Genomic DNA, 72,089 nt, shown 5'->3' on the forward strand with positions numbered 1-72,089 from the left:
TTTTTAACAATGATCAATCAGAAGGCAATTTAAATACAAATTCCATGCAGGAGATACAACGTTACCACAAATTATCATCACCATCATCATCTTCATCATCATCAACATCATCATCCCAAGTCCTTGGGAAAGACTCAATAGGTATCTGGCTGACTGTAACCAACCGTAACAAATGTTTCCTTCATTTTTCTGTCTCATTTCTGTTATTTTAAAGTCTTGTAAATTCATTTCACTTATGTATAAATGTGATTTTTTAAAAATTTCTAGTTACTAAAACAAATTTTATTCTAACTCTGATTATCTTGTTTACAATCATAAGGCATGTTTGCTTACAGAAGAGCTGCAACTGAAACCATACCCTAGAACTTTAAATTAATACAAGAAAACTGAAGCAATATGGATGCCATATTTATGCCTAAAAACACTTATCCAAACTGGGAAGATCAACATTTATTTTAATCTTCATTGAAATCATACAATTTATGATTTAAACTTCTCCAAATGAAAATGAATGGAAACTATTTTAAGAATGCTTCCTTTTCTTCTAAGGTTGTGATCATTGTGACCAAAAATGGATAACAACACATCTATATTTCTTCTCCTGGAATTATCAAACATTTGGGAATTTCAGATTATCTATGCTTCTGTATTTTTGTTTTTGTATTTAATTACACTAACTGGGAACTTCCTGATTATCTCTGCAATAATTTTTGATTCTCACCTTCACACACCAATGTACTTCTTCCTAATGAATTTAGCACTGCAGAACATTGGTTCAGTTTCAGTCATTATTCCCAAGTCCATTTTCAATTCATTTATGAACAGACGACAGATTTCTTATTCTGAATGTGTAACTCAAGTTCTTTTATTTTTATTCTTTGTAGACTCTGATATCTCTCTTCTTACTGTCATGGCATTTGATCGGTATGTTGCTATCTGCAATCCTTTACAATATGAAATGATAATGAGCAGGAAGGCCTGTACCCAAATGGTTGGCAGCGTGTGGATTGCCAGCCTGTTCAATGCTGTATTAAACACCACTGGGACTTTTCTTACTCCTTTCTGCTCTAATATTATCAATCAGTTTTATTGTGAAATCCCACATTTACTGAAGATTGCCTGTTCAGATTTATATATAACTGAAATTGGAGTTGTAGTATTTAGCATTACATTAGCATTTGGTTGTTTTGTCTTCATTGTTGTTACTTATGTGGAGATCTTCCTTGCTGTCCTGAGAATTCCTTCTGTTCAAGGAAGAAAAAAGGCTTTCTCCACTTGTCTGCCACACCTAATCGTCTTTTCCATTTTTTTGTTTACTGGTTGCTTTGCTTATCTGCGTCCTATATCAGAGAAACCATCACATCCTGATTTTGCCATTACAGTAATGTATTCCATTATCCCACCCATGATGAATCCATTAATCTATAGCTTGAGAAACAATGACATCAAGATTGCTCTGTCAAGAATTTTTGCTCTGGGGTCACTTATATAAATGGGAAATATTAGATGTGCACTTAGAATATAAATTGAAGGGTAAAATTAGATAAATGTCATCCCACAACTTCACATCTTATTATATTAAGTTGGAAAGTTATAATAATACAATTTGACAATAAAGCAAATTAAATATTACTTTTCCTATTTCAATAATTCTCCTCTCAATAATTCTCCTCCTCTCTTCTCCTACATATTACTTCAATATGTAAGAAGAATATTGTAAGAAAACAAATGTAGGAATATACTCTTTCTCCAATGTCACATAGTGCTTTCTTTTTTAAATATTTATTTCATTTATTTTGAAATTCATTTTTAATCTCAAAATATATGGGACAATCAAGGAGCACTGGTCAGCAATTCTTCAAACAATTGCATATTTTCCTAGGATCATGTAGCAGAACATAAAAGTATGAGAAACTTAGAAAAGACATAGCTGTTTTAATCTGTTCAAAACAAGTGCCTTATATATAATCAACTATGAAATGTCTTTAAATATTAGTAGCTCGGGTTGGTAGTTATATTGTTGATTTGAACTCTGAGCTTGGCGATTTGGTTGCAAACCAAACTCGGAGCTCAAACCAACAACATAATAATCAACTATGCTAGAAATCATATTTTCCCCTTCATTGCTAGGTATATATAATTTTAACAGCAATGCAAAATATATTCTATTGAGTGCTTAGTCACAAGACAGAAATAATATTTCTTTGAACAAGTAAAGAAAGTATCCACTCTGGAGGCAGAGGAGGGACAGGAACAGGACATTTCTTTAGGCAATTTCTCCTTTGCCTGATTCTTTCCCACCATCAACATGATTGGATTCCTTTTGATATGTTCAAAACAAATAGCTTAGTCTCTTGCAATCCTCTCTAATCTCTCCATTCCATGAGTGGGGCAGGGAAGAGAAGGGTCAGGCAATGGGGAGATTGCCTTCAGGAATTGATTGCTTTTCTAGAACCACCCATCTCAGACTTGTGATTTGGGACCCTTGTCACAAGATGGATGGTCACCTCATCTCCTGGTGCTTAAATCCACAGAAAACTGCTATTTCTCTTTATGAGGAGCAGCCATCTGGAGCATGTGCAGGCATCTCAATCTCTCTTTTTACCCAAACAAGTACTGAAGAACTGGTCTACTCTCTGGTTCTTCAGTTTTTGTTGCATTTGTCAGTGCCATTTTCATGGAGGTATCTTTTGTTCACCATACCTGCCCAGAAGTTAAAAAGTTTTGGTCTTAAGTTGATTATTTCATATTAAAGACTCCAATGTATTGTTTTCTCTCCCTCTCCCTATTTCTCCTGCTTTACAATATTTGTAGATATATAGGCCCCCTTTGAAGCTAGACAATAGGTGATCATGTTTTCCATGCTGTAGAAATGTATTGTACATATGGGAATCATTCTTGTTTAAATTTGGTTAAACTTATGTGTGTATATATATATATATATATATATTTTCCAGAAAGCCCAGAAGCTTGTGAATGAGATTTCACAGAACCAGGGCTGCAGAACAACTTAGAACAACTTAGTTTACGTAGGTAAAACCTGGCTAGAAAGAATATGCTTGCTATTGTAAGGATATATCTTATTAAAATATTATATTTCTTGATGCATTTTTCCAAAATTTTACTTAGTGAGAAAAGTTGTGATTTCATTTCAAATTTAGTTTCTAAGATTTCTGTAATATATTCTAGATTTCTTTTCAATACTTTTGAGGGCCTTTTTTCACAGATCCAACACATCTGATAGAATGTTGTTTCTGTTTTCTGGCATATCTAACATTTACTACCATATAATTTTTCTCTCTTAAATATTATTGATAAAGTTGTATATCATCTGTAGAACATTTATATCAATTTTCTTTTAGGTTACATGTATACATTGTAGAGATTTAATCCATAGTTCTTTCCAATTTTGTGTGTCATCTGTTTCTTTAAAATGTTGCTTCCATTGTGTGAACATTTTTGTTTTCTTCTGTTCCTTATTATATCTAATTAAAAGTTTATATGTGTGTCCTAAGAGGTGGTGATGGTTTTGTATGAATACTCAAAAAACTTTGTTTTTTTGCCTTTTAATATCCCCTTTCCTTCTTGAGATTTGACGTTATTCTTCCATCTATTTATTAATAAAGCAGCCATCTTTGACAAAGTAGTTTCCTTGCTGTATTTTAGCTTTTACAGAATTCAAATGAACTATGTCTGCATATGTAATTATATTGTTCTTGATATAATTATTTCTTACATGAAAAGTATATGAAGAAGAGGCTAGATATGATTTCTAGTTTTTCAAACTTTATATATATATATATATATATATATATATATATATATATATATATATATATATATATATATATATATAAACTGATTCCTGAGTAATGATTCATATATTGGACAACTGAAATCTCCAGAACATGACATTTTATGTATTTTTATTTTGTATTGTAACCCAGTCTTTCCTTTTATATGACTTTATCTTGTTTAAACAAAATGAGATAAAGACATATAAAAGGAAAGACTGGATTACAATTAAAAAGAACAAAAATTAAGAAAAGTACCAAACCTCTCCTTAAATCCAGTGAGTAAAAAGAATTATGGAATTGATCCAAAGGTGGGTTTCAACAGGTTCTGACCAGTTCTGGAGAACTGGTAGTGGAAATTTTTAGTAGTTCAGAGAACTGGTAGTATAAATTCTGACTGGCCCCAGAAGTCCCAGCTGATCAGGAGAAAATGGGGATTTTGCAGTATCCTTCCCCTGCCACGCCCACCAAGCCACACCCACCAAGCCATGCCCACCAAGCCATGCCACACCCACTAAGCCACACCCACAGAACCGGTAGTAAAAAGTTTTGAAACCCACCACTGAATTGATCTTAGACTTTTCATAGCAATATTTTTCACATTTTATAGTTATAAAACCTCAAGAAGAATGTTGACTTTGTTTCACATGGCACTGACTCTTCTGCTTCTCACGGGGAGCTGTGGGTACATATAGTTATTACTGAGTACAACTAAGAGAGGACCACTTTGGTGTAGAGGTTAAGACATCAGGCTAGAAATGGGGAGACCAGGAGTTTTAGTCCTGCCTTAGACACAAAGCCAATTGAGTGACCTTGAACCTGTCACTCTCTCAGCCTTAAAAAGTAGACAATAGCAAACTAGTTTCAAAAGGCTTGCCAAGAAACATGTAGCAACTTGTCCAAGCAGTCTCTGAAAATGTGACATTATTAAATGAAAGAGAGAAAAAGTAGCAGAAGCTGTTATTACCAAGTTAGATATTCACTCTATGTACCCTCTTCTGTCATTTTGTTGACTTTTTGTCTATGAGATTGCTAATTTCTGGATTTTCCTACTGTTCCCAGGACAAATGCACAAAACTTTGCCTTCAGGCCAGAACCTCACTTTCTAGTGAGGTTCAATTCAATTATTCAATCTCTTTTATTCATTAAACATGAAACTCAGTCAACTGAACATTTTAAAATCTTTATTATTATTATTATTATTATTATTATTATTATTATTATTATTTAATCTTTAGTGAAATTCACAGCCTTTGAGGCTGGTTAATAGCTCAGCAGTTCGAGTCCTAACCAAGGACCTAGGACAGTGATGGCTAACCTTTTTGCTGTCGCGTGCCAAAAGTGGGGATCATGCGAGGTGGTCGTGCATGCGTGTTACCATACCCATAATTCAATGCGCCCCACCCCCTGCACATGCACGCATGACCCTCCCTGAGCTACTCCCACTTTTGGCACATGATGGCACGGTGGGCCTGGTAGGTCCGTTTTCCGCCCTCCCCAGGCTCCAGAGGCTTTCTTAGAGCCTGGGGAGGGCAAAAACAGCCTTCCATCCCCCACCCGGGAGGCCCTCCAGAGGCCGGAAACAGCCCATTTCCCGACTTCAGGTGGGCCTGGAAGGGCCGAAAATTAACTGGAACTGAGTAGGGCAATGCTCGCATGCCCACAGATATGGCTCCGCATGCCACCTGTGGCACCCGTGCCATAGGTTCGCCATCACGGACCTAGGAATCATCATCATCATCATCATCATCATCATCATCATCATCATCATCATCTCTTGTATTCATTAAACATGAAACTCAGTCTACTGGACATTTAAAAATGTGTCACAAATATGAGTGACTGGTGCTAATGGTTGATACAGGTTGCTGTCAGTGTCCTAGGTATCAACCAAGTATCTTCTCAAATACATGATGTTCCAAGTAGTGAATTGCAGTTCCACTGGTGTTATTGCAGGAAGCTGCAATTTTTTGATGTGTTTTGTAAAATTCTTGAACATGGTACCAAGTGCCCCGATGACAATGGGTGTCACTGTTATATGTTTCATCCATAGCCATGTAGTTTCAATGGCCAGGTCGCAATATTTTGTGATTTTTTTCCAGCTCCTTTTCCTTGACTCTGGCATCTCCTGGTATAGCGATAGCAATAAACTGTACACTTCAGCCCTTGACAACCGTGATATGTGGCGTGTTGTGTTCCAAATGACAATCTGTCTGTATTCGAAAGTCCCAGATAGATCATCATTTGGAACACAACACTATAATAATAATTATTATTATATACTTTATTCATTAAACATGAAACTCATCAACTGAACATTCAAAAATGCATCAGAAATTATCATTATTACATCATTATCATTATTATCAATTATTGCATATTTTTCATTATCCAAGATATTTTATTGTCTATTGCTTCTTGTTACTAAGAAATAAGGGCTTTATCCTAAAATCTCTTGGACTGAGAAAATGGAAGATGATTCTCAGAATAATTCCTTGCACTTATAATTAATTACAGGATGCCAAGTAATTCTTCATTATGCTTTTTATATATTTTTCAAATATAATCACCATAAAATATTCTGGGCTAACTCTATATTAGGGAACTTACTATTACAAATATAAGGATAATTATTTAGACTCGTCTATAAAATATATATTCCCAGCTTGTCTAGTACAAAGTACAATGCAAAAAAGTTTTTTTTTTAAAAAAAAAAAACTTTGTACGCTAGCTGAAGTTCAATCTCTTAAATAAAGGTAAAGGTTCCCCTTGCACATATGTGCTAGTCATTCTTGATTCTAGGGGGCAGTGCTCATTTCCATTTCAAAGCCGAAGAGCCAGTGCTGTTTGAAGACATCTCCATGGTCATGTGGCCGGCATGACTAAATGCCAAAGGCACACAGAACGCTGTTAAATTCCCACCAAAGGTGGTCCCTATTTTTCTACTTGTGTTTTTTATGTGCTTTCAAACTGCTAGGTTCTGTACTGGGACAAGTAACAGGAGCATGATTCAAGTACAAAAGAGCAAAGTTTGTATTGTCACATCCTAATGCACACTTTTTTTTTTAATTTGCTCTCTCTAGTTCCCATTTTTTTGATGCCCATGACTATTTCTTTCAAAACCAACAAATGCAGATCAAACATCAAAAAAATCAGTGGATAATTCTATTGTAATGTACAACATTTAAAGATAGAGAATTTAATGGGTTTCTACTCTGAAATGAGAGTGTATCCTTTTTAAAAAATGTTAGTGGATAGAATTTGGAGACAGAAACCTTACAAAATGTATTACCTGTATCTTTAGAGTAACATACGGTACTTTCTCTTAAAATTGGAAAGCCTGATGAAAGCTGGGTAGAAAGACTTTCTCAGTTTTTCACTGCTAGTGCCTTTGCTTCAAATTACAATGATATTCTCAAGCAATCTTAACTATCATCCTCACTGCTACATTCTCTATAAATGATAGCTTTCAGATCAAAAACTTAATAATTTTTAAAACATTAAAATTTAAAAAATGTGAGGTTTATTAATTACAGTAACAAAGATCTGGCTATGTACTAATCCAATTTCTACTTTAATCTGGATGATATATTCAGAGAACAGTTTTTTCCTCTGAATAGTTTTGAGAGAGATTTTTTAATTGCCTTGTTTTTCATGCTGTAAATAATTGGATTCAGCAGAGGAGGAAGCATTGAATATATCATTGTAAAAATCAAGTCCAGATATGATGGCGTGTCAGAGGTTGGTCTCAAATAAGCGATACTTCCTGAAAATAAAAACATGGAAAATACAATGATGTGGGGAAGACAAGTTGAAAATGCTTTTTGCCTTCCTTGTATGGAAGGAATTTGAAGGAGTGCCATGAAGATATATATATAAGTCACAATAATGAAGCAGCAGCAACCTACCCCAATGGCAACACTTACAACTACAATTCCAATTTCAATTAAATATAAGTCAGAGCAGGCAAGTTTAAGTAACTGGGGGATCTCACAGAAGAATTGATTTACCACATTAGAGCAGAAAGGGGTCACAAAAGTCCCACTCGTATGTAAAATCCCATAAGCAAGACCAGCAAGCCATACCGTAGCAACCATTTGGGTACAAGCTTGCTTATTCATCACCATTTCATAGTGCAATGGATTACAGATGGCAATATACCGGTCATATGCCATGACTGTAAGAAGAAAAAAATCTGATGATATAAAAAAGAAAAACAAAAGAACCTGAGCAACACATCCAAAATAAGAAATGTCCCTGGTATTCAGGAGGGAATTGATCATGGATTTGGGAATAATCACTGAAATAGAGCACAAATCCTGTACAGCCAAGTTCATCAGGAAAAAATACAATGGTGTATGAAGATGATGATCAAATGCTACTGCAGAGATGATTAAAATGTTCCCTGTTACAATTGTTAAATATAATAACAGGAACACAGTGAAATGAAGAATCTGTAGTTCCCAGATCTCTGAGAATTCTAGAAGCAAAAATGTAGATACAGATGTGTTCTGAAACATTGTGCGCATAGCAATAGTTTCACAGTGCCTAGGGGAAAAACAGATTGAAAATGGCTTAAAATAACTTTTTATAGTATTATAATTAAAATGTGTTCATATGATCATCTGAGAGTCAATGGAGCGCCAGATTTTCCACTCATTGTTTAGCCTTTCTAGATGTAGTGGGAAGATCAGGTTTCAGAGAAGCAAACTTTCTCCCATTTCAATTTCTATGCTCACCTTCCCTTATTTATTTTATTTATAGTCATCATCTTCCAGATATTGAGGATTTATCCTATACTAAATATGGTAGAATGAATGTTTGAAGTAATATCTGACCAATAAAATTGTATATAAAAGACAATGATTCTAGACAGATACTTACTTTTAGAAGGTCAATGCCATTCATATAATGTTCTCTCTCATTATGACACAGTTTGGCCCTGAAATCAGCTTTTATCTGCTTTTATCTATAGGTAAAAATAGTTCTCTTCTCTATAGCATTTGGACAGAAATTCTTCCAGTTTGAGGAAAATAAGTGGTATATTGTTACATTTGAATTTTTTTTTTTAATTTGATTTATATGCCGTCCTTCTCCAGAGACTCAGGGTGGCTTACAATGCGTTAAGCAATAGCCTTCATACTTTTGTATATTTATACAAAGTCAGCTTATTGCCCCCACAAACTGGGTCCTCAATTTACCTATCTTAGAAAGGATGGAAGGCTGAGTCAACCTTGAGCCTGGTGAGATTTGAATTTACAGTAATTGCAGACAGCTGGTGTTAATCACAATGCTATTAGTCTGCATTTTTGCAAAGAGAATATTAATATTTTAAGCACTAAGGATAGGTTGGTATCATCATAACCATCATCATCAAATTATGATGATCAATACTAGATTATCATCAAGAACTAAAGTCCAACTTGTAATTATAATCAGCCAGTAACAGAGTATGGAGATGACCCTACTTCACTGTGGAGTTCAGTCAGTTTGGGCCTGTCATCATCCTCCCACAGGTTAGCCTGCTTTACTGAATTTTCAGTATAGAAAATGAAGTGAGAATGAAATAGAACCCCTCTTGGCTTCCTGACATTCCATGAAGAAAGAGATAATATCAAAGCAACCTAAAGAGGCAGCTAATTAAATGCAGGGAGGAAGAGATTTAGGAATAACTTACTGATTCTCTGCATGAATATTTTTCCAGCCCAGTTCAGTCCAGTCCAGTCACATAATGCACCTAAGATCTGATGAATTTATCTGTTTTGTCTGTTTTTTCATTGTTCGGAAATAAAAGTTTGTGATTTCTGAAGAAAGAGGCAGCCGAAATAAAATGATTATTATTTCTGTGCACATTTCTCATAATACATGTATATTATATACTTTGCATATATACATTTCTCAGGGAAAAGTAAGAAATATGAAAACAAAGGGTAATTTGTCACTTTGGTAAAGTGACAATTAGACCTGTTGTTATTTAAATTTTTCCACATCCTTAATATAATCTCTTTTATATTGTTATTGACCGTGAAGAATAGAAAGTTGAAAATCTCATGCTTATCCAAGATGATTAATTATTTGTAATATATTTTCACATTTAAATAGTGAGTTGAATTTCTCCAGGGCACAGAATTATTGTCATCGGGGGACTGTATTGTATTTAAGCATATCAGCTGCTCTTGAGGATTCTTATTTAAGAAATTTAAAGTACAAAAATTCTGAAATAATCAAGATAATAATTTATATGGAGGGCATATAAACATACGGGAAATAGCTCAATTTTTTACAAGAACTATTGGCAGAGTGGAAGAAGTAACATGAATTGTATCATGATATGTGTATATTTATGTGTATGTGTGTATATACATATACATATACATATACATATTCTTATTCTGTATCCTTTTAAATCATATGTATATATTTCCCATAATACACACACTTGCCACAAAACTTCTGTTAGAAAGTTCTAATAGTCTATGGATTTCCTTCTACGGTCATGCACTACGGATTCAGCGATGCAGTATATAGGAGAAAATTCCAAAGTGTTTCAAGTAAAATTCATCTATTTTTTTTGAATCTGTCATTTGGGATCCAAATTTAAGTATGTAGGTAGTGTATATTTCCAATGTCTACCATTAATTGACTTGGAAAATATGGAATCCTATGTAAATCTAGCTTGTGGTACAAGTTCTGATGGCTAATCCTGGAATAAAATAATTTATTTAGCTTTTTAAAATCCTGCCTTTATTATTCTTTTCATAAATAACTCAAGATAGTGAACCTAGCTAATATTCCTTTTACATCCTATTTTCCTCACAATAACAACCCTATGAGGTGAATTGGACTGAGAAAACCCAGCCCAAAGGCATCCAACTGGATTGATCTGTGATTGAGGAACTGATTATCTTTTTTTAGTTTGAATTTAAGGAGAATGGTCTTTACTGACTGCTTAAATTATCTCATCTTGATGAAATGAAATATACACTGGGATTCCTATGTGTTGATTTTCCTCTCCATTAAGATTGGCTTATTATCTGAAGGCAAGGTTAGGGATGATGACATCATATATGTATAGTAAAAGTTCTGCATCTGTCGAGGGTTATAATCAGAAAAAGTGTACAGATCTAATAGCTTGATGTGTTTTACCCTGTAAATCCATTTCAAATGTCTAGTGTATGCAGTAAGAAATGAAGCATGACTGACCACTTATCTCCTTTTGTGTGAGAAAGGAGAATTGTCACCTTTTTCTGGACTTTTATATAGTCCTTATTAGATATTAATTATATTTTAATTAATTAAATATATTAATTAATATTTTAATTAATTAAATATATTAATTAATATTTTAATTAATTAAATATATTAATTATATTTTAATTAATTAAATATATTAATTATATTTTAATTAATTAAATATAATTAGATTAGATGTTTGCTTTGAATTGGCAGGCAATTTTTGTCTTTTCAGGACGTAATAAACAAATATAATTAAATCTCTTCCTTTCTGATTTTAAGTCTCCACAAAGCTTTCATACCAAAATAATCATTAAAGAGACCATCTTTCATGATAGCAATAGCACTTAGACTTATATACTGCTTCACAGTGCTTTACAGCCCTCTCTAAGTGGTTTACAGAATCACCATATTGCCCCCAACAATCTGGGTCCTCATTTTACCCACCTCGGAAGGACGGAAGGCTGAGTCAACCTTGAGCCTGGTGAGATTTGAACTGCCAAAATTGAAGGCAGATGGCAGTCAGCAGAAATAGCCTGCAATACTCGTTCTAACCACTGCGCCATCATAGCTCTTATTTATGTTAAATGCCTGGAGGTATAGGAGGCTCTACTCAATCCTCTCTCAATTTATTTGTCTGAGATAAAATATATATCTCATATAAGAAGGTAATATTCATTGCTTTCATGTTTGTTTGTTTGTTTGTTTATTTCAGTTTGTGCACCACCCAACAACTGTAGGATGTTCAGAAAAAATGAAAATCTGTAAAATAATAAAACTATAAAAATAAAATTTAAAAAAAGAATAATGAATAAATTTGAATTAATACGTCTTTAGTGTTTTTTCTTGTGTGCCTTGTTTCTCTAGCCATTTCATCACATTTCTATTTTCCTCTGGGCAATCTCTTATATTCTAGTTTAAGCTCCTGGGTAAATATCTAAAATGGTCTTGTCAGAAAATATACACATAAAGGTTCTTACAAAACATATTTCTGATGCAGTTTTACCTGAAACATTTATTAGATGGACCTTTGGCAAAGTATAGCAGATATGTCTTTCAGTATACCGGTAATTAGATTACTATGTGGATGTACATAAAATTTTGCAGGCAGTATAATATAATGCTATGGATTGATTTTGAAAACAGAATCTGAGGTGCAGAAGTATTAAAATATTAAAAAGGTAATGAAAAGAAATGTGACTGTGTCAAAACTTGCTTTAGAATGGAATAGCTAGCGAGTAAATATACTGTACATTTTTAGATAGCTGATTAACTAAATATATGGCATTTTGTTTTGTATAAGGAACATGCTCAAGTGTAAACTCATTGAAAAATATGTTGAATTAATCCTAATTGTGATCTTTTGGTTCATTTGCAGAATCTGTATTCAGCACAGATATATACAGATGTATAAATGTATACAGAGAACCCACCTATTAATAATAGCTACAAAATTGTTTAAAGGCAAAAAGTACATATGGTTGAAAAGGAAAATATAGGATTTTTTTATTCCAATAGAAAACAGGCTAACAAGGGATGAGGGTTTAAAAGCCTTCCAAGTTGGAATAAAAGAACAGAGGTGAAGAGAAAACAAAAGAGAAGCCCCTTACTTGCTTTTTTTCCCTAATACCTATGGGGTTCAATAACATAAAGAATAATAAATGCTTCTAAGCTATATCTCAAATTGAATGAATTTGGAACTAAGCATCTATCTATAGAGTTGATAGGAAAAAGCCTTCTTACAGAAATCCTTCTGGTAACCTCTCTATGTATATTTGCATACATAAGTTTACAAATAAAACCCATCTTTTTCCATAGCAATAACAATCCCAGTCCTTGGGAAAGACTCAATAGGCAGACAAAAATGTCAGATACAATTTAAACATCTGGCTGACTGTGCAAACCAACAATATATTAAATAATTATACTATCCAATTTAGAAACTCTGAGTAGTTATATTGATTCATTATCAACGTTGCTTTTTAAATGGTTTCCTTTTAAGTGTATTAGCTTTGTTAGCATATTTAGCATTTTTGACCACAAAGGTGGTTTTATGTTTTTTAACCTACTGTGAATTTTTGGCTAGTTAAGTGGTACATAAACTTTATTAATTAGTTAGAAACCATCTTCAAAACTGTAAAGAATTGCATTAAGATCGTAATCTCTGCTTTTTAAAATATTTCTTGCAATTCTATTGAATGTGTTTTCTGCTGTTCCTATCTCCTTTCCCCCTCCCCATTATCACTACAGATGCTGTATTGAATTCTAAGAAAACAATGTCTAACCAGAGTATTGTGACGGAATTTCGTCTTTTAGAATTTTCTGAAATCCGACAACTACAGATTTTATACTTTGTGGCTTTTTCCATCATCTATATGACTACATTGATTGGAAATTTTCTGGTGATTGCTGTTGTAGCATTTAATCATACTCTTCATAATCCAATGTATTTTTTCTTGGCAAATTTATCTACCATTGAGCTTGGCTATATTTCAGTTACTATACCTAAGGCCATAGCTAACTTATTCATGGCCACCTGGCAAATTTCCTATCCTGAATGTGTGGCCCAAGTCTTCTTCTTTGCCCTTTTTGGGAATTCAGAACTCTTCCTTTTGACCATCATGGCCTATGATCGATATGTTGCTATCTGCAACCCACTGCAATATGAATACCTTCTGAACAAAAAAACCTGCATTCAAATGGTGGCTGTTGCCTGGATTGTGAGCCTTTTTTATGCTGTTTTGCACAGCAGTTGCACATTTACAATTACCTTCTGCTCCAACTTCATCAAGCAATTCTTCTGTGAAATCCCACCACTTCTACAGCTTTCTTGCTCCAACTCCTACATTCTTGAAGATCAAGTGATTGATTCGGCTGTGCTGTTTGGCCTAGGATGTTTCGGTTTTATCATCATTTCCTATCTGAAGATTTTTAGAGCTGTTTTGAAAATCCCCTCTGTAAAGGGAAGGAAGAAAGCCACCTCTACTTGCCTTCCTCACTTTCTTGTCCTTTTCTTGTTTGTCTTCACAAGGATCATTGCTTATATGGGACCATCTTCAACAATCTCAGAAAAAATGAGTTTAGTGCTTAGTATGATTTATTCTGTCATACCTCCTTTAATGAATCCCATTATTTATAGCATAAGGAATAAAGAAATCATGTCAATTCTTTGGAGCATTTGGGGGAAAAATAAATTTTAAAGGGGCATTTACAAATGTTGTATATCAGCATTCCTTTTTAAAGAAATGGATAATTTAGAAGGAGGACAATTAGATCTTTTTATTTTCTTAAAAGAAGAATGCATTTGTCCCATAGTATTATCAATGTTACTAACGTCAATAAAGTATCTTCACAGAATTTTCATAATAAAGTACATATATGATTCAAAATGAAGTACATATACAAGTTCATTTTGGAAATGCTGACATTCAAGTACATGCACATATAATTACTATTGAGAAAGGAGTCTATCTGGAAAAATATAAGTATGATAATGTACTTATTGAGTAAAGCCTATACTAAGCAAACTTTAACTTTAAAGGTGCATTACGTCTCCTAGTATATTTCTATACACACAAATAATATCATGACCTGATTCCATATTTATACAAAGAATATATATTTTTTCACAGTAATTTATGTGAAAAGCACAGGTTTGAGGCTGCACTTTACAGTAAAGTTTTATTTCAAGGAACAAGTTCTTTTTTAAAAAAAAAATTTGGCTGTTGTAGTACCCTTTTTTACACTTCTGGCCTATGTTCTACCATCTAATAATAATTTGTTCTACATGTAGTACAATCCTAATTACAAAGGATCACTCATGTAGTGATATCTATTTTTGAGGAAAAAAGGACATGGGAGGGGGAATTGTAATAAACTTTCCAATTTCTAGTCAAATCAATTTGCCACTTTTTCAAACAGACCATAGATTTTCAGGATGAGCATCATGTTTTGCCTTTAAATTGTGCACTTAAGGAACACATTCCAATTTTTAGGTGAGATCAAGACAAAATACTACTATATACTTTAATTGAATGCAATACAAAACAGTTTAATAAGAGTATTTCCCCAATTTGGTGGCAACTTTTGTAGAGGCTCTAAGATCCACAGTAAGGCTTTTAGGGCCACATGAACCCAAGTCCTTCATACAAATGAGTATCCCTCCTCTATCATTTATAGTATATAACCCTTTTATAGTTAGTTCAATTAAAGACACCAACATATTATTGTTGCAAAGTGATTTTTCTTTTATCCCCATTGTACAGTAATTATTTATTATTGATTTCTGCTAAATTAGTCAAAGCTCTAGGGAATAGAAATGTCAGTATCAGTGAACAATACCTAGAGCTATACTGCATTAGAAGGTCAGATAGATATTTGTTAATTTATGTACCATTTGATGTGCACCAGTCATACAATGATGGTAAAAGGGAAACAAATTGTTACTATAAATTGCTAAGTAAAGAAAGAGAGAGGGCAAAAGAAATGTGAAAAACATTTTTTTGTAAGTTGGAGACCCAAGTCTTATTCTTTTTCTCCTTAATAATTTACCATCTCTTCCTTCTTCTTCCTTTCTGAGTACACAATTCTCTTCTTCTCTCTTTCCACTATTCTTTCTTTCAATCATTTCTGTAGCATGAATAATGTGATATTTTATAAGTATACATTACATTATAAACTGTAAATGTTTTTAACGGTGTAAGAAAAAATATGTTCTAATTAATGGTAGTTTAGACAAGCCTGCTTTTAAGAATCTGAATTTTATATTTAGACTTTTCAGTTGGCTCTATGTGTATATATCTATGAATATAAATTCTAGCTTGGCAATATTTATAATTATTTTCAAATCTCAAGAAATAATATTCTTAATATTTATCCAAAACTGTCCAAGGAGCTGTGATGATGAAACATATGACAAGAGTACATGCCACATTTGCATTTCAAATTCTTATCTTGAAATTCATCTGAATGTATACTTCCATATTTCAAGTAACCCAATGAAATCTTGTTATATTTTTCATATTCATGTTGTTCGTTGACAAAGAAAGTAATTATTGTACATGATATAGTCAATATATAAGCCCTCATCAACATTCAGCTGAGCACTGATCTGCTTTATCCATCTTCTGCATGTTCATCTAGGAGATTTGCATGAATAATAATGAATAATTCATTTGCATTTACTCAAGTAAAATCCCCTACTCAATCCCAGATTGAATCCCCAATCTTGTGAAGAGTTCCATAAAATATATTTGTCAATAAATCCCTGCTTAAAAGTATAAACTTTATAATATCCTTTTTTATTAAGTACATTTTAGTCTTGGGCAGGGCTGTAAAACTACAGGATTAAAAGCCTTCAATTATAGGATTCTGGTTGTTAGAACAATGGCTGTTTAATAGTACTGTGTTTGTTGGATTTATCCAATCATCTGTCTACTATGTTATTGGACCCATTGGCTTTGATTCCAGACTTCATTCATCTGTAACTTCTGCTGACCTGTTGCAGCTTCATCATATGCATTATAGTCGTGGTTTATAAAACCACTTAGATTGTGATCCTCTTTGTTGCCAAAGAAGAAAATTAACTAGAATGTTGAGCAAATAAAGATTTTTATGCAATTATTTAATCTTTTTTCTTTTACCCACAGTGAATATTAAGGTGGAATGTCCAACACAACCAGAGTGAATGCATTTCTCCTTCTTGGGTTTTCTGAAATATGGGATCTTCAGATTATATACAGTGTGATTTCTCTTGCCATATATTTAGGAGTTCTGGTGGGAAACAGTCTTATCATTATTGCCATAGCTTTTGAATGCCACCTCCATAAACCCATGTATTTCTTTCTGATGAATTTATCTCTTGCAGACATAGGGTTTGTTTCTGTCACTATTCCTAAATCTATATTCAATTCACTTTTCAATACACGATGGATTTCTTATTCTGAATGTGTCAGTCAAGTATTTTTCCTGATCTTCTTCATGGCAAGTGATTTTGCTCTCCTCACTGTAATGGCATATGATCGGTATGTTGCCATCTGTAGTCCTTTATACTATGAAACTGTGATGAATAAGGAGTCCTGTATCTATATGGCAATCATTTCATGGATTGCTGCCCTTTTCTATGCACTGTTGCACACTGTTGGCACCTTTACAATGACATTCTGTTCAAAAATCATTGTTCAATTTTTCTGTGAAATCCCACAGTTACTTAAAATATCTTGTTCTGATAGTTATGTTATTGAAAGTGTGGTCCACCTCATTGGTGCATGTTTATCATTTATAAGCTTTTGTTTTATAATTTTTTCATATGCACAAATCTTTAGAGCAGTGACAAGAATCCCCTCCATGCAGGGAAAGAAGAAAACCATCTCCACTTGTTTACCACATTTCCTTTCAGTCTCCTTATTTCTTTTTACAACTTCATTTGCCTATCTGAAGCCTATCTCAAACTCACCACATAGTCTTAATTTAGTAGCTTCTGCAATCTATTCTGTGGTTCCACCACTGATGAATCCAATCATCTACAGCTTGAGAAATAAACAGATCAAAACAGCACTAAGGAAATATCTTCCTTCTAATAAGGCTCCTTTCCATGTCCCATTAAAAGTCATATTTAGTTTAGATTTATTTAAACCAATAAACTACATTCTGATTTGTGCAGGATTTCCTGGTAAAATAAAACAAGCATCTGCACCAGGAAAAAACAGATTCTATTGCCCATATGAAGAATATATGTTTTCAATATGTGATTGATCCAGTCTGGTGTAGTTTGTATTGCTATTTCTTAAGGTAAGGATGGACAAAGAAGGACATAAAGGTTATTGTTTTTTTTTTAAAAAAAGCTCAATGTTGATCTTGTCTTCCCCCCCAAAAAACAAACAAACAAACAAACAAACAAACAAGCAAACAAACAAACAAGCAAACAAATCAATGGATTTTATGAAAAAATATATCTACCATCGTTAAAGAATCAAAGCTATTGGAGATCTACAGCAAAGTTTGTTACTGGCATCAAAGAATATAGCAATCACTGGGTCTGTACTCAAAAACATGCCAACAGATCCAAACATTCCACAAACAAGGTTATGTAGAAATGGCAGGATTCAATCTTTATACAATAGTACAAACTGTACACATTTAGTATACAGATGTACACCAGTTTTCTGAAAGGGTTAAGGCATAAGATTAGAAACCAGGAGACCATAGGTACTAGTCCTATCTTAGCACAAAGCCAGATGGGTGACCTTGGGCCCCAGGAATAAGGTGATGGCAAATCAGTTCTGAAAAAAAAAAAGTTCCCATACTTGCAGATACTTGACTTCATGAATCAGATACAATTAAATGGGGGGGATGATGTCACAAAGATGTCATGAATAATTAATTTATAGTCTTAAATTGAAGGGGTTTTTCTAGGTAAAATAGAAAGATAATCCTCAGACTGGAGACCCTGATGTATTGAAGTCATCACTCCAAAGCTCCAACACCCACATTAATATATCAGTAATTACAATACCTTCACTATTCTGCATTTGACTGCTTTATCATATCAATGAGACAAGCTTCCTATTGCTTTTCTCTCAGAAATAACATTTTATCTGTCTTCTGAAACATTTACCCAGGACCACAGATTTGAAAGAAAAACACTGCATAACAAAACACAATAGGGCTCACCAGTACTAAAGGTTATAAATGTTTTAAAAGAACAAGATGATTCTCTGCCAGAGTCATCATATATAAAATAAGTTTAAATTTTTATAACTGTGTCTCAGCCATTATCATGTAATTTTCCACACGGGAAGGATTGGCTATACAGGGAACAATCTTTATCTTAACTGATGCACACAGTCAAGATATAATCAACAACAGCTTTTTTTTTTTTTTTTTTTTCAAATTTCAGCTTCAAGATGTTGGGAAAAAAAATTTCACTATAGTAAACTGGAATTATAATCTTCTGTCCTTGACATAAATTACTTCTGGTGCTAATTCATAATATTATTTAGTTTGTGATCAGCATTTCATTTCATGTGATATAGAAGATTAATTTTATTTCTATCTGTACATTGAGTCTAGAGAAACATCAATATAAAATGTCTTTTTTTCTGGATCTCTGTCAGTGTTTATAAGGTAGATGGGCTATAATAACATAAAACTCAAAATATTATATAAAAATAATATACTGCCTGGAATGATATACTGTAACATATCTTTCATTAGCTTGCAATAATTATAGAAATTGAATAATTTTAATTGAAAAAATAAAAATAAACTCAACTTAAGATAAAATACCTTCATAATGTTACTTTAAAATGTTACATTAAAATATCTAACTAATTGAAAGATATAAAATTATCCCTAGAGGAATAATTTATGTTAATTTTTAAGAAGGGTTGACAAATACTTGGAAAACTGGATAATTAACTTCCATTATAATAATTGAAAGTAAGGTATTTCCAAGGACCTATGTGCTTTGTTCAGTCAACTTCTCTTTAGAAAAAATAATTATATTTCTGCTTAAGATATCTTTTTTACAATGATATATTTGAAGACATAATTAAAGGAGATAAAAGCATACATCTATGTTATGTAGATGTTTACTGAGACTGACCTATGAAAATTAGAACATTTCTCAAGTAAATAGATGAGAAAAAAATGTTATACTTTGATGTCATTCTCCCAAAAGATTAATTAAAAGTTTGAAGACAGCAATACAGTTATCTCTCTGTATGTGTATAAATGAGAACTAAAATTTAAAAAATTTAAAAATTTAAAAGCCTTTTTTATTTTTCTCAAATATATATATATATACATACATACCATAACAATAAATGTAAATTCCACAAATTCTATGGAAAGTCATTTAACATGTTATGTCAGATCTCAAGTCTGTAATTGTTCCAATTAGTACTGTGAATAATAATCAAAGTATTTCAGGTAATTTTAGCAAGATGGTGATTCCAGAGACAAGAAACTATCTTAATGAGTTACATTGATGTGTGAAAATGATTTAGAGCTGGTTCTGCATGAAAATAGATGAAGGCTGATTAAGAATCTTTAGCTAATGATTAGGTTCAAGCTTTTGAACTTTTGTATTAAAGGAAAATTCTCTTATGATTCTGCAAGGAACATGGAAAGCATGCATAATCTCTCTCTCTCTCCCTCTCCCTCCCTCTCTCTCTCTCTCTCTCTCTCTCTCTCTCTGTGTGTGTGTGTGTGTGTGTGTGTGTGTGTGTGTGTGTATTGGTTTACGTAGGAAGAACCTAGCTAAAGAGAAATACACATAAAGCCTACGAAAAGGAAAGAAAACAAATATTGTACCTTTACAGGGAGGATACATGGGATGAGGGTGTGGCTAACTGATGAGGATTTATAAGTCTGAAATAGATCTATCTTAGTCTCCTTAGTCTCCCAATGGGCAGCAGAGTGTTTGCTGGCTGCCAGAAAAAAAGCCTAGAAACTAGTGGATTGTGATTTCACTGAACTAGGACTGCATAAAAATCTTGGTTTACGTAGGAAGAACCTGGCTAAAGAGAAATACATACATACATACATACATACATACATACATACATACATACACACATACATACATACAGTGGTGGGATTCTGCCAATTCTAGGCGGTTCGGCCGAACCGTTTGTTAAATTGCTGGCTCGCCCCTCCCCTTGCCCTGCCCCTCCGCACCACTGGGCGAGGGGTCGGCGAGCCAGCAATTTAACAAATGGTTCAGTGTTTTTTTATAATTTTATTGGCCTCGCAGCTGCCGCGGGGCTTCAAAGGGCCGCCCTACAGCTGATCAGTGTTAAAAGAAAACAAATGAGTAGACCAACACCTGCAAAAATAAATGAGTAGACCCAGTGGTGGGATTCTACTTTGGTAGAACCGGTTGTTAAGTAGTTAAGTAGTTAAGCCAGTGGTTGCCAAAGTGGGCAGTAACACCCCCTGGGGGGTGGTGGAATGCCTTAGGGAGTGGTAAGAGGCAAGGTGGGCAGCAGGGGGGGCTAAGTGGCAAGGAGGTAGCCCCCACCCTTTGGCCTCACAGCACTTACCTCCTTGCAAGCAAACAGCAAGAAAAAACAGCCCCTTCAGCTTCAGCATCGGTTAATTAGCACAAGTTGATTAGATCGGCCTCCGGGCTCTCAGCTGATTTGCTCTCAGCTGTTTTGCCAGGGCTCTGTTGCTATCTGCAAAGAGTGCTGGAACAGATTTTTTTTTCCCTAGCTATGCTGAAAAAGTGAAACCGAAAGTAAAGCAGGGTCTTTGCTGCAACGTGACAAAATGAGGCAGAGAGAGATTTCTTTTTCTTTTTTCTCACCAAAAAAGGTAGGTGCAAAACTGCAAACAATGGGAAAATTAGGGCAAAAGAGGAGAGTTCAAGATTTTAAAACACAAAAGAAAAAAAGCTCTATTTAACTAGGGAATTGTAATAATTGAGATACTATTAATTGTATATTGTGTTGAAAGCAGAAATGGTTAAGTTGTGGTTTGGAGGAATATGTGGGGGAAATTATTTGGTTTATTATTATTGGTAAATATAATTAATTGATTTGTTATAGAAATGAAAGTCTGGAAAACATTCCTGGATCAGACAGATGCATTTATTTGCGCAAAGGTTCAGTGCAGTTTTTGGTTCTTGCAAAACTGAACAAAGACGAGCTATGATTTCACAATTTTTATATGTTTTCAAGACAAGGAGTTCTATGAGCCCTTCCGGCTTCCATATATGGTTACATTATAAATACATTATACTTACATTACACTTTATTAATTACCAAACCATTACATGCTAGTTAATAAAATTATTTTGGCTACACATTTTTACTACTCCATCATTTTACTAATTATTAAACCATTACAACTTTACTAACCCATCACTTTATAGTTTACAACTTTCCTTTAAGTGCTGTAATGTTTAAATGCAGAAATTTATAGCTATACTTTAAACAATAAGTAACTTTCTGTTTCCCATGTATGTCCTTTCAGATGTTCCCATTTAGCTGTATTTCCGTAGTTTTGATTCTATTAAGAAGATATATAGAATCAGTGTGTTTGACACAGTATCATAGGTCAAGTAATTATGAGGAACTCTATGATGTAATTGCTTAATTTCTTCTCCTTATCAGAGTCTGTCATCCACCAGAACACCATTCTTAGCTTTCCTGATGGATGACAGCTGGGTCCTCTTAGAAGATTTATTACCAATAATGAAGTTCAGCTGCCTCTAACAAGCACATTTCTTTCTTATAATAATGTGAATAGAGAGGTTCTCTCAAAGTTCAATAGAGAAGGTTCTTCAGAGTTCATGGATTTGATTTTATGTATCTGACTTTGTATGATTATTTCTTTTATTCACATTATTTCTTATTTGCTATATTTACCTCAGATTTGTAAGAAATTGGATTGCCTGGAAATAATTGGAATATTCATGTTCATATTGATTAATATACAAAAAAGGTAGTTATATAACTAATTGATTTATATTAAAATGTTGAATTTATATTAAACAACTGTAATATTACATAATTAACCAATGTGAGGATGGATATAAAAATAGATGACAATGGGAAGGGGTATAATATAGAATAGAAGGGAAAAATTGAATTTGATTAAGATTAGAGATGAAGATGAAGGGTAATATTGTTTTTTTTACAAAAATAGATGAGGAATAAATATGGCAAAAACGAAATTTAGAAATTGTAAATTTAATTGAAATGACTAAACACTGTTTAAATTTGTGAACCAGCCAAATACTCTGTTCAAAGAAAATACATTGTATGTTTGTATGTGTGTTTCTAATTATTGTTATTTATTCATATTTGTTCTCTTTTATTCTTTAAAGTTTAACAATTCATTCTTTATCTTAATATCTTTATATTTGTTTGGGGTTGGCTTTCTTCCCTTTCATCTTTTTTATTGTACAGCAATCTTTCTCCTCAAACCTACCACCTCTCTCTTTTCTTTCCTTCTTACTTTTTCTCCCCCCTTCTTCTCCTCCCTACTTCCTCTTCCTTTCTCCTTCTCCTCCTCTCTTCCTCCCTCTCTTACCCGCACTCCTACTCTAATTTCCCTTCCCTTCCTTCATCCCTCTCTATTGCTGTATCCTTTTATGCATATGGACTACTTACGACTGTCCTCTCATTTTATGTTTTTGCCCTATCTTGTCACCATGATGAAGAGAAGTAGTTGTGAAATGAGTGACATGGTTGTTAAGAATGCCGCAACGGGCATAAATGGGAGGATGGTCATAAGTGCGAGGACCGGTCAAAAGTGTGAAGACCAGTCAGAAATGACTTTTTTCAGCCCTCTGAGTAGTCCCTATGCAGATAGCTGCGCCCACCCGGTCACATGACCAGCTAGCCACACCCCCAACTAAGCCACGCGCACAGAACTAGTTGTTAAAAAAATTGAATCGCATCACTGCATACATATATAATATTTTGCTGATAAAGAAATATCATGGTTTGATATGGTATAAAATGGTTTGTCATGAATGTGATTGCTTGAGAGCTCCTGGATTGGAGCTGAAAGGCGAAAGGGATGCAGTATGCTCCCTCCCACATGCTGGGGCAGACCAGGTGTTTCGATAGAAACACACATACACACACACACACACCAAGCTATTTAGGCCTCATCAGCTAGCCATACCCTTACTCGGATTCGAACATGGGCTGCCTACATATTAGGCAGTTGTATTAACCTCTGAGCCACAGCTTGAAGTAGATCTATACTAGTCTCCCTTTATTTCTTTATCAGTGAAATATAAATTTGGTATAAAAATGGTTTGTCATGAATGTGACTGCTTGAGGTAGACCAAGTGCCTTGATAGAAAAACATTGTGTGTGTGTGTGTGTGTGTGTGTGTGTGTATGTATATGTATGTATATATAAACATAAAGATATATAAAATGAAATATGCACAAACCTGCACAAATACGTCTCCATATAAGAAATACACTGCTCAAACAAATAAAGGGAACACAAGCAGAAGACATCTGAGATCTGAATGAATGAAATAGTCTTATTAAATACTTTGTTCATTACATACAGTAGTTTTGTGTTCCCTTTACTTGTTTGAGCAGTGTATAAACTACTGTATGTAAAGAACAAAGTATTTAATAAGGCTATTTCATTCATTCAGATCTCGGATGTCTTCTGCTTGTGTTCCCTTTATTTTTTTGAGCAGTATATATGATAAAATGCATTTTCTGATTAATAAAAATGTTTCTGATACTGACATTAAGGCAAAATGGGGAACAACATCAGGAAAGGAATCCTGCACAAACTGACTCAAGTTTGTTTCTATGAAGCCTTTCAACTCTGTTCAGCTCCTCCTGATTATCTCTCATTGTAAAGATCAGGAAAAAAATCAGGTTTGTGCAGGTTTCAAAGGGCTAGGGAATGTTAAAAGGAGCCTCACAGGCTCCTTTTGCAATTCTCCAGATTTGCAAATACCTGCAGATGTTGGAGGAAGACTTTTCTGTAGGCATGCTGAAGCATCTTTCAAGTTTTGTGTTGGAGTCATTGAAGAAGGTCTAAAATAATTCATACCTTTTAAGGAAAATAGGTAGTCCTCAAGTTATCACATAATGGATCCTGCCCATTATGGTCATTATTCATGAAGGTTGTAAAGCAGGTCAATAATGTGACTGACCCAATTTTTTAAAATCTTTTTTGCAGAGGTCATTAAGCAAATGCAGTCATAAACTGACTACCATCATAGTTAAGTGAACATCACAGTTGTTAAATGAATCAATGACTATGAAGCCAGTTTTGTACGAAACTGGAAGTAATTCAGTTTTCAATTATAAAAAACTGTGATCACATGACCACTGGATCTTGCAAATAACCATAAATGCACCCAATTTTCAAATGCCTGTAGTGTAATCATGTTTCAAATTTGGGTCATAAATAGCTTCCAGGTAGGTTTGTCAGAACTTTGAACATTCGCTATATGACCAGTCATAGGTTGAGCACTATTGGTATGCTTTTCATACAATTATGAAGTTCTACATTATATAACTTGAGTTGGCCTAATAAAGACATGTCAGCAGGTTAGTAATACAGATATGCATTTTATTGATTGAGTGTATAGATTTGGTGTGCTGTAACAGATTGCTTAGGATAATAATCCATTTACCAATATACCTGCTTGAGAATTAGGATTAGCAACAAAGAGTATCTTAAAGATTGACTTTTAGGCCCTTCACCTGCAATTGTGTGTGTGTGTGTGTGTGTGTGTGTGTGTGTGTGTGTGTGGCTTTCATGCCAGTGTTGACTCTGGAAGACTGTCGGTGTTGACTCTAGAAGACTGCCTGGACAAATCCTTGAGTTTTCTTGGCAAGATTGCCTTGGAATAAGGCAATGTTTTGCCATTGCCTTATTCCTAGAGGCTGAGGGAGTATGGATGCCCAAGGTTGCCCAATTAGTATGTTCTAAAGTCAGAACTAGAACTCATGGTCTCTTGGTTTTTAGTCTGAAACCTTAAAACCTACACCTCTCAGAATAACGAGTAGAGTAGAGTAGAGTAGAGTAGAGTAGAGTAGAGTAGAGTAGAGTAGAGTAGAGTAGAGTAGAATAGAATAGAATAGAATAGAATAGCATTTTTTATTGGCCAAGTGTGATTGGACACACAAGGAATTTGTCTTGGTGCCTATGCTCTCACTCTACATAAAAGAAAAGATACGTTTATCAAGAATCATAAGATATAACACTTAATGATAGTCATAGGATACAAATAATATCAATATAAATCGTAAGGATACAAGCAACAAAATTACAGTCATACAGTCATAAGTGGAAGGAGATGGGTGGTGGGAACGATGAGAAGATTAATAGTAGTGCAGACTTAGTAAATAGTTTGACAGTGTTGAGGGAATTATTTGTTTAGCAGAGTGATGCCATTCGGGAAAAAACTGTTCTTGTGTCTAGTTGTTCTGGTGTGCAGTGCTCTATAGCGTCGTTTTAAAGGTAGGAGTTGAAACAGTTTATGTCCAGGATGTGAGGGGTCTCTAAATATTTTCACAGCCCTCTTTTTGACTGGTGCAGTATACAGGTCATCAATGGAAGGTAGGTTGATAGCAATTGTTTTTTCTGCAATATCTGTGCAATATCTGTGCATTTGGTTTTTCTTACCTAAATGTAGAACCAGTGGTGGGTTGCTACTGGTTCTCCCCAGTTCTTTCAAACCAGTAGTGGAAATTTTGAGTAATTCAGAGAACCAGAAATACCACCTCTGCCTGGCCCCGCCCCCAATCTATCCACTGCCTCCCAAGTCCCAGTTGATCAGCTAGAAGGAAAAAATCAGGGCTTACTTGACAAAGAAGAGGAAAAAAAAAAAAACAAGACACCATAGCTTTAAATTGAGAAGCCAGGAAGCCTCCCAACTGATCATCCAGAACTTATCTGCTCCTTGTAAACCACTCAGTGATGGTAGATTGAGGCCAAGCTGCCTGAAAGCGGTTTCTGATGCTCTTAGTGGTGGCAGAGTGGCAAAAAACTGTTTAAACTCTTGCCGCGGCACTACAAAGGGCCACCCTACAGCTGATCAGCGGTAAAAGGCAGTGTGGTGGTAGACCAGTGTGGTCCAAAAACAAATGGGTAGACCAGTATGGCTCTGCAAGCAGTTAAAAGCCTGGTATACCAGTAGTTCTGCTAAATCCTTAAGAATTGTTTGTCACATGACCATCAAACAATGCCCACAAAATAAGCCATGTCCACAGAACCGGTAGTAAAAAAATTTAGAACCCAGTCCTGTGTAGAACCTTACTTCTTTAACCATTAAATTTCATTTTGTTAGATAGAGCCCAATGATAGGGCCCAATCTGTCAAGATCCTTTTCTATCTTAAACCTATCTTCTGGAGTGTTGGTTATTCCTGCCAGTTTAGTGTCTCTGCAAATTTGATGAATTCCCATCTATCCCCTCATCTAAATAATTGATGATGTTATTGAAGAGTACTGAGCTTAACACAGAGCCTTGGAGTACCCCACTGTATACTTTCCTCCATATAAATGCAGTTCCATTCAGGATTACAGGTTGAATGCAGTTGATCAGTCAGTTACAAATCCATCTGGTGGAGATGCTGTATAACCCACATTTTTCTATCTTATCAAGTATAAGTTGTGGCCTACTTTATCAAATACCTTACTAAAGTCAAAGTAAATTATATCCATGGCACTTTTCTGGTCCAGTAATTTTGTCACTTTGTCAAACAATGCAAAAATATTTGTCTGGTATGATCTGTCTTTGATACACCTATGTTCATTTTTGGTTATGACTTTTTTCCCTGTAGGTGTTCACAGATTTGTTGGTTATCTTTTCCATAATCTTTCCAGGTATTGATGTCAGGCTGATAGTAGTTTCCTGGATTTTTTCCCCTTTTTTTGAAAATGGGAACTACATCAGCCTTTTTTCAGTCCTCCTGGTAGTTCAACAGTGCTCCAGGATCTTTAAAAGATATAGTTCAGTGCAGGGGTGAAATCTAAAATTTTTTGCTACTGGTTCTGTGGGCATGGCTTAATTAGTGGGCGGGGCTTGGTGGTAAGGTGACTGGGAGGGCGTGGCTTGTTGATCAGGTGGGAGTGGCCAAGTCAATGTCACTTCTTTGCCCTTTTTTAACCTACAAAACACAACACAACACAACTGGCTCACCCACAATATAAAAGCAGCTGTGCTAAACCCAAACTGGCCCCTGCAACAAGCAGGAACCTAACACAGGCACATAAAGCCCAAAAAACCAACTTTCACACTTTACACACACACAACACAACACAACACAACACAACTGGCTCACCCACAATGTAAAAGCATCTGTGCTAGACCCAAAATGGCCCCTGCAACAAGCAGAAACCTCTCACAGCCACAGTTATTGCTTAGCGCACTGTAAGCCGCCCTGAGTCTCCGGAGAAGGGCGGCATATAAATCAAATTTAAAAAAAAAGCCCAAAAAACCAACTTTCACACTTTACACACACAAAATTCCACATACAGCTTTGTGAGATTTTGTTTGTTTGTGTAGTTAGAGTGAAACACTACAGAAACACACTAAATTTCCGAAAGCTGCACAAATATTATTTTATTTTATTTTATTTTTATTTTTATATAAAAGCAGCTAAATTTAAAACTTCCTAAACTTTAAATGGCTAGGTCTAAAAAAAGAACAACTAAAAAAAATCCCAATTAACTATTTTTTTAAAATCTCCCAAAGGGGAAAAAAACTTACCCAATATAACAGGGGTCTCCAACCTTGGCAACTTTAAGACTTGTAGACTTCAACTCCCAGAATTCCTCAGCCAGCTTTGCTTTGCTGGCTGAGGAATTCTGGGAGTTGAAGTCCACAACTCCCTACCTGCTTGATTGCAGGCAGAGAGATTCAGTTGCTTGCTGATGCAATGGATTGCAGGAATTACAGTAAGACATTGCAACCAGCAGCTAAGGTAAGCAAGCTGAGGGGGGGAGAGGGAGGGATTTTTGCTACCGATTAGTAGGCAACTCAGCTGGGGTCGTCAGAGTTTGGATCGTCAGAGCCATTTAAAAGGAAAAAAAATGCTCTGATGATCATGAGGCTCGCTGGGCATGGGGGGTGGGAGCAGGGATTTTTGCTACCGGTTCTCCAAACTGTCCGCCGCCATCACTACCTACTTGCCTGAGCCGGTCCGAACCGGGAGCATTTCACCCCTGGTTCAGTGGTTCTGAGATCACATCTGCCAATTCCTTAAAAACTTTGGGGTGTAAACCATCTCTACAACCAATTTTAGTGCATTAGAACTATACTTACCTCCTAATGTATTTTAACTAAGGAATCAAGATATATATTTTACTCAAACTTTCTAAGCAAATACTTATTTGTACAGTAGGTTAAATTATACATTATAACATGAATAAAAACTAAACAGTGGAATGACTAGCATTTGAGGCAATGTGGTTCCTCTTTGTTGAAATGAATGTTACTTTATGAAAAAAAATCAGTCTAATATTTATTTTTAGCCATCTTTCTCCACTTATGACTCAAGGTATGAAATAGAGGATTAAAGACAAATGACTGTCATAATAATAACAACAACATGGCACCTGAGGGCAATATAAATCAATTTACACTCAGTCGTTCTTTTTTTAAAAAAAAACAGAATTGAGTTTACCATTAACTACAGAAGTTTGGCAAATGATCAATCAGTCATTCTGAAGAAAGATTATTTATCAAAACTGTCTTGAGTGGAAAAATGGAATACAAAACTAAGAATGGAACCAAATAATTCCAGTCCATTGTTTGTTACACTAGTATTTCCTATCTTTATATCCCTGAAATGATTTGCCAATGAAATTTTGATATAATCAAATATTCAGTACATAATCAAATACAAATAATCAAAATAATCAAATGATATAAATAATAGCCCCTATAGATTTTTTTCTTTTTCTCTGTAGATAAATCTCCTGTACAAGGGGAAAATATATCCTTGTAATTATTGTGCACTGGTATCTAGGGAGCTTAATAACAAAGTTTAAATTGCTATCTTTATGTATACAACTTTTTAAATAACGATCAAAGAAAGGGGTATATATACCGGTATATCTGTCTATATATCTATCCATATCTTTGTGCCTTCAAACCAGGGTTGACTCGTGGTGACTTTCTGGAGAGTGACTCTCCCAAGACTACCCAGCTGGCTTTGTGCCTAAAATAAGACTAGAACTAATGATTACCCAGCTTTGACCACTACATTAGACTGGCTCTCTCAAAGAAAAATAACAGAAATAAATTATACAAGTAATTAAAAAGCAACCAGAGGTAAAAATAAAATCTAAATTGAAAAAAAGTTTTACAAAGGATTCAGAAAATCTTAGTGAATGGCATTTCTGCTTAGCAAACATAATTATAAAATCTATTAGGATATAGGAATGTGTGAATATGTATTATGTATATCTTCATGATTTTAACTGATGAGCTTCATGATCTTAAAGCTTTAGCATTATCCACTCTCAAGCCAAAGAAAAATATAAGTATTAAAGTAAAATGCATCTCTTATTACATTCGTCTTTGTTATGGATATAAAGGTAAAACAATCAATGTAAGAATTTACACTGAATTATTTTACTCATATTAGAACTTCTAAAAAGTCATTTCTTTCCTCTTTAAACTATATTATTTCTATTGTTTTGGAATTCAGGATAAACAGTTTTGTTTAACACTTGTTTAATACTTAACACATGTAAAAATGCAGTTGGTTCTTTTCTATTAGAGTCAAGGAAGTTGATGATACTCAGAACTATTCTTTTTTCCCCTTCAGCATTCAATCATCTGTCTAATAGGATAATTTACCAGTTTGTTGATAAATTAATTTTATCCCTTTTCAGTCCTAAAATTCCTTTGCATTCAACTACATTGTCTTGTAGTTTCAGGTGAAAAATAGATTATAACCACATACAAAGAAGTGTTCTATTATTCTATAAAAATTTTAGAGTGTGCATTTCATTTCATACGAGAGAATTTTGTACCAAAAAAAACAAAAAAACACACGAATCGCAGTTTATCCTTTAGATTGTCCATCCTTAAGATTGTGACAACTCAATTGTTTCTGGCAATTGAGTCATTGTTTATGGAATCTAAATAGTTTTCAGTGGCATAACCCAGGAGATAACTTAGTATTGTAGTATTTCATCTACGATCATGTATTTGAATTTTCTATTTTATTGCTGGTGGCTTGATGATTACTCACACATTTTGTACTATATATTAATTTTTTTTTTAAATGGTCAGAAAGTATGAGTGTCAACATTCATTGCATTTAGTTTGTATTAAAACTGACAAAATGTACACTTTAATTGTAACATCAAAGAACAAGCTAAAACAGACATACACACATATATACATACACAATTTTATATTGTACCATTTTATACTTTATACAGAGATAATATTATAGAAAATAGTTCAACCACATAGCATTGTAAGTAATAAAATGTTCCTAGCTTCTTTCAGGATGACCAAGAAAGTATGGGATGAAAGAGATTCTCATTTGAGTTTTAATTTTATGATGAAATGTGTCAATCACCTTTACAGCTCCAAAATTATCATTAAAATGCTAGCTGCCTCTGTTATCACTTTAAAGACTAATAAAAAATGCTAAACAACATCTACAAGTAAGATACAGGTAACTAATTGGAGTCACAGAATGGTGGGAGACTAATTTAGGCAGTGTGATATACAATCTTATATAAATAGGTACATACCCATAATAGTTTAGAAAATAATTTGAAATAAAAATATGAATAGTTGAGCACCTCACGGTTTCTTTTCTTCTTTCTTTTGTAAATCTGTAGTACCTATAGATATTATTCTTCTATTGTTCTTTTTTCCCTTCACTACATTTCTTTCTCCTAAAACATTAACATCATGTTATATGCTTATAACATTATAAAGGCTTATATTTTTATCAATAATGAGCTTTACATTTCTCCTGAAGGAAGCTTTCCCCTTAAATTTCCATTTAGAGTATAACAGTTAAACCCAGAGTTTTCTTATATTCTCATTTTCAGTAAAGGGAACATCATACATACATCATATACTTACATAGCTGAAATTATAGCAGCAGGCTAAATAAATCAGAACTTTAATAAATAAATAAAAAACTGCAAAAAGGTCTAAATAGATGCAAAATATATTTCCATTGTCTTCTCACTAAATATAGAAGTAAGTACTTGGAATACTTTTCATTAAATTAATCTTGATTAATTTTAATCACAATCTCTGGATTAAACATTTTTCTTTTCTGTTATTTCAACAGGAAGCATACAACTGAGCTTCAAGAAAACATGTTTAATTGCACCTCCACAGCTGAATTTCTTCTCTTGACATTCTCAGAGATTCGAGAATTACAGATCTTGCATTTCTTTGTGTTTCTAGTTTTGTACTTGGTGGCAATATCTGGGAATCTTTTAATCATTTTTGCAGTGACCCTTGATTACCATCTGCATTCACCCATGTATTTTTTCCTAATGAATTTGGCCATGTTGGATCTTGGTTCCATCTCTGTTACAGTTCCCAAATCTATGGCTAATTCTGTCTTGAACAACAAGTCCATTTCTTATTCTGGATGTGTTGCTCAAGTGTTCTTCTATGTGTTCTTTGCAGGATCAGATCTTGCCCTCCTAACAATAATGGCATATGATCGCTATGTGGCCATCTGCAATCCACTTCACTATGAAAGAATTATGCACAAAAGAGCCTGCATTCAAATGGCAATCAGTGCATGGGTTAGTGGCATACTTTATGCAACATTACATACTTCAGGAACATTTAGCCTTAGCTTTTATTCCAATTATATTAATCAGTTCTTCTGTGAAATCCCACAATTACTGAAACTGTCCTGTTCTGATTTATATCTAATTGAGGTTGGATTTCTTATATTAGGTTGTTGCATTGGGCTAATATGCTTTATTTTCATCATTGAAAGTTACAGAGAAATCCTTATGACAGTTCTTAGAATCCCTTCTAAGCAGGTTTCTAAAAAAGCATTCTCCACTTGTCTTCCTCATCTCATAGTTGTTTCCATTTTTATTTTCAGTTTAATTCTTGCCTATGAAAGACCTCCCACTAAAACTTCCTCTAATTTTGATATAGCATTTGCTGTGATCTATACCATAATTCCACCAATACTGAATCCATTCATCTATAGTGTGAGGAACAAAGAGATCAAAATTGCTTTGTGGAAACTGTTAGATTTGGAGGATTCATCCCAGCTCAGTTAATTCCAATTTCATTACATAAAGATGCATAATTCTTTTTATTAAGGTAAAACAAAAACAAAAACCTGTTTCAACAAAACATATCAAATCATCAAAAGTATCTTTTGGGGGCATGATGTTTATAGTACATATTAAAAATGCATAATATAGTCATATATCATATAGTCAAAAGTCTGTAGAAATTCTCAGTCATTCAGGTCATGGTTGTCCCAAAAGTGCTTTTTCAGGAGGCAACTGGACTTTCTTGTTTTCTTTGAAGATGTTTTGCTTCTCATCCAAGAAGCTTCTTCAGCTCTACAGGATAGTGGGAAATGGAAGAATTTATATTCCTTGCAGACAGCTGGTAATTTGCATCCTTTTAGAGGATCGTTGAAGCACTTGTAGGTTTATCTGTGTCCTTAGGCTCACCTGAGTAGTGCTCCGATTCCTGTAGTCTGCAATTTTTTCTCTGGAAAACCATTCCTACTCCCACACTATTCTTCAGAATTGGGATCGTAGAAACACCCAGGAGCATAGAAGAGTTCAGAGGCAGATGCATAAATAAATGTCTTAAACGTATTTATTCATATGATAAATCATATTAACTATGTACAACAGAGATAAAGTCTCATGAGGAAAAAATGAAAAGAGAGAGATGGAGAGAGCAAGGTGGAAAAGGTTGGAGGGGGTTTTATACTCAGGTTAAGCCCCTCCTTTCCACATAGGGGTGGAGACACTCTCTGCCTCCACTGGTGTCTATATGACACATGTGCCAATGGCTTGCAAATACTTGACATATTCAAAAGATGTTCATCCCAAATTGTATAGCTAAATGTCTGTAGAGATTCTCAGTCATCTAGGTCATGGTGGTCCCAAAGGTGCTTTTCCAGAAGGCAACTGGACTTTCTTATTTTTTTCTTTGAAGACATGCCATCTCAGTTTTTGTCATTTGCAAAATCTATAAGAGTCTTCTGCATAGGCACTGCACCAGTGGTGGGTTGCTACTGGTTCTACCTGGATCGGTGAAGCAGTAGCAGCAGCGGCAAGAGGCTCCACCAACCCACAGTGAAGCATGCGCAGAAGCATCACATGCGTGCACAAGCGCACACAAGCAAAGCGCACGCACAAGTGCACACACAAGGAAACCTGTAGCGACAGGTTTTGCAACTCACTACTGCACTGCACACATTCAGGAACTTGTTCTAACACTTCTAGATGTTAGATAAGTGGAATCTCAATTATGGATTCTACTCATATGCTTTACCTGCACTAAAACTTTTGGTGGGCATTACAATGCCAGAATATATACAGACTGGGAAAGCTGAAAGTGTTATCAGTTGGATATTTACTGAAGAAAGGAAACTTAGTCTAGGTAACTAAGAAAAATGAAATAATATATTTTAAAGAGATTTTGTGTTAATTAACTTAATTCTGAATTTACTCTAGATTATCATTAAAGATATGTACTGTTAATAAAATCCATGTTGATCTTGCTTCCTTGATCTTGTCTACCTAATAGTTTTTAATAGAGATTAATCAAACACAGTGAAGGAATGAATGCAAACATTTATTTTACTCTTAGAAGAGAGAAAACCACATTGCTTCATAAAATAATTTTGTGTGGAAGCTTCACTTGAAACTTCATGGGTCCTAGTACTTTTTCCATATACAATATTCTGCTACTTGTACATTTTTATTTTCCCCCAACAATTGTTAATCTTGGGTAATAAATATATCCCTATGACTTTTATTTTTATCACTTCTATAATTTATTACCTTGTTCCTATTTATCTAGTATATTCATTCAACCTTCCTCTTTTCTGGTTTTATTCAACTTCGTATCTAATGCTCGTTCCAAAATTGTCCAAAGCTAAAGTTGCCTATCATAATATGCAAGTTATATATTTCAATGAGTCATAAAGTCACACAACACAATTATTGAATGATAATGGTTCATCAATCTTATTGATCAGAGTAATGAATTGTTTCTTGAAAATATAATGGATTAAAAGATATATTCTGCACCTGAAAGATCAATGTATATTACAGTCAAGAAGTCTGGTTATCCCTTCATTAAACAGATCCCAATTCACAATAAATATGGCATAGCCCATAATATACAGAGGCTAAGAGTAACAGCCCCTGTTCCTGAAGGTCCCTTTGACCAGAAGACTATAATGGGCTTGACCAATGGTTGACCAGTGGTTATGATTTGAGAATGGCTCTGTTGATCACTAAATTTAGTATTCCTCATTGTCTTCCTTCTTTTTTCAAGGTATTGTATATTTTATAAAAGCAAATGCTCAAAAGGCAAGGAATCATATAGATATCTATGTGTTGATCTAGAAGTTATACCTCAAATAAAGGCTGGTAGCAGAAAAAAGAGTTGTTAATGTGTATCTAATACACTATTCTTTTTTATTTATTTATACTTCCAGATCAACAAAAATAGAGGTACATTTAAAAAGAATACAAAAAGAAATAAATCTAAAATATTAATATTGAAAACACAGTATTAATTAACTTCAATAATCCATAGTTGTTGCTCTAAAGTATACATGTGAAAAAAGGGAAGGGTATCAACTTTTGACTCCTTTTAGACTTCTGCTGCTTTGCTGTATTTACAGTAGCTCTTAAAATAACAGTAGAGACAGGCATTTCACTGCCTTTGGAAGAAAATTATAGAATAATTTGTTAATTATTTAAATACAGTCAAAGAAAGACACAATCAATTAAAGACAGCAGAGAACATGGAAGTTTTCTGCATGTTTAGAAATGGGTAAATTATCAGGAATTCTTTTATTGGATTGTTTTTTGTTATGGACATTGTATTATTTTTTGCATGCATTGTCACACAGTGTATATTCCCAGGTAACTTCATTAAGAAACAAAAATGGGATACCTATATGCCTTATTATACCCAATATCAATTAAAATGGTTTCAGCCCTCCTAAAGAGGTAATTATTGATTTGGGCTACTTAGTTGGCCTGACATTAATGATATGCCAATACATAGCTATTAATGTTGACTGGAGTACGCTATTTCCAGAAGCAAAGAATCAAAGAATGGAGCAAAAACATCTCACTCCTTCCAATTCCTGCCTAAGACTTGTCAGGATTAATTATCTACAAAATGTCACTGTATGTGGGGATAAATGTTTCTTAGGCCTGACCAAACTAGACTTTCATAAATTATTACTTTTGCTGTTAAAAATTACACTTGACTTATTCTGCCTTGAGAAAATAAATTCTTGATATAGATACATTTGATCCTTTTTGGATTCCAACTTCACTCAGTTCCATGGTGCAGCTATATTCTGCAGTTATAATCTTGGTTTGCATTGAATGACAGAAAATAAATCTATGGTTTTAAAAACAGAATATTTTTCTTGTGATGAGAAGAACAATCTTTTGTTATTAGAAGACACAAAAGCAACAAAAAAGAAAGAAAGGAGAAAACTTATTTAAATGTCATTCATAATATTAGGTATTTCAAACCTGAAGGGATCATGGTAAGTTCCAAAAAAACTGCTAAATTATAAGGTAAGTTCTTTTTTATATACTTTACATTTTAGAGCCATTTCTCAACTTCTTAGACAACTTTAACATTTGAAATTTTAATATATTTGTCAATTTCATCAACATAAAGAGATTAAACAGCAGCAGTAGAGCTGGGCTTTCTTATGTAATCAAAAGATGGTAATCTTTTATCATAATTCAATTGGTTTCTGAGAGACTATCTGATAGCAAGATACAATCTGTGGACATTTCAAAATATGCTAATTACAACATTATTGCAGATGGGTATGAATTTTAAAATTATTAAGGTCAGGCACCCAGAAATATATACCACCTCTACTGTCCTTATCATTTAACAATATCAAACAGCAAATCATTTTTATGTTCTTAAAATGATAAGTCCAGTTCAAATATAAATTCAGAATTTATTGAAGTACTGCAATTAAAGGATATGTGAAAAAGTGGCCTGTGTATACAAGAGTGAAGTCTAACACCCTTATTTTCTTATTTGCTCTTTCCTTCTTTTGCCTTTCTTCCTCTTTTTCAGCATATTTCACTTTATTAGTGCTTTTAAAGCAAAATGTTAATGCAAAGGGTTTTTTCTTTTTCTTTTTTTTGTAGAATCTATTACTAAGCTGACAATAGCAATAAACTTTGAAAGCATATATAAAACATGAAGCAGCACGTAAGAACCTACTAGTAGGGATCTATTCTGTGGAAAATGTCCAGATATTTAAAAAGTTTGCAGTAATCTACTATTAAAAAACTACTAAAATCATTTTGTTGAATCATTTTGTGGAAAAAAAGCATTTAGAAAACTTGATAAAATCTCAGAAATTCTTGTCCATAGTTTTCTTTTCAATAATAATTTGGATTACTTTTAGTAGACGAGGTGAAATTGGATATCATCAATATGAGTTGATTTACAAAGTTTTTAAAATGTGCTTGGGAATATACAGGAGTATGTATGTAGTCAATACTTAAACCAATTGCATTGTTTCTATGATCACATGGCAGCTGTGGAAGGCTGCTGCATAAATCTAGCATGAATCCTAAAAGTTACCTCTACTTTAAAGATTTTACAGACAAGAGTTATACTTCTGTTCTTTGACAAAGCACTTTGGGATGATTAAATCCAAAGTGCTATTCAGTGTTATTCTAGTTATCAACTGCTTTATGTGCCTTCTATCACTTGCATTGGAGTTTTGATTATCTACCATCAATTATTTTAGCTGTATGCATTTATTTTGTGCATTGGTTTTATTCTAGCTATTTCACATTTCATATTCACTATTCTGAAGAGATTTTCTGAGGTCAGCTGGAAATATTTCAAACTGATCAAGTCTTTAAGATCTGATAACTAACTGAATTTTAATTTAATAAATTTTCAGACAATGTTAATTTTCTTTGCAAAATATTGCAAATTATTTGTGTGCTGATTGCTGAGTTATTGCTGATGCTTTAACACATACAAGACAGTACTTGTAGACTTGAAATGCCCAAAGAACTTTCTGAAATTCCTTTTGGAAGCTTGGAATTGCCTAATTTAATTTTCCTTTTCTTTTAGATACTATACCTCTTAATAAAATGGATAATATGTCATCTCCTTCCAATTTTCTGCTCCTTCAATTTTCAGCAGTCTGGGAATTACAGATTCTACACTTTTATCTGTTCCTGATACTGTATCTGGCAATTGTCTTAGGGAATCTCATGATTATTTCTGCTGTTATTTTTGATCATCACCTTCACACTCCCATGTATTTCTTCCTGATGAACTTGGCCATTCAGGATCTTGGCTCTGTTTCTACTATTATTCCCAAATCCATGGGCAATTCTTTCATGAACTCTAGAAACATTTCTTACTCTGGATGTGTGGGTCAGGTTTTCTGTTTTGTATCCTTTGTTGAATCTGATTTCTTCCTTCTCACAGTCATGGCATATGATCGTTATGTTGCCATTTGCCATCCGCTGCACTATGGGATGGTGATGAATAGACAAGCTTGTGCACAAATGGTGCTTTGTGCTTGGCTAATGGGAATTTTCAATGGAGCAATGAATACTACAGGCACATTTGCAGTCCCTTTTTGCTCCAATGTTGTTGATCAGTTCTACTGTGAAATCCCACAGTTACTCAAGCTATCTTGTTCTGATTCATACCAACCTGAACTTACTATTCTGGCAATCAATATTATGTTAGAGGGAGCTTGCTTTGTCTTCATCATCATAACATATGTGCTGATCTTTACAGCAGTGCTAAGAATCCCTTCAGTTCAAGGAAGACAAAAAGCCTTTGCAACCTGCCTTCCACACCTCACTGTATTTTCCATATTAATATCCACTGGGTGGTTTGCCTACTTAAAACCACCTTCTAATATTGCATCTAGTTTGAATTTGGCACTGACTATGATATATACCTTTGTCCCACCTCTGTTGAATCCTGTGATCTATAGCATGAGAAACAAAGAGCTCACAGTTGCCCTTACAAAATTATTTCTTTCAGCATGTTCTTCTATAGAAACCTATTTTAATGTTTCCATATCATAGTGAGTTTTGCATTGATTAACCCTATTCACTAAGTCTGCATTACTATTACTATTAGTCTTCTCATTGTTCCTGTCACCCATCTCCTCCCACTTATGACTGCATGACAATAACTTTGTTGCTCGTATCCTTACAATTTATATTGATATTGATTGTTTCATAATATGATTTGATTGCTTATTTGTACACTATGATTATCATTAAATGTTGTATCTTATGATTCTTGATGAATGTATCTTTTTATGTACACTGAGAGCATATGCACCAGTCAAATTCCTTGTGTGTCCAATCACAATTGGCCAATAAAGAATTCTATTCTATTCTATTCTATTCTATTCTATTCTATTCTATTCTATTCTATTCTATTCTATTCTATTCTATTCTATTCTATCCTATCCTATCCTATCCTATCCTATCCTATCCTTAATCACTTTCATATACTGTATTTTAGGTATATTAAAGATATTTTAAAAAGGATATCACCAAAATTTAGGTAAAACCATGTCCCAGAAAGGATTTAAAACTAATATAAGGTTGAAACTTGAAATTTTGTCTGTCTTCTGAATTGGAAAAAATATTAAATGTCCTAATTAAACACACTAATTATAAAAAATGTAGTGTTCTTGAAGTGGTTCGGGAATAACGAGAGGCACAACCAAGCAAGTGACAACAGCTCTTTAATTTACAGTGAGACTTCAGCGAAAACTCAGAGGCTGCAGCCCTCCTTATATACAATCCTGGAGGGACTGTCAGCCAATCAGAAACGTAGGCAGGTTTGAAACTCCCACTCAAAAGTATCAATACATAACACCCCTCCCTTCCCAGAAGGCACTGTCATTCAAATATTTACATAAGTACACACAAAATCTCGCAGGTGCCCAGGGCGAGTTCTCGTCCTAGTTGACCTGTGCAGTTCAGTGTTTGGTGGGGTGTCGAGCTGGTCGGAGGGACTTTCTGTCTCTCCCGGCTCCGCCAATGGAACCTCCTGGATTTTGTCCGGGGCGTGGTTATCCCCGGTTGGGAGTGGCGACTCGCTGGGGCGGCGCTGGAACCAGGGCTTGTCAGCTAAGTATTCTCGCGAACCCGGGCTTGAGTTAGCTGTTTTGGGAAAGTTGTTATAGTTAGGCTCGGATATGTCTAAATTTATGTTTGCTTCGCCGACTACCCTTTTTCTCAGCTGGTCTATGTGGCGCTTCCAGAGTCTGTCTACCCCTACATCTACCGTATAAGATTTCGGGCCCGTTATGCCCACTATGGTTCCTGCAACCCATAGAGGTCCGTTGGCATAGTTGCGAGTGAACACCGGGGACCCAACCTGAAACTGTCTTAGTCCGGAGGTCTCTCCCTTGAAATTTTCGTGCGAATAGTTGGGGTGAAGCCTATCTAACATGCACCGGAGCTTCCTGCCCATGAGGAGCTCTGCTGGGCCTCTCCCTGTGGCTGTGCATGGTGTGGCATGCTGGACAGCTAAGAATTGATCTATCCTGGCCTGCCAGTCCCCGTTATCTAGTCTGGATAGGGCCTCTTTGGCCGTTCTTACAAAACATTCGGCCAATCCGTTAGAAGCCGGGTGGAACGGGGCCGATAGGGCATGGCGGATGCCCAGTCCAGCCAATATCCCTCGAACAGGGTTGCTGTGAACTGAGGCCCGTTGTCAGATACTAGGGTATCCGGTAGGCCATGTGTGGCAAACAGCTTGCGAAGGGCTTTAATAACAGCCTCGGCTGTGGTAGAGGGCATTAGAATGATTTCAAGCCATTTCGAAAAGGCATCTACTACAATTAAAAACGTTTGCCCATGGAAGGGGCCAGCAAAATCAATATGGATCCTCCCCCATGGCCCTTTTGGTTTCTCCCACTCTCGGATGGGCGCTACCGGGGGATCGGGCCGAGACTCCTGGCAGGGTCTGCACTTCCCCACCCACTCAGAGATGACTTGGTCCATTTGGGGCCACCATACGTAACTGCGGGCTAAACTTTTCATTCTGACAATGCCCGGATGCCCTTCGTGCAGCAATTCTAAGACCCTCGTTCGTAGTTTCGTTGGCACTACCACCCGATCACCCCACAACAAACAACCACCTTGCGTAAACAGTTCGTTTCGTTTGTTTACAAAACCTTGATAGTCCCCCCCGTCCACCTTGACCGGCCACCCTTTTAGCACCCACCCCATCACAGTACAAATGATCGGGTCCCTGGCTGAGGCTTTAGCCACTTCGGCAGAGGAAATAGGTCCCAAAGTTAATGTGTCCAGTAGAAGGACGGAGGCCTCAGGTGTTGGATTGGTCAGTAAGTCAGGTAGGGGACAGCGGCTGAGGGCATCCGTGTGACCCAGGGTCCGTCCAGGTCGATGTACAAGCTGGTATGAATAGGCCGAAAGAAAAATAGCCCATCTAGTCAAGCGTGGGGACAGAGCAGCGGGGGTGGGCCTGTCGCCTGCCAAAAGTCCTAGCAAGGGCCGGTGATCAGTCACAAGTTCGAATTGCCGGCCAAATAGATATTCGTGGAACTTTTTAACCCCCGCGATTGCAGCCAGAGCCTCTCTGTCCAATTGGCTATAGTTTCGCTCTGCGCTTGACAGGGTGCGAGAGTAAAACGCAATGGGCGCCTCTAGGCCGTTCGGAAGTCTATGGCCCAGGACGGCACCAACTCCTACGGGGGAGGCATCACAAACCAATACAAGCGGTAGCGCTGCGTTGTATTGGATTAGGAAACTGTCTTCTGATAGAAGTCTCTTAACTGCCTCAAAAGCGGCTGCTTGCCGCTGTGGTTTCCCCCAGACCCATGGTACATTCTTCCCCAATAGTTTGTGTAGGGGATCTGCGACGGTAGCTTTGTCTTTCAGGAACATTGAGTAAAAATTGAGCAGTCCAAGGAAGGCTTGGAGCTCAGCTTTGGTCTTGGGGGCAGGTGCGCTCTTAATTGCTCTCACCTTGCTTTCGGTAGGGTGGATGCCTGTGCCGTCCACCCTGTACCCCAAAAATTCAACGGAGGGGACAGCGATCATACATTTATTTTTCTTTAACCTTAGTCCCGCTTCCCTAAATCTGGAAAGGATGTTCCTTACTCTGTCCCCTAACTGACATTCGTCCTGAGCGCTGACTAGAACGTCATCAAAATAGGGCACCACTCTGGGAAGCCCTTGCAGAAGGCGCTCCATGGTGCTTTGAAACAGGCCGGGTGCGACGCTCACCCCAAACTGGAGCCTGGTGCATTTGAATGCACCCCTATGAGTAACAATCGTTTGTGCCTCTGCCGTGGCATCATCAACTGGTAATTGTTGATAGGCCTGAGCCAGGTCTAATTTGGCAAAAAATTTTCCAGGCCCCAGGGAGTGTAGTAGATGGTGCACGATCGGCACCGGATAGGTGCTCGGCTGCAAAGCCTTGTTGATCGTGCACTTGTAGTCGGCGCAGATTCTAATTGAGCCGTCAGACTTTACTGGGGTCACTATAGGGGTTTCCCACTTTGCATGGTCAACGGGAACCAGCACCCCTTGTTTAATCAGTTTGTCCAGTTCCGCATCGATCTTTGGTTTCAATGCGAAAGGCACCCGTCTGGCCTTGAGTCTTATTTGGGCTACGTTGGGGTCTAAATTAAGGGAGATAGGGGTCCCCACATACTTGCCCAACGTGTCCCCGAAAACGTCCTGGAACTCGGTCAGGAGACTGTCTTTTAACGATGACTTGAGCATCTGGTGGACGCCAGTGAAGCCCATGCCGAGGGCTCGGAACCACCCCATGCTGAGAAGGCTGGGAAGCTGCTTCGTGACGATGGTCAGTGGCAGGTCTCTTTCGTAGTCTCCATAGGTGACTCGGAACGTGCCCACGCCTTCGAGGGGGACTCGGTTCCCCTGGTAGTCTAGGATGCGCAGTCTCTGTTTGGAGAGCTGGTCCTTCCGGAACGACGGCAGGAGGGTCTTTAGGGTCGCCCAAGACATTATGGAGAGAGCCGATCCGGTGTCGATCTCCATTGAGCATGGCTTGCCGTTGATTTCGACCACCGTGCTGACTTTGTCCTCGATTTCCGCGCTGGCCTGGTCTATGTGAATGCTGCGGCCATCTCGAGGTTCAAATTCGCGCCGTTTTTTCGCGCCGCCTTCTCTCGTTGGTTGTTTCTGGCGCGTTGATTCTGGTTGGCTGCGGCGCTCACGTGGTTGGTGTTTTCTGGGCAGAATGGCTCTACAGACTCGCGCCAAGTGCCCTTTTTTCTCGCAACGCCTGCAAATAGCCTCCCTATATTTGCAGGACAGTCTGTCATGGTGCCCTCCGCAGCTGGGACAGCTTCGCCGGGGGCTGCCTGTGTCCTTTCTCTGGTGCTCCGTTCGGAAGATGTCTTCATCCGACTCGGACTCCGAGCTGGATCCGGCATCTTCTCTGTGCACCGGGGCAGACTTGGGGTTGTCTTTGCTGGTCAGCGGACGCTGCAGCGTTTCTGCGGCTTTTGTGGAGGCTTCATGAGCCCTGGCCTCGTCTAGGGCTCCAGCGAGCATTAAATCAGGCTTGGCGAGTAGGCGCCGTTGCAGCCTAATGTCCCGGACACCACAGATGAGTTGCTCAAGCAATGCATCGTCCAAGTCTCTATAGTCGCAATGGGTTGCGGCTTTTCTCAGGCTGGCCATGTATGCGCTGACCGGTTCTCCCTCTCGCTGTACGCGCTGTCTGAGTTGGTATCATTGCACGAACTTGGAGGGCACGGGAGCGTAGTGAGCCCGGAGCGTGGCCATCAGGGTGTCCCAGGAAACGGTCTGGACCGGCGTTGGCTCGCACAGTGACTCTGCCATCTCGAACACGTCCGGTCCGCAGTGGCTTAGGAAGAGGGCCCTCTTCCGATTAGCGGAGAGCCCCTGCATGTCGCTGGCTTCGAGCGAGCATTCGAACCTCGTCAGGTACGAGACCCATTTTTTGCGGGTTGGATCAAAAGGCTTGGGCGGAACGTAGGCAGACATGTTCAGTATGCCTCCTGTGGTTCGCCTCGTCGCCTAGCTGAAGCTCGTGGTCTCACTGGTTCGCTTGTTGTGACCTCAATCCCACCTTCGTCGCCAATGAAGTGGTTCGGGAATAACGAGAGGCACAACCAAGCAAGTGACAACAGCTCTTTAATTTACAGTGAGACTTCAGCGAAAACTCAGAGGCTGCAGCCCTCCTTATATACAATCCTGGAGGGACTGTCAGCCAATCAGAAACGTAGGCAGGTTTGAAACTCCCGCTCAAAAGTATCAATACATAACAGTTCTAATGTATTTGTTTGTTCCCAGTGTTTTGGAAATGCAAAGTTGATTTTTTAAAACTTTTGACTCCTCAACTCTATTTAATATACTTTATCCTCTCCTCCTCCTCTTCCTCCTCCTCCTCCTCCTCCTCCTCCTCCTCCTCCTCCTCCTCCTCCTCCTCCTCCTCCTCCTCCTCCTCCTCCTCCTCCTCCTCCTCTTTCCTAGTCTACACTCATGGTATACTGAGGTAGTCCTTCATTCAAATATAGTTACAACTATAAATGTTACAGATAATAAAATACATTTGATTATGTAGTGGAGATACAGTTAACTATTTATTAAGCATCACCAACAATTGTTTAGTTTTTAAAAACTAAGATTAGATAGGTGTTTCCTGGAATATTACTTTGAGTTTCTTTTTAAAAACTCTTGTTTATATTGAGCTGTTTGCACAGTCTCTACTACAGCACCTTACATGCAAAATTGAAGTATTTAGCCAAGGAAAAACAAACAAACAAAAACAATTATGCATTTGTTTCAGAGACTTTACTTCTGGAAGTGAAGTCAGTATAGGTATCTTATGCAACAATCAAAGCATTATTTGTTCTACAGATTAAAGGAAGTATGAACAAATCTCTAATCACATTTTCCCACACCTATATAGACTTAAAAGTGCTAAAGTAAACTAAGCTCATGAGAAATGGGTGCCCTGAGGAATATTACAAAATTAAATAAATATAAACCTTTGTCTATATTTGTTATCTAGCATTCTCATATTAAAAGAAATTGAAAAGCATTTCACTTCATCTTGAATATTGCCACAGGTACATGAGAAAAGTATCGGAGATTTGACCTTCTATTACAAGCTCTGAAATCTAAAAAGCTGAATGGAAAATAAATCTCAAGTCAATGAATTCCTTCTGCATGGATTCCCTGTAACCGAGGAGCTAAGGATAATCCACATCATTGTTTTTTTAATAATTTATTTGATAGCCCTCATTGAAAATCTCATCATCATCACTGTCATTGTTTATAGCCATCAGCTGCATTCACCCATGTATTTTTTTCTAGTCAATCTATCCTTGCAAGATTTTGGCTCCATCTCTGTCACAGTTCCCAAGTCGATGACAAATTCCTTGATGAACACAGAAGCCATTTCTTATTCTGGATGTCTCTGCCAAGTTTTTTTCCTTGTTTTCTTCATCCTGTCTCACTTCTTTCTCCTGTGTGTCATGGCATATGATCGTTATGTAGCCATCTGTAACCCACTGCATTATGAGACTATACTGAACAAAAAAGCCTGCATCAAAATGGCAACCAGTGTCTGGATGTGTGGGCTGTCTTATTCAATGCTCCATACAGGAAATTTGTTTACAGTGAAGTTCTGTTCAAGCATCATCAATCAGTTTTTTTGTGAAATCCCTCAGTTGCTCAAGATATCTTGTTCTGATTCTTATGCTGCAGAAGAATGGATACTCATTCTAGGTTCTTCTTTAGCATTCATTCTTTTTGTTCTAATTGTGTTTTCCTATGTGAGGATTTTTAAAGCAGTTTTGCAAATCCCATCTAACCAAGGGAAGCAGAAGGCCTTCTCTACTTGCTTACCTCACCTCATAGTCATTTGTATTTTTATGGTAAGTGGTACCTTTGCATACCTGAAACCCATATCCAGTTCCCCATCAACATCAGACATCCTGATTTCTATGTTTTACTGTGTGGTGCCACCAATCATGAATCCATTGATCTACAGCATGAGAAACAAGGAACTCAAAATGGCAATCTGGAAACTGATCCTCAATATTTTTTCTAACACTTTGCCCCAAATTTTTCAGTTTTGTGTAGTTTAATAAATTCTGTAATTTGTTTGGCCACTTTGTGGGTGATTATACAAATAGTAAACAAAACTTTTCTTAAGCAAATCAATTGATAAATTAAATGGAACTGATTCAATGTGTTAAGCTTTCTCCTTGTGAAATTGATAAAACTACAATTCTTTTATGTAGCCTTGATTTTTGTTTAGAACATTGGTATACAAATGTGAGCAACTTGCAATCAATAAAACTTTATCTAGTTAAAGATAATTATTGTCACAGACCAATGTCTAGAATTAGATCTCTGTTGTACAACTTAAGGAAATGCAGGTGAATGCTATCTGTGCTGTTGAACAATTTCATATCTCCATTTCTTTAAAGATGAAATGCATCCATTCATTATTATATATATTTGCAAAAAAAAAAATAGTATAGATGTATGAAAATATACATCATGCTTTATCTATACATACATTTTTTAAAATATAAATTTTACAATGGGTTTCCTAGTTTTTTTCTTTTTGGAAAGATACATTTTTCTGTTTGTTTCATTCATTCATTCATTTATTTCTTTTCGTTTAGGCTTGAAAGCAGAAGATTATGAGTTCATATCCTGCCTTAGCCATAAAAGCCAGCTGGGTGACATTGGACCACTAACTTGGCCAGTCAACCTGCCAGGGTTGTTGTTATGGGGAAAATAGGAGATGGAGGGTGTGTTGGATGTGTTTATCTCCTTGAATTATTTGTAAATAAACAAACAATAAAATAAATAGTTCATGCCTGTCTAAAATATTATTAGGAAAAAATAAAATAAAAAAGAGAACATGCTCCAGTATGCACAGAAAGTGAGAAGTAAGTTTGCTTTCTTTATATGTTTAACATTCTGTTTCTATAATAATGCTTTATGGTTGCATGCAACATATCTAACAGGAAAGTGTGAAGTTAACAGAAAATTGATAAAATATTTTCTATTCTGCTGCTGAAGTTTGCTGGCAGGAAGGAATGAAATGTTTACATATATATACATGTACATGTACATACACACACACACACACACACACATCCCCTTTCCTACAAGCAAGCTAAATATATGCATTAAAAAGAAAGGGGAAGGGAAATTCTGGAGCAGACATAAATGATAAATCTCTTTTATCATTTAGAACTTTGTGTCATCTTCCTATCAAGCGTCCAGAGCTTGCATTGCTCAGCATGATTGTATCTATTGAAGATCAACATTGCATATCCCTACTTTAAAAGGTAGTGATTCTACATTTATATAAATACATTTATATAAATATATAAATAATGTAAAATCACAGCTGCCAGTTCTTTAGCTGGTGTTGGCCTTAGTTTGCAGCAAGTTCCTCCCAAGAACCTAGATAGTCATAATGTATCAGTGTAGTATATGTGTGGATCCAAACAAGGTGGTTTTTTGCAATTGACAGATGGAAATTTTGTCAAAATGTACATTTTCTGAGACCTCCCGCCCTCCCATGGTTTTTTTTTTTTTTGCTTTAATTTATATGCCACCCTTCTCCAGAGACTCCAGGGCGGCTTACAATGCGTTAAGCAATAGCCTTCATATTTTTGTATATTTATAAAAGTCAGTTTATTGCCCCCACAATCTGGGTCCTCATTTTACCTACCTTTGAAAGGATGGAAGGCTGAGTCAACCTTGAGCCTGGTGAGATTTGAACTTGCAGTAATTGCAAGCAGCAGATATTAATAACAGTGCTTTAGTCCACTGTACTACAGGCTCTTTATGCAATAGAGAAGTTAGTTTATGCAATAGTTTTCAACTACTATTTTAAGATCTTGATACCTTGTGATCTTTTCCACTTCTCTTCTTGGGTTCTAATATCCCTTTGTTCTGCTTATCAGTTATCCACACTTTCTTCTTTTGGGCCAAAGTTTAAATCTGATGTGTTAACCACCAAGACTATCAGTATATTTGTAAATCCCACAATAATTTAACCTGATCATTTTCAATTGCTTTTTCAATTATGTTGCCCCACCATGATTAGCATATGATACTTTTTCTTGTTATAAATTTTTATATTCTTTTATATTTTATTATCAGTTCATTTTCTTCTAATGAATCTCTTTATAAAAAGATGAGAGTTACCATTCTGAAACCAATGTAGGTAAATAGATAGATGGATATCTGAATGCAAATGCTTCCGTGTGTGTGTGTGTGTGTGTGTGTGTGTGTGTGTGTGTGTGTGTGTGTGAGTGGTGGGTTGCTCCCGATTTGGTAGTGGGTTACTACCTATTCTACCAAATAGGTAGTAACTTTAGGAAGTAGTTCTCTGAACCAGTAGTAACGGCAGCTAGGCCATGCCCCCAAACTGGTTTCCCGGTTGCTGCTTGCTCGCCCACCTGAAGGTGACCAGAGCAAAGAAGCCTCTCAGCCGCCTGGCCGCAGGGTGCTGAAAAGTCCTTCAGCCAGTGAGAAGAAAACTGTGCATGCGCGAAGATAGCGGCAGTGACCAGAAGTCTTTCCGGTGCTGTGCGCCAGTGGCTGGGTGGAAAAGAAGCCTCTCGGCTTCCAAGTTCAGCAGCAGGCTCAGTCCCTTCACACAGGCCCACTTTTCTCCGTGCTTGAGAAAGATCAAAAGGTGCAGAGCAGCCTTTAATTACAAAGTTGCCTAGATGAGGTAAAAGAAAACAAACCACTGAGGGAAGGAGCCCACCGGAGCTGCCAGCATTGCAGCCACCACCTCTTCCTCGCAGCTTGGAGCTCCAAGTGGAACAAGTCCTCAGCTGTTGCAAAGAAGTGGCAGCTCTGGGTGCGCCACACCCACTTCTTTCTCTTTGAGAGCTGCTTTGCAAACAAGGTGCAAAGCGGCTCTCAAAGAGAAAGAAGCTTCTTCACAACAGCTGAGGACAGAAGAGTTCGCTCAGGAGCGACGCCAGCAAGGAAGGCGGCTGGGTCAGAGGGAGGCATAGCCCGAGCTCTCTGGAACGGGTAAACAAGTGTGGGGAGGTGAAGGGGAGTGGACTTGGCCCTCTGTGTGTTGCATCCCCCTCCCAGCCTTTGCCCGCGCCTCCGTGCCACTAGCATCTCCCAAAACCGCTGCTGTTGGAGCCGCGATAGGGACTGCAGCAGCCCAGTAACAGCCATGAGCCGTGCTTTCCTCTAAGCGCTGTGAGCGGCAGAGGGAAACAGGTGCTTCTCTCTGTGAGACTTGGAGGAAAGTCAGCTCATGGCTGCTAAAGCACCTCAATCAGCTACAGCGCAGACAAGCTAAGGAACTGCGGGGAGCCTCCCGTGTGTTGCATCCCCCTCCCAGCCTTTGCCTACACCTTTGTGCTGCCAGCGTCTCCTGAAGCCGTCACCATTGGAGCCGTGACAGGGATGGGTGCAGCCCAGTAAGCTGGGTGCCCGAAAATGGTGCGGAGGCATGGGGGGAAGGCTGGGAGGGGATGCAACATGCGGGAGGCTCCCCCCAGTTCCTTGGCTCATCTGGGCTACAGCTGAGTCTGCTGCCCTGAGCTGGCGGAGTGGGTTGCTCCAGATGCAATCACAAGGAAGGCCCGTCAGAGGTGAGAAGGCGCGCTTTTCGGCCAGGAAGGGCAGCAGAGGGAAAGCCGAGATGACCACCGCCACCCCATGCATCCTGACCTGGATATGGGGATGGAGTGTCAAAAAAAAGTTTCAAAAATTTCCAAAAATTTTAGCCACCTTTTTGATAGGCGTGGCTTGGGGGGGTCATGTGGCTGAGTGTGTGAGTGACATCACGTTGGCCACACACAATCAGTCATGCCCCCCCCCACCTAGCCACACCCACCGAACCAGTAGTAAAAAAAAATAGAACCCACCCCTGGTGTGTGTGTGTGTGTGTGTGTGTGTGTGTGTGTGTGTGTGTGTGTGTGATATCATAAAATTTCACTCTTTAAAATTCATTTAAAGTCTCAGAAGAGATAGGAAACACTAACAGAAATCTATACTGTGTTTATGGTACATACAGGTGAAACTTGAAAAATTAGAATATTGTGCAAAAGTTCATTTATTTCAGTAATGCAACTTAAAAGGTGAAACTAATATATGAGATAGACTCATTACATGCAAAGTGAGATAGTTCAGCCCTTGATTTGTCATACTTTTGATGATTATGGCTTACAGCTCATGAAAATCCCAAATTCACAATCTCAGAAAATTAGAATATTGTGAAAAGGTTCCATATTCTAGGCTCAAAGTGTCCCACTCTAATCAGCTAAGTAAGCCATAACACCTGCAAAGGGTTCCTGAGCTTTTAAATAGTCTCTCAATCTGGTTCAGTAGGAATCAGAATCATGGGAAAGACTGCTGACCTGACAGTTGTGCAGAAAACCATCATTGACACCCTCCATAAGGAGGGAAAGCCTCAAAAGGTAATTGCAAAAGAAGTTGGATGTTCCCAAAGTGCTGTATCAAAGCACATTAATAGAAAGTTATGTGGAAGGAAAAAGTGTGGAAGAAAAAGGTGCACAAGCAGCAGGGATGACCGCAGCCTGAAGAGGATTGTCAGGAAAAGGCCGTTCAAAAGTGTTGGGAACTTTCACAAGGAGTGGACTGAGGCTGGAGTCAGTGCATCAAGAGCTATCACACACAGACAGATCCTGGACATGGGCTTCAAATGTTGTATTCCTCTTGTCAAGCCACTCCTGGACAACAAACAATGTCAGAAGCGTCTTACCTGGGCTAAAGAAAAAAAGAACTAGTCTGTTGCTCAGTGGTCCAAAGTCCTCTTTTCTATGAGAGCAACTTTTGCATCTCATTTGAAAACCAAGGACCCAGAGTCCGGAGGAAGAATGGAGAGCCACACTGCAAGATGCTTGAAGTCCAGTGTGAAATTTCCACAGTCTGTGTCGATTTGGGGAGCCATTTCATCTGCTGGTGGTCCACTGTGCTTCATTAAGTCCAGGGTCAATGCAGCCGTCTACCAGGAGATTTTGGAGCACTTCATGCTTTCTTCCGCAGACAAGCTTTATGGGGATGCTGACTTCATTTTCCAGCAGGACTTGGCACCTGCCCACACTGCCAAAAGTACCAAAACCTGGTTCAATGACCATGGGATTACTGTGCTTGATTGGCCAGCAAACTCGCCTGACCTGAACCCCATAGAGAATCTACGGGGCATTGCCAAGAGAAAGATGAGAGACATGAGACCGAACAATGCAGAAGAGCTGAAGGCCGCTATTGAAGCATCCTGGTCTTCCATAATACCTCAGCAGTGCCACAGGCTGATAGCATCCATGCCACGCCACATTGAGGCAGTAATTGATGCAAAAAGAGCCCAAACCAAGTACTGAGTACATATGCATACTTATACTTTTCAGAGGTCCGATATTGTTCTATGTACAATCCTTGTTTTATTGATTTCATGTAATATTCTAATTTTCTGAGATTGTGAATTTGGGATTTTCATGAGCTGTAAGCCATAATCATCAAAAGTATGACAAATCAAGGCTTGAACTATCTCGCTTTGCATGTAATGAGTCTATCTCATATATTAGTTTCACCTTTTAAGTTGCATTACTGAAATAAATGAACTTTTGCACAATATTCTAATTTTTCGAATTTCACCTGTAAATATATAATTTAAAATTTCTACAAATCTCACAGTTATTTTCATTCTGTCCAAAGAACAAAGTCTAGCTTATCAGTAAAATTATGAAAATATAAATCTTAATCTTTTCTCTTCATACATTTTATTTTCAAATCTTACTCTGAATTTATTCCTCATCTTTACTCTCAGTATCTTTGCTTTAAGTGCCTGTATTGATAGCAATTCAGAATGAATATCTTCTTTTCATTATAAAATTTTGGATAAACTGGAGTCATAGGGTCAGTAAGGAAAACCATGTAATATTCAAAATAATTTTAATGTTTTAAAATGCAATGGAGATAAAATGTGCAGTACACTTTTGAATCATCAGGAAATAGCATGTGACTCCATGCTGTTGCTCATTGCTCTGTAGCATCTTGTCACATGTACATGAAAGGGATACTCTGTTTTTTTAGGAGATATGCCAAGGAGATATGCCAAGTTGACAGAAAACAAAACAGATATTTTTCAAACAACAATGGAAAGAGGAGAAATGGATGCAGAAGAACAGCAGCCTTCCACAACAGTCCCACTTTCTCATGTGGCCCTTTGGAAAATTAATCACTGACCCCCTGGATTAAAGACAGAATGAACAAAGCTCTAATAACATTTTCCAACACCTACATGACTTCAGAAGTAAACTAGGCTCCTGAGAAATGACCCTCCCCCCGAGGATAATTACAAGCATCCCATACATAAAACTCTTTTTACCTAGCACTCTAACATCAAAATAAATTGTTTGAAAAGCATTGAATATTGCCACAGATACATAAGAAAAGAGTGTGAGGGTTGCTCTCCTATTAGATGCTCTGAAGTCTAAAAAGCCAAATGGAAAATAAATCTGGAGTCAATGAATTCCTTCTGCATGGATTCCCTGATACTAAGGAGCTATGGATAGTCCATATTGTTCTTTTTTTAATAATTTATTTGGTAGCACTTACTGAAAATATCATCATCATCACTGTCATTGTTTATAGCCATCAGCTCCATTCACCTATGTACTTTTTTCTAGTCAATCTATCCTTGCAAGATCTTGGCTCCATCTCAGTCACAGTTCCCAAATCGATGCTGAATTCTTTGATGAACACAGAAGCCATTTCTTATTCTGGATGTCTCTGCCAAGTTTTCTTCCTTGTTTTCTTTATGATGTCTCACTTCTTTCTCCTGTGTGTCATGGCCTATGATCGTTATGTAGCCATTTGCAACCCACTGCATTATGAGACTATACTAAACAAAAAAGCCTGTATCCAAATGGCAACCAGTGTCTGGATGGGTGGGCTGTCTTATTCTATGCTCCATACAGGAAATTTGTTTTCTGTGAAGTTCTGTTCTAGAATCATCAATCAGTTCTTCTGTGAAATCCCTCAACTGCTCAAGATCTCTTGCACTGACTCTTATGTTGCAGAACAATTGGTACTCATCTTGGGTTCTTGTTTAGCATTCATTCTTTTTGTTCTAATTGTGTTTTCCTATGTGAGGATTTTTAAAGCAGTTTTGCAAATCCCATCTACCCAAGGGAAGCAGAAGGCATTCTCTACTTGCTTACCTCATCTCCTAGTCATTTGTCTTTTTCTGGTAAGTGGTAATTTTGCATACCTGAAACCCACATCCAGCTTCCCATCAACATCAGACATCCTGATTTCAACATTTTACTGTGTGGTGCCTCCAATCTTGAATCCATTGATCTACAGCATGAGGAACAAGGAACTTAAAATGGCATTCTGGAAGCTGTTCTTCAAGTTTTTTTTCAATACCTGACCTGCTTTTTTTCCAGTTTTGTTTATTTTAATAAATGCTTTAAGTTATTGCTTGAATACAACATTGGGCAGCTTATAACCAATAAACTTTAATTTAGGTAAAGATTTTCATTTTCTCAGACCAGCAACTAGCATTAAATCTTTGTGTAACAACATAAAAAATACAGCAGAATGCTAATTGTGCTGTTAAATTTCATACTCCTATTCCTTTAAAGGAGAAATGCTTCCATTCATTATTATTTATAGTACATATGTTATTGCAGAAATAATAGAAATATATAGAATGATAATGTTCCTGCCTATATATAAATTGGTCTAAATATAAATTTTATACAGGCTTGCTTAATTTCTTTTTTATACAACAGATGCATTTTACTGTATCATTCCCATCAATTAAATCTGTGTATCTATCTAGAGATTCTATTAAATTATATATATATATATAGGTCTTTGGTTATTCGGGTCTTCTCCCACGTAAAATTGGAAGTGTCTGGAGAAGACCCGAATAACCAAAGACCTACATACAAACACCTGCAAAAACCTTTCAGGCCTGTCAGACATTTTATGTTATTAATTTTATGTTATCCCAGTCTCCCATAAGTCTCAGAAGAAACAACATAAAATGTCTGACAGGCCTGAAAGCGATGATTAGAGATTTCATCCCACCATGGCCATTTAACATCTTTTTTCAACATAGGAAAAACCCTGATTGCAAAAATATCTCACACACACACACACACACACACACACACACACACACACACACCTGCATGCAAAAAAAGCAAGAACCAACATTGCTTTCATGTATGTATAACCTTCTCTTTGAAATTACTTAAGAAACCTAGCTTGTGGATTTAATATAGAAAAGACTTGATCTGGGTAAACAATATTTATGAAGGAGTACCGGTAAATGGCCAACCTTCTTTTGAAGAAAATATTTGTTCAGCCAAAGATTTGTATTCATGCAAAGTATCATAGAACTTTTCCTTTAAAAACAATCAACATTATAATTTGTATCATATAATAATGTGAAAAAATGTTTTGAGAATTTTCCTAGGTCATGACTATAAAAATATACCTCATCTAAATACATTAAGATAAGTAAATTAAGCCTTATAAAAAGTAATAATTTTATATCTTCAGGGCCAAGATACGGAACAAAATGTGAAGGTAGAGGATTTGTCCATTTAATAAGAACTCTATATATTTTTTTATTTTTATTTTTTTTGTGGAAAGTAATATCTTGACCTTTCAGAGTCCCCATTGAGTACCTCTGATTTTCTTCTGGTGGCAACATGATGCATGCAGGTAGTTCATTTAAAAAATATTTAAAAAATGATTTTAAAATGCTTCTTCCTCCTCCTCCTTTTCCTCCTCCTCTTCCTCTTCCTTCTCTCCTCCTCCTTAGTATAATGTGATGGTACTTCATTTAAGCTTTAAAAACTATAACAGCACAGTTAATAAGTTAAACAAAATATTTTCATTACATAATGGAGATACATCTAATTATATACTGGCCATTTTTATCAAATTCATAGTTTTATAAAATAAACCAAAATCTGATGGATGTTACCTGGAGGATTATTAAGAATTTCATATTAGAAATTTACATTTTCATAACTATAGGTTTTCCTAATTCCTCCTTAATAAGATTATTAGTATGAAATGCTAAATATTTTCATCCACATATGACATTTTTGTATCTCAAAATAAAAATTGGTTTGACAGTTTCTGTAGCTCATTTCCATATTAACAAATCTCTTTAGTATTGAACACAATGCTATTGTCAAGTACCAGAAATAAAAAAGTTGAGGCAGTTCAAATGATTATGCTCTCTACAAGAATCTGAACCACTAATGACCCAAGCAAATTTATGGTAGATAAGACTTCAAGGAAGTCAAGGTAGGCTGGACTTAGATCTCTTGTGGGGGACTCATGACTGATGTCATATTTGACCTCTGCCTTGGGCTCAGCCTGGTCATCTCTTATAGGTACCTGGGTATGCATTATTAATTGGTTCCAGGAGACATGATAAGTACCAAAAACTATGAAAACCAAGCAATTTCTCCCATAAGGAATAGTGTAGTGAGTTGCAAGGCAGCCGAGACTGATAAGTTCTAGCTTGTGTATCAAGTACCATACAAAGGATGAGTACTGGGGCAAAATTTCATGTCAGAATACATTGAGCACCAAATTCAATGAGCTTCAAAGTATTTGAGTACGAAAGTATCATTGTGTACGAAAGAAACATTGTGCACATTATACTATTTTTAATTCACCACAACTTTACCTTTGTGGTATTCTGCTGGTGTGAACATACCAGTTAATTACACACATCATTTGATGCCTAGGCCTTCAGCTACTGTTAATAAATACCAGATTAGTCAACAACAAAGCTTCCCATATTCGTGATCTCATTGGGAAGGAAATGACCAAGCTGAGCCTGAGGGCAGGATCAAATGCATGCATCATAAGTCTGGATGGTGATCATCATCAGTCCCTATGCCCCTGAAAGAGACTTAAGTACAGCTCCCCTTGAAGTCCTTTATCTCTTAGCTGATGCTAATTTGCACTGACCATTCAATTCAAGTTCTTGTATATAGGTTGCATGGAATAAACTTGCTGTACTTTTGAATTCTGTCCCAGCTCCTGATTTCTTGCATCTGACAGGAGCAAGCTGACCTGCCATGCATCACTGTAACCTGGCTCATGCCAGAGGGGGAAAGTTCTCATCTCAGAAATATGTTCATCAGGCTTAGGGTATGGCACCAGCAAAGGTCTCAGAGCAGGAGAGCAAGCATGGATGTTGTTATCCGGGAATGTCTTCTGGCTTTCATGCTGCAGAAGTTTCTGGGTGTGAGTTGCTATTCCTAAAGCTGGGCTCAACGGATTAGTTGGGAGTGTTGCTGCTGTACCAGTCTGTGTGCTGCATAACAACCTCCTTGCCTAAGCTGTTGGAGGCCATTCAGTGTAGGTGATGGACTTCCACAGGTTTAAGTACCTTAGGGATTTCCATACACCATCCTTAGGTTTGGCCCTAAGATGGCTTGGGAATTCACCCAGGTAGCCTGGGCTACCATGACAGCCATGAACTTATCCTAGGCCCATGATGGCGAACCTATGGCACACATGCCAGAGATCACATGCAGAGCCCTCTAGGCTGGCACGCATGCTGTGGCCCGAGGTCAGGTCTCCATGGTATTTCTTTCGTGAGCTTCTGTTTCCCTGCAAACAACGAAAGAGAAGCTCACAAAAAAAAAAAAAAAGATTTTACCTCTTGCCTCCCACTGGCCAGCTGGTCTTCAGGTCTCTGCTGCTCATGCGTGCAGTTTGTGCATATGCCGATGCATGTGTCCATGTATGTACACGTACATGTTCACACATGTGCATCTTTGAGCATTCATGCACACATGTCTGCAGATGCATGTGTGCATACCAGCACATGTGCATGTTCATGCACATATGCACACCTTTCAGTTTGGACATGCATGCACATGCAATTTGGGTACTCGGTGTCTAAAAGGTTCACCATCACTGTCCTAGGCCATCTAAGACTTGATGTAGGACAGTGGACACACTCTGGGTGATCACACTCTGGATATGATTTTCTTGTTGAAACAGAGGCAACATGAACTGGTGGGGGATTTGGAGATCAGATCTTGAAGAACCCATGGTCAGATCATGCCCTCGTGGCTGTGAGATTTTTCAGGCTACTCCTTTTTGCAGAGAAACAGGACTTATTTGAATGGTATGTTCTCAGCAACTAATGGACCTCCTTGGATTCCAGAAAGAGCTGGGGATATCCTGTGGGTTCTCCTATGCAGCCTTGTGGTCACAGCCTGGAACTATAAAGCAGCTGAGGCCTGGGACAGGATTACAACTATGAGGTGTCTCCTGGCCCATCATTCCTAAAACTCCTATGGATTACATGGCCATGCAAAGAAATTTGTTGAATAAAATGGATTTTAAAAATGATGGATAAAATCACTCAGGTCTGTTTTTAGTTTGAGTCCAAGTATGGAACAGTTCCATTGGAGATGGTTGGAGAATAGACTTGCCTGATTATCTAGGAACAGTTTGATTCTTGTTAGAACTGAGGAAGTGGACAAGGTCTTTAGGCTGTCAAGGCCTTGCCTTGAACTACTTGCTTGTTAAATATTTGCTCTCCTGGTTAGTGAAAGCCTTCTGGATAGGTGGGTTCAGGTGGTGATTAACACATTGCTGCAAAAGACGGTGTTTCTGATATCATTTAAGGAGAATGGTCCACCGCCTACTCAAGAAACCATCATTTGACTGAACAATTTTTATTCAATTTTCCACCTTTCTTTCTAGGGAAGACAGTAGAAAAAACGGTTGCCTTACAGCTTCAAAGAGTTTTGGATTAAATAGATTATCTAGACCCCTTTAGGTCAGGCTTGAGGTCAGGTTACTAAAGGGAAATGGGGATCCTCAATTGTTTCCTCTGAAAAATGTCCACCTTATTGAAGAAAAATACAAAAACAGGGAGAATATATATATTGCAGAGATAAAAACTTATCCTAAGCAAAATATGCAATGATTAAAAATACAGAGAAAACCACAGCATAAAATAGGCATGTGGACTATGCCTTTTTTCTCTCTTGAAAAGGAGGAATTGTCTATGTAATTATTGTTACATAGAAACAATCTCTATGTAACAATAATGAAGTTAAGAATGCCAACCTGACTTGGAACATTAAAGAATTAGAGGTCCAATTTTAGCTAGGAAGAAATTAGAGCAAGTGAGTTTAAGTAAATGGGATTTTAGAGAATAACTGATTAACAATATTGGAGCAGCAAGAAGTTGCTAAAGTGCCATTAGTATATAATATTCCATAGTGATAACCAAAAATCTAAACACTTCCAAACATCTGGCTGCAAAATCTCCTATTAATTATGCATTCATATTTTAAAAAGGGGTTGCAAACAATGACTATAAGAAGGGGAATATCATATCCTACAAAGAAGATAAAGAAAAGGACCTGAGCATCACATCCAGAAAAAGAGGTGAGGCCATAGAAGCCTTATAAATAGTCTAAATGAAGAGGCCAATCTTAGAGAATAAATCCCATTTGGAATGAAAGAAATAAAATTTATATTTTTTTATCATTTTACTTGTTTATTTCACTATCTCTACTGAGTCTTTAAGTAAATTTTAAAAATAGTAAACATTTATGACTATACAATATATATATAGATATCTATTTATCTACCTACCTATATACATACATAGCTTCAGAGTGGTAATTCTCATCTTTTTAGATTTCTTTACACATTTTCTGTTTTATTTCAGTTCATTTCTTACGAATGAATCTTTTTATACAAATAAGAAAATAGAATATATAGACAAAAAGAAGCATGAATAAAATTTCTAACACATTTCCCCACAGTTCTAAAGTAAACTAGACTTTTGAGAAATCAGCCTCCTGAGGATAATGACAAATATCTTATAGATAAACCTCTGCTTTTAAACTAGCACTCCCATATTAAAGGAACTTTGTTGAATAGCATTTCATTCCTTCTTGACTATTGCCACAGATACATGAGAAACAAATCTTATGTTTGATCTCCTGTTACAAATTCTGAAATCTAAAAAGAAGAATGGAGAATAAATCAAGACTCAGTGAATTCCTTCTCCTTGGATTCCCTGATACTGAGGAGCTACGAATATTCCACATTGTTCTTTTTTTAATAATTTATATGGTAGCCTTCATTGAAAATATCATCATCATCACTGTCATTGTTTATAATCATCAGCTCCATTCACCCATGTATTTTTTTTTAGTCAATCTATCCTTGCAAGACCTTGGCTCCATCTCTGTCACAGTTCCCAAGTCGATGCTGAATTCTTTGACAAACACGGAAGCCATTTCTTACTCTGGATGTCTCTGCCAAGTTTTCTTCCTTGTTTTCTTCATGCTGTCTCATTTCTTTCTCCTGGGTGCCATGGCCTATGATCGTTATGTAGCCATCTGCAATCCACTGCATTATGAGACTGTACTGAGCAAAACTGTCTGTATCCAAATGGCAACCAGTGCATGGATGGGTGGACTTTTCTATGCAATACTTTATACAGGAAACTTATTTACAGTGAACTTCTGTTCCAGAATCATTAATCAGTTCTTTTGTGAAATCCCTCAGCTGCTCAAGATCTCTTGCTCTGACTCATATATTGCAGTAGTCTGGGCTCTAACATTTGGTTCTAGTTTAGCTTTTTCCTATTTTGCTGTAATTACTTTTTCTTACGTTCAGATCTTCAGAGCAGTGTTGAGGATCCGATCTAGCCATGGAAAGCATAAGGCCTTCTCTACTTGCTTACCCCACCTCATAGTTATTTGTCTATTTCTGATAAGTGGTAATTTTGCATACCTGAGACCCATATCTAGCTCACCATCAACTTCAGATATCCTGATTTCTATGTTTTACTGTGTAGTGCCACCAATTATGAATCCACTGATCTATAGTATGAGAAACAAAGAACTCAAAATGGCATTCAGGAAGCTGATCATCAATATTTCTTTCAAGAATCTGCCACAAATTTCTCAGTTTGTATAGTTTAATAAATATTTTAAATTGTTTGACCATTTAGATAGAATAAGTAACGTGATAAATTAAGTGGAACTGAATTTGTATGCTAGGCTTTATCCTTTTGAAATTGAGAAAACTGCAGTGCTGTTATGTAACCTTGTTTTTGATTGTTTTAAAACATTTGTTTACAATTCTAGGCAGCTTACACTCTACAAGCATTACTCTAGTTAAAAATATTATTGTCTCAGATCAGTATTTAAGATTAAATCCTTGTGATACCACATAAAGAAAACAGCTGAATACTAACTGTGTTGTTAAATTTTATACATTTTTTCTCTAAAGGAGAAATGAATCCATATTTTATTATTTATATTACCTAGTAGATGAATGGAAAAAATATCTGATTATATTACTGTAGGGAGATGCATTTCTTTAAATATAAATTTAATGCTGGCTTTCTTAAATCTTTGATATTGGTACAACAATTATGCAAACGTTCTTGTTTTCAATGGCAATTAAAACCAGCATGTTATAAACCCAGACCATCAGTTTGTATTCAGATCTCCACAATATTTTAATATGTTCTTTTTTATTACTTTTCAAATGATATGTTTCCACCAATTGTTCATTATTGGCATATGATCACTCTCATCTTTCTTTGATATTCTTAATCTTTTTAATTTCAGTTCATTTGTATCTAATGTATCTTTTAGGAAAAGATGAGAATTATCAGTCTGAAGCAATATATCCCTATAGTTAGGTAGTCAGATACATAGATAACCTAATTTTCACTTTTAAAAAAATTCATTTAAAGGATCAGTTGAGATATACTCTATACAGAAATTTGTACAATGTTGATATTACATAAATACATTGTTTAAATATTCAACAAACTACAGAATATAGTTATTTTATTTTGACCAAAAACAATGCACATTTTATTGGTAAAAATATGAAAATATACATCCTACTTTTGCTCTTTATATATGTTATTTTTAGATTCCACTTTCAAGATATTCCATGTCTTTGTCCTTTTGCTATACCTACTTAGGCTGATATCAAATTGAATTTAATAGCTTCTATCTCTATGGAATTTTTTTAAATTGCAGTTATTTTACTAGTAAGGACCAGCTGTGTAAAATATGCTCTAAACTATGGGAACAACTTAAAATAATTCTTTTCTTTCTTTTTACTTTTTAAATGTGCAATAGAGATACAAGGTGTGGAAAGCTATGAATCAGCAGAAAACAAATGTATGGCAGCCTGCCATTACATTGCTTTGTAATATTTGTCACATTACACCCAAATAAATACTCTGTTCTTTTCAGTTTTTCAGTAGAAGCCTGAGATCACAATGAATAATAATCTTTCCTCTCATCTTCCTTTTCCTGTAAAAAAAAGGAAATACATAGAGTTGACAAAGGAGATCCAGTGTGAAGAAAATAAAACAGACAGTTTGTCAAAAAACAATGTGAAGAGGAGGAACAGAGGTATTAAGAGTCAGCAACCTAAAATGATTGTAGACAGCTTTGGTTCTTGTAAATTTAAAAATTAGGTAAAAAAGCACATTGTTTGGTGAACCTGAAAAAGAATGGGTATTTTAAGCTGCTAAAACAGATTTGGTTTGAGGGATTTGAAGTCATCTGGAGTGATCCAGGTTGAGTTTCAGAGAAGATGGCCAAAAGATTATAGGTTTAACAATGAACCCAAATCTGGTAAATCTGGGAAGCACAATGAGATATTTTTACTAAACACAAATGTAAGAGCATGAAGTCACCTGAAGGTGAAGGAACCACATTCTACAAATCAAAGGGACTCAAAATCTGAAAAAGAGGGTGCTAGGTAGAGCAACTGTTCCCTGCTTTTTTCTTAGTTAGTTTAAAGCAGTGGTTCTCAACTTTTTCTTCACCATGGACCACTTTAAATACCTTTTGTGGTCACAGACCTTGGCCATGAACCATCAAGACCTATCTCAAGATTTAAATCATAAAATTTCTTCAAGCTTTGCAGACTTCCTGTATTGATGTCATGACTCCTCAGGGGTCTCCTGACCACAGATTGAGAACCATGGTCTATGGGATAGAATATAAGGATATCAATAGAGATATAGAAATAGTAATAAAGAAAATACCTCTACCAAAATGCTGTCACATTAAAATAAACTTTATAATATCTGTGAAACAAAATGATAAGAAAAAGTGGATGGATTACTATTGATACACATAAAGCTAATGGATAGGACACTCAGTTATGTTAACACTGAAGAAAAGAATTTTGTTTCTCCCTCAGTTTCCCATAAAAAATAACCCACAGGCTTTCATACTGTACTTCCTTCTTAATTAGATTTTTAGTCTAAAATGTTAATGTTTTTCATCAGGTATAATGATTATATATTAGAATAAAAACATGTTGATACTATTGTGTAGATCATCTATTTATTAACAAAACTGTGTACTTTTCATTTAGTACTAAATATTTGAAACATAGGGTACACCATGCTATTTTTAATTAAATACCATTTTATCTTTGTAATATCCAAGTTATCTCAATATGCCAGTTAACAACACAGGTAAATATTTGATTATTTAAAAAGTACATTATTAATAAAAACATAAAAGTAAAGAGGATAATACCAGAACATGTAAAGAAAGCACATAGGAGCAACTTATCTAATATGCTTTATATTTATGAGTGAGTTGATACGTTGTATGTGGAAAAAGGCTGAAACAGTCAATCAGACAAAGTTCCATACACATCACTGTGTAAGCAAAGAAAAATAAATGTTCCAATAAAGCAACAAGCAGTCTAAGAATCTATTTTGAACAATAATTTAGTTACAGATATTTCCTTCTCCTCCTCCCTCTCTTTCTCTACTGTCTTGGTAAACACTGATGGCAGTTCCTAGAAACAGTTTCAAGTATAATCAGATAATAAAATAAACAATATAAATGTGGCTATATAATGGATATACAAGCAATCATGTACAAATCATTACTAATGACCATTTTTTATATGATAAGCCAAGATTCAATGGAAGGTGAATTAAAATTTCTTGCTAAGCATTCTCTTTTTTATACAATAGCATAGTCTTGCATATACTATAGCTCTTTGAAATATTTACCAAAACTAACAAAAAAAAAAAAACACCTCAAAATAAGTATTCGTTGGTCACAGAGACTTTAGTTTTGAAACTGAATTCAACACAGAAAATATCTTATCTTTCAATCAAAGTAGTCAGAAAGGCCTTTACATTATTTCCTTTATAGATTATAGCTATTATAAACAAAGGTATAAACACATTTCCTTACATTTACATGGATTTAGGGCTGATAAAATAAAATAGGTTTCTGAGAACTGGCTCCCCTGAGATTAATTACAAACATCCAACAGTTAAACCTCCGATGTAGTTAGTATACTCACATTAAAAGAAATTCTTTCAAAAACATTTCTTTCCAACTTGAATACTGCTACAGATGCATGAGAAAAGGCTCAGAGTCATGACCTCCTATTAGAAGTTCTAAAATCTGACCAGCAGAATGAAAAATAAATCAAGGGTCAGTGAATTCCTTCTGTGTGGATTCCTAATACTGAAGAGCTATGGATAGTCCACATCATTGTTTTTTTAAATACTTTATTTGGTAGCACTCATTGAAAATCTTATCATTGTCATTGCTTATAGCTATCAACTCTATTCACCCATGTATTTTCTTCTAGTCAATCTATCCTTGCAAGATATTGGCTCTATCTCAGTCCAGTTCCCAAGTCCATGCTAAATTCCTTTATGAACACAGAAGCCATTTCTTACTCTGGATGTCTCTGCCAGGTTTTCTTCCTTGTTTTTTTCATCACATCTCATTTCTTTCTCCTGGGTGTCATGGCCTATGATCGTTATGTAGCCATCTGCAATCCACTGTATTATGAGACTGTACTAACCAAAACTGTCTGTATCCAAATGGCGACCAGTGCATAGATGGGGTGGGTCTTTTCTATGCAATATTTTTCACAGGAAATTTATTTATAGTGAAGTCCTGTTCCAGAATCATTAATCAGTTATTCTGTGAAATCGTCCAGTTGCTTTAAATGTCTTCTTCTGTCTCTTATGTTGCAGTACAATGGACACTAATCATTTTTTGTTTAGAGGTCATTATTTTTTTCTGTAATTGTGTTTTCATATGTGAAGATTTTTAGAAGAGTTTTTCAAATATCATCTACCCAAGGGAAGCAAAAGGCCTTATCTACCTGTTCACCTCATCTCCTAGTCTTTTGTCTATTTATGGTCAGTGGTGACTTTGCATACCTGAGGCACATATCCAGCTCCCCAACAGCATCAGAAATCCTGATTTCTATGTTTTACTTTGTTGTGTCACCAGTCTTGAATCCACTGATCCACAGCATGAGGAACAAAAAACTCAAAATGGCATTCTGGAAGTTGATCTTCAAGATTCCTTCCATACCTGACCCAGTTTTATAAGTTTGGCATATTTTAATAAGTGCTTTAAATTAATGCTTCAATAAAATACTGGAAAGCTTACAACAAATAAATATTTATTTAGGTATAGATTATTATTGTCTCAAATCAGCATCTAGCTGCTGAATGCTAATTGTGTTGTAAACTTTCATACTCCTGCTCTTTTAAAGGAAAAATATATCTATTCATTATTAGTTCTATTTTATTGCAGAAGTAGAGGAAATGTATAGAATGGTTATGTTCTGGCGCAGACATGTCGAACACAAGGCCGTCCAATGGATCGGATCACATACCTCCTCCCCTATGCCTCTGCCTTTCTCCCACCATTTGTTTCTGTTTTCTCATGGCCACTGCAGTTGGGATGGGGAAATTGACCACATGGCCACCCATGCCTTCTCCACACCTATGCCTTTGCCTGCTGCCAGTGCCACCACCACAGGGTTCGCCCCCACCATCCAAATCTTCTCCTCCAGCTCTGCCATACATGGGATCAGCCTCCAGCCCACCACCCCACCCATGATGAGAAGTGTGGGGAACCCTTGTCCCCAAGAGGCAGCCAGGACCACTTCCCAATCTGCCCCACTCAAGCCCAGCCCCAGAGTTGTCCCACATGTCCTCTACCCATGCACCTCTGGGCCCTGCAGTCAGGCCAATACCCCACCACCTGCCTCAACTTGCCTCACCTCATGCCAACAGCAATGGCAGCAGCAGTCCCTTCCAGCAGGAGCCCCATTGCCCCTCAGCTCCCCCAAGTCTGGAAAGTTCAGCGCACACAAGGAGATCAAGCCCAGTGACAGTAGTCTTGAAGAAGAAGCAAGCAGAGCTGGGTCTGCCCTCAGGGCTGGGCCATGGGGTCCTGGTGCTTTAGGAGCTCAAGGGCTGGGTGCCTGCCACCCAGGGTCACTGGCAGATCCTCATGTAGCCTGAGAGGATCAGAGAGGCTCCTCCAGTGATCAGACCCCAGCACCCACCCTGGTCCTGTCCCCCAATGCAAGTGATGTTGAGTTGACCAGCCCTGGTCCTCCCAGCCCTGCCCACCCTATGAGCCATGACTATCATGCCACACCAACCCCAGCCAAGCACACCCCAGCCTCCCAAGTGCATCCACAATCCTGATGCAGCCCTCAATGAAATTGAGTATGACACCCCTTTAAAACTATCTATCATCTTTCATAAGCTATTTTGTATGTTAGAAAGTTAATATGGATTGTTAGGGTGTGTGTAAAAAGTATTTGTTGCGTATGCAATGAGCAGAGCAGAAACACACAGGGAAGGAGATAAACGTACAGCTCGTGTGAGAAAAATACTTTATATACAAGATAAGAAGCAGTCTCGGTGTAGGTAAAACAGTCCAAGGTCATAAACAGTAATATCAGTCCAGTAAGTATCTTCCCTTACCAAAGCAAACAGACTTTAGTAACTCTTGGTATACAGTACCATATAACAATCAGCAGAAAGACGCAGGAAGCAACAGGAGCATTCAGGAAGAAGGAACGCTTCTCTGTGCTGCTTATTTATGCACTGTAGCCTAATTACAGGGTTCAGCAAACCCTGATTACGTGGCTCAGTTGTTTCTTAAAGAAACAGATATATTGCCTGACCAACAAGTTAGGAGTAAGCTACAAGCTGAACCTAACATGGATATACAATTAATACTGCTAATTTTACCACCATCAATACCACCACCATTAATACTAGTACTAGTAATGAAATACTGCATTCAATTCTGGTCACAACTATATAAAAAAGATGTTGAGACTCTGGAAAGAATGCAGAAAACAGCAACATAAATGATTTGGTGACTGGAGGTTGAAACATATAAAGAATGTTTGCAAGAATTGGGTATGTTTAGTCTAATGGAAAGAAGGACTAGGGATGACATGATAGAACTGTCCCAATATTTGAAAAATTCCTATAAAGACGAGGGGGTCAAACTATTTTCCAAAGCATCAAAAGACAAGATAAGAAATAATGGATGGAAAACTAACCAAGGAGAGAAGCAATACAGAACTAAGAAGAAATTTCCTAACAGTCAGATCAATCAATCAATGGAACAGGTTGCCTTCAGAAGTTGTGGGTGCTCATCATTGAGGCTTTCAAAAGAGACTGGACAACGATTTGTCATAAATGATAAAGGGTCTCCTGCTTGAGTAGGGGTTTGGTCTAGAAGACCTCCGAGGTACCTTAAATACTATTAGTCCATGTTCTATCTTGTAGTGCTACCGCTGTTTTAAGCAATGGAAATACACAGTTCTTTATCTCTATTTTTCTGAAGAGAATATTAAAACAAATGTATTAAATCCATTCAGGTTTTACTACATAAATACCATATATTTGTTTGTTTGTGTCCAGTGCAGGTGAGTGGAGCTTCCTGCCGCCACTGCTACCGGTTTGCCGATCCGGGTACAACTGGTAGCAACCCACCACTGCACATATACATATATAGATATAAATATATACTCATACATGAAACAAACATATACACACATACATATACATATATGCATAAAGAGAGATGTTTATTTCAACCTTACACACCAGTCAAGTAAATTAATAAGATTTTATGAAAGTTTTATTCATGTCTGACAGTTATTGCTGAAATTAAATTTGACATCAGTTTCCTAATATAGATGCTACATAATGACAGATTCATAGCTATACAAAAATGAGCAAGATATTCCTAGAAGACTCTCAGAAATGTAACAGCTTTGATAGAGCATTTTTAATTTCTTTATTTCTCAAGCTATAAATCAATGGATTTAGCATGGGTGGAAAAATTGAGTATGTTATAGTTATTGCCAAATCCAGGTGGGAAGGTTTCTGAGGTGGGGTTCTAAGATAAGCAAAACTGACAATAGTTACAAATACAGAGAAAACAATGACATGAGGTAGACAGGTGGACAATGCCTTTTTCCTTGCTTGAACAGAAGGAATTCTCAAGACAGCAGAGAAGATCTGCATATAGGTAGCAACAATGAAAATAAGGATGCCAACCCCAGCTAGAGCACTAAAAATTAGGGCTCCAATTTCAGCTAGGAATAAATCAGCGCAAGCAAGCTTAAGCAACTGTGGGATTTCACAGAAGAACTGATTAACAATATTGGAACAGAAAGGTGATGCAAAAGTGCCACCAGTATGTAACCCACCATAGAGGAAACCAGCAATCCATACACATCCAACCATTTGCTTGCAAGTTCTCCTATTCATTATCAGTTCATATTGCAAAGGGTTGCAAATGGCAACATAGCGATCATAGCCCATGACTGTAAGAAGGGCAACATCACATCCTACAAAGGAGATAAAGAAAAGGACTTGAGCAACACATCCAGAATAAGAAATATATCTGTTGTTCAACACATAATTGATCATGATTTGGGGGATAAGAACTGAAACAGAAGCAATATCCTGGATGGCCAAATTCATTAGAAAGAAGTACATGGGTGTGTGGAGACGGTAATCAAAAACCACCACAGAGATGATAAGAAGATTCCCTGTTAAGGTTGCTAAATATAAAGTCAGAAATAAACAGAAATGTGCAATTCGCAGTTCTTGGATTGCTGAGAATTCAAGGAGCAGAAATTCAGAGATGAATGATTGATTTGCCATTTCTTAAAATTAATTACCAATAGCAAATGCATCAGCTGCAAGAAAACAGAAAGATAAATATTAAAATCACAACCTCTTATAAAATTCCATTTGCATTGGAACACCTGATGGAGGGATGGAGGGAGACATGAAAAAATATGTATTGGAGGTTGATTAGCAAAGAATGTTTTCAAGATTTTTATGCAAGATCAGATAAATGTGTGAATAAGGAATATCTTAGTAAACGACTAATAAAATAATTAACAATATTTTTTGATCAGACATTACATGTTGTTAAGAAGAAAAATGCAGAAAATTCTAGAATCTGTAACCTCCTTGATCTAACACAATCTTGTAGGAAGTATTCTTTCAACTATACTAATAATTACTGTAAATATTGTACAGTATATTGGAAATGTATGTAATGGAAAAAAAATGAATTGAATATATAAGAATATTTTTAAAAAACTATAAAGCAATGGGAATTATTTTGGAGCTCTGTATATGTTTATGTATAGGTAGATAACTACCTATCTGAATTACAATGCTACAATGTACATGTGTGCATAATCATAAATTTTCTCATTCTGAATTTATTTCAGGCCTTTTTTTCTTTAATTGTTTTTCATTGTTATTTAAGTTGATTATTTTGTGGGAAGGGAAGGGAAGGGAAGGGAAGGGAAGGGAAGGGAAGGGAAGGAAGGGAAAGGGAAAGGGAAGGGAAGGGAATATCATCAAGATCCATTGAAGATAATAATCTTACTACTTAATTGTATTTTACGGTAAACTGTTTTGACATTCCATAATATTCATATACTGTCCAGAATTGGCCAGAGTCATCAGCAAAGCTACACAGTACAAAGCATTGGGAAGGAGATTCAATTTGTTTGGTGACATTTATTTGACACGATAAATCCTATATATGTAGATTAGGTATAACATATGGCCTCAGGAGAAATAATGAAATAATCTACAGAAAAACTCTACACAAATATATCAGATGTTAATGGTATATAAATACATTATTCACATATTTTATAAACAATTGAGTACAAAGTTATTTTCATTCTGTTCTAAGAACAATAAGCAGTTTATCAATAAAATTATTAAAACATAAATCTTACTTTCTCTCTTCAAATATTTTATTTTCAGATGGAATTTTCTTCTCTAGCTTTGGGTCACTTCAAAGCAATGTGTTCTGTTGCTCACTTGTGAAGCCATATATGCTACATATGATCCCCTCCTATCTTTTTCTCCTTCAAACAATCAAAAGGTTTTTCTGCATTTGTATATCAAGTAGTTACTATGGCACACATATTATTATAAATATAAGTGTTATGTTTGTCAAAACACGTTCCTAATAGTTCAACAGAGCCCAAAACTTTATTCCTGGGGGATTTATTCAGAAAGTTAATGTAAATGAATAATGAGAGCACAGAGAGAAATGTTTACTTTCTGGTTGATGTGTCTATTAATTACAATAGTCAAGTAACTGTCTATATTAGCTCAAAGATTACAAAAAGATAAAATTGATCAAAAATGTCTCCTCAATCATCACCTTTCTAACAGTGGTGAAATCCATTTTTTTTTTATTACCGGTTCTGTGGACGTAGCTTGGTGGGTGTGGTATGGGTTGGTGGGCGTGGCTTGATGGGCATGGCAGAGGAAGGATACTGCAAAATTTCCATTTCCACCCTACTCTGGGACCAGCCAGAGGTGGTAATTGCCGGTTCTCCAAACTACTCGAAATTTCCGCTACCAGTTCTCCAGAACCTGTCAGAACCTGCTGGATTTCACCCCTGCTTTCTAAAGTACCAAAACCACTTAAAATATTAAAATGTACAAAGTAATACATTGTGATTTTCCCTTAAAAAGTATTGGAACCTGTGTCACAGTGGTGTGACATTGTTATCTTCATTGCTATGAAAGCTTTGGATCCTGCATATGGATCTATTATAGTTAATTTCAGATGCTGATTTATCTTGGAAGCAGATGATACAACTGAAAAAAAACCCTATAAAATTAGGTTACTCCAACTTTCATGCAATATTTAATTTCAAACATGAGGTGATAGAAAATTTGCATTGAAAATATTTAAAGTTTTAAATATAAATGTATGTTTGAATGAGTACATATGGCTTTATATTACTTCAGAAAACTTAGCTTGTGTATTTAATACAAAAAAGACCTGGTTAAATAGTGCTTATGAAAGTATGCTGGTGAAAAGCCAACCTAAAAGCCAAGAAATACTTGTTTGGCTAAGGATTTTTATCCAGTGGTGGGATTTAAATTTTTTAACAACCGGTTCTGTGGGTTTGGCTTATTTGGGGGCTTGGCTTGGTGGTCATGTGACAGGGTGGCCATGGCTACATGCATAGGGACTACTCAGAGGGCTGAAAAAAAGTGATTTCTGACCGGTCCTCACACTTTTGACCGGTCCTTGCACTTATGACCGGTCATGATTTATGCCTGTTGCATCATTCTTAACAACCATGTCACACATTTCATAACTGTGGTGCTTCATGTGACCGAGTAGACGTGGCCAGGTGGTCATGTGACCGTATGGGCGTGACCAACTCAACATCACTTCTTTGCCCTAATGACAGTTTGCTGCAACGGTCATAAGTGTAAAAAATGGTTATAAATCATTTTTTTCAGTGCCACTGTAACTTTGAATGGTCACTAAATGAACTGTTGTAAATCAAAGATTACCTGTACAAAAATACAAAAAGCTTCTTTGCTTGCAAAAAGTTGTCCTAAATACCAATCATTAAATTAGAAATACCTGCAAGATGGAGTTACAAATCAGGCAAGGAGCCAGAGCACCTTGAGGAATTAAAATAGTAAAAATGCAATGATAACTATCAGCAGCCAACTCTTGCTCATAAAGTGAAACTCTTTAGCAGAGAGGTCATTTAAGCTCTCCAGAATGAAGCAAAGGAGCAAACACAGTAGCTGTTGCTTGTTAAACCAATTACCAGAACAAATAGACTCGGGAACTAGCCAGATTTCTGAAACTGCTTCTTTTCAGGAACAGAGATTAATCTTTTTCCTTCCAAACAAAGCTGATTAGGGAAAATTATGCCATCAATAAACACATGATTAAACATCACCAAGCACACAATTAAACACCAAAAACCAGTTTTAGACCAAAAGTCAGAAAGGGTATGTAAACTCACATTTGAATGTCAATCTTTTTAGCTAGCCAAGAAGCCTTGCTGAATGTCACTCATCTGGATTCCTTGTCCTTAAAAGCTTCTTGCTCTGCTTCATTGTGCAATTATTTCTTCAAAGTGCTGATCGTTGCATCCTGGCTGGAAGAACTCCAACAGGGGAGTATTTCCTCCCAATAGCAGTGTAAAAAGCTTAAAACAACCTTTCCCCTTTAAGAAAATCAAGCAAAGAAAAGAAAAAAACTCTGGAGAAGCTCTGGAGGTGACAGTTAATCTAGGTGTATTCCCAAGAATGTAATAAGGGTTAACAAAGAGGCAGTTTCTGTAAACAGGGCAATAAAAATTAGGCTAGAAACAACACCAGAACATTGTAATTCCTTACAGGATTAACCCTGTAAAGTGGAAAAAAAGAAAAGGAGATTTCTTCTAACAACCAGTTCTCTGAACTGCTTAGAAAGTTAACAACCGGTTCTATTGAACCGGTGCAAACTGGTAGAATCCCACCCCTGTTTTTATTATCCAGTGCATTACACAACTTTTTTTTTTTTTGAAAGTAATAAGCATCCTGACTCATGTCATATATTAATGTGAAAAAATAGTTTAAAATCAAACCTGATAATGTATCAGGAAATTTCTCCTTAGTTTGCAGTTGGATCTTTCCTAATAGGTTTCATTATTCAAAAGTTTGCTGGTATTTGATCAAATAAATACTAATGAATTAACTATTTTTAATAATATGTGCTTAGTTTTTAAAAATTGTGTAGATGTTACCTGGAGTAATATACATTTCTTCTTAAACATTCCTTCTTTTTATCCTAGTTCTATGCACTAGTACAGCTCTTTATATCCAACTTTGAATATTTAATCAAAACAACAAAAACAAACAAAAACAATTATGTAATTTGCTTTTGTTTTTGTTTTTCAACTGAAGTTATTAAACTGAAATTATCTTGTACTGCACTATTTGAGGGGCTCCTACTTTGATGAGGGGTCAAACTATTTTTTCAAAGCACCAAAAGGCAAGACAAGAAACAATAGATGGAAACTAACCAAGGAGAGAAGCAACCTAGAACTAAAGAGAAATTTTCTAAAGGTAAGATCAAGTAACCAATGGAATAGCTTGCTTCCAAAAATTGTGGGTGC

General features: G+C 36.4%; 10 protein-coding genes across 10 annotated transcripts; 8 read left to right on the forward strand and 2 right to left on the reverse strand.

Annotated features, from left to right (window-relative positions):
* Positions 1 to 571: 571 nt before the first annotated feature.
* Positions 572 to 4,430, forward strand: LOC117668732 (olfactory receptor 14I1-like). The gene is made up of 3 exons (XM_034422791.1): positions 572 to 1,458; positions 3,383 to 3,411; positions 4,405 to 4,430. The coding sequence occupies exons 1-3, from the start codon at positions 572 to 574 to the stop codon at positions 4,428 to 4,430; spliced, it is 942 nt and encodes a 313-aa protein (XP_034278682.1).
* Positions 4,431 to 7,363: 2,933 nt separating this feature from the next.
* LOC117668733 (olfactory receptor 14A16-like) lies at positions 7,364 to 8,323 on the reverse strand. Its single transcript, XM_034422792.2, has one exon. It carries the CDS (start codon positions 8,321 to 8,323, stop codon positions 7,364 to 7,366), a length of 960 nt encoding a protein of 319 aa, XP_034278683.2.
* Positions 8,324 to 13,303: 4,980 nt separating this feature from the next.
* Positions 13,304 to 14,227, forward strand: LOC148114019 (olfactory receptor 14I1-like). The gene has a single exon (XM_087893618.1). The coding sequence runs from the start codon at positions 13,304 to 13,306 to the stop codon at positions 14,225 to 14,227; it is 924 nt and encodes a 307-aa protein (XP_087749744.1).
* A 2,464-nt stretch (positions 14,228 to 16,691) lies between these two features.
* Positions 16,692 to 17,780, forward strand: LOC117668734 (olfactory receptor 14A16-like). Its single transcript, XM_034422793.1, has one exon. It carries the CDS (start codon positions 16,692 to 16,694, stop codon positions 17,778 to 17,780), a length of 1,089 nt encoding a protein of 362 aa, XP_034278684.1.
* A 13,199-nt stretch (positions 17,781 to 30,979) lies between these two features.
* LOC117668735 (olfactory receptor 14A16-like) lies at positions 30,980 to 32,768 on the forward strand. The gene is made up of 2 exons (XM_034422794.2): positions 30,980 to 30,988; positions 31,821 to 32,768. Exons 1-2 carry the CDS (start codon positions 30,980 to 30,982, stop codon positions 32,766 to 32,768), a joined length of 957 nt encoding a protein of 318 aa, XP_034278685.2.
* Positions 32,769 to 37,832: 5,064 nt separating this feature from the next.
* On the forward strand, positions 37,833 to 38,807 carry LOC117669014 (olfactory receptor 14A16-like). The gene has a single exon (XM_034423102.3). It carries the CDS (start codon positions 37,851 to 37,853, stop codon positions 38,805 to 38,807), a length of 957 nt encoding a protein of 318 aa, XP_034278993.1. The 5' UTR covers positions 37,833 to 37,850.
* Positions 38,808 to 44,902: 6,095 nt separating this feature from the next.
* LOC117668736 (olfactory receptor 14A16-like) lies at positions 44,903 to 45,862 on the forward strand. The gene has a single exon (XM_034422796.1). The coding sequence runs from the start codon at positions 44,903 to 44,905 to the stop codon at positions 45,860 to 45,862; it is 960 nt and encodes a 319-aa protein (XP_034278687.1).
* A 6,377-nt stretch (positions 45,863 to 52,239) lies between these two features.
* On the forward strand, positions 52,240 to 53,175 carry LOC117668737 (olfactory receptor 14A16-like). The gene has a single exon (XM_034422797.2). The coding sequence runs from the start codon at positions 52,246 to 52,248 to the stop codon at positions 53,173 to 53,175; it is 930 nt and encodes a 309-aa protein (XP_034278688.2). The 5' UTR covers positions 52,240 to 52,245.
* Positions 53,176 to 58,793: 5,618 nt separating this feature from the next.
* LOC117668738 (olfactory receptor 14A16-like) lies at positions 58,794 to 59,747 on the forward strand. The gene has a single exon (XM_034422798.1). It carries the CDS (start codon positions 58,794 to 58,796, stop codon positions 59,745 to 59,747), a length of 954 nt encoding a protein of 317 aa, XP_034278689.1.
* A 7,044-nt stretch (positions 59,748 to 66,791) lies between these two features.
* LOC117668884 (olfactory receptor 14J1-like) lies at positions 66,792 to 67,794 on the reverse strand. Its single transcript, XM_034422937.1, has one exon. The coding sequence runs from the start codon at positions 67,792 to 67,794 to the stop codon at positions 66,880 to 66,882; it is 915 nt and encodes a 304-aa protein (XP_034278828.1). The 3' UTR covers positions 66,792 to 66,879.
* Positions 67,795 to 72,089: the final 4,295 nt, after the last annotated feature.

This window comes from Pantherophis guttatus, chromosome 4, assembly GCF_059756535.1.
Source record: "Pantherophis guttatus breed Tessera chromosome 4, ASM5975653v1, whole genome shotgun sequence".
Lineage (NCBI taxonomy): Eukaryota > Metazoa > Chordata > Lepidosauria > Squamata > Colubridae > Pantherophis > Pantherophis guttatus.

Coding starts and splice junctions, on each gene's coding strand:
- LOC117668734 (XM_034422793.1), top strand. CDS start 16,692: ATGTCCAACACAACCAGAGTGAATGCATTTCTCCTTCTTGGGTTTTCT.
- LOC117668884 (XM_034422937.1), bottom strand. CDS start 67,794: ATGGCAAATCAATCATTCATCTCTGAATTTCTGCTCCTTGAATTCTCA.
- LOC117668736 (XM_034422796.1), top strand. CDS start 44,903: ATGGAAAATAAATCTCAAGTCAATGAATTCCTTCTGCATGGATTCCCT.
- LOC117668738 (XM_034422798.1), top strand. CDS start 58,794: ATGGAGAATAAATCAAGACTCAGTGAATTCCTTCTCCTTGGATTCCCT.
- LOC117668732 (XM_034422791.1), top strand. CDS start 572: ATGGATAACAACACATCTATATTTCTTCTCCTGGAATTATCAAACATT. Junction 1,459..3,382: donor AATGACATCAAGATTGCTCT/GTCAAGAATTTT, acceptor TATACATTGTAG/AGATTTAATCCATAGTTCTT. Junction 3,412..4,404: donor CCATAGTTCTTTCCAATTTT/GTGTGTCATCTG, acceptor CACATTTTATAG/TTATAAAACCTCAAGAAGAA.
- LOC117669014 (XM_034423102.3), top strand. CDS start 37,851: ATGGATAATATGTCATCTCCTTCCAATTTTCTGCTCCTTCAATTTTCA.
- LOC117668737 (XM_034422797.2), top strand. CDS start 52,246: ATGGAAAATAAATCTGGAGTCAATGAATTCCTTCTGCATGGATTCCCT.
- LOC117668733 (XM_034422792.2), bottom strand. CDS start 8,323: ATGCGCACAATGTTTCAGAACACATCTGTATCTACATTTTTGCTTCTA.
- LOC148114019 (XM_087893618.1), top strand. CDS start 13,304: ATGTCTAACCAGAGTATTGTGACGGAATTTCGTCTTTTAGAATTTTCT.